General features: G+C 34.8%; 2 protein-coding genes across 2 annotated transcripts; one reads left to right on the forward strand and one right to left on the reverse strand.

Moving 5' to 3' along the window:
• Positions 1-19,443: 19,443 nt before the first annotated feature.
• Positions 19,444-25,082, forward strand: LOC132738209 (uncharacterized). The gene is made up of 6 exons (XM_060725673.1): positions 19,444-20,067; positions 20,645-20,840; positions 21,182-23,190; positions 23,399-23,628; positions 23,954-24,131; positions 24,349-25,082. The coding sequence occupies exons 1-6, from the start codon at positions 19,614-19,616 to the stop codon at positions 24,585-24,587; spliced, it is 3,306 nt and encodes a 1,101-aa protein (XP_060581656.1). The 5' UTR covers positions 19,444-19,613; the 3' UTR covers positions 24,588-25,082.
• A 3,228-nt stretch (positions 25,083-28,310) lies between these two features.
• On the reverse strand, positions 28,311-46,888 carry LOC132738210 (uncharacterized). Its single transcript, XM_060725674.1, has 2 exons — positions 46,841-46,888; positions 28,311-28,702 (listed from the first exon to the last, which is right to left on the reverse strand). The coding sequence occupies exons 1-2, from the start codon at positions 46,878-46,880 to the stop codon at positions 28,311-28,313; spliced, it is 432 nt and encodes a 143-aa protein (XP_060581657.1). The 5' UTR covers positions 46,881-46,888.
• Between the last annotated feature and the right edge of the window lie 9,158 nt (positions 46,889-56,046).

Consider the following 56,046-nt stretch of genomic DNA (forward strand, 5'->3'; position numbering starts at 1 on the left):
ATGAAAAAACAAACATTTATTATTTTTAACTTTACTTTTCATAACCATAATTTAGTTCACCAGAATTCATAAAAAATAAGTTTTGTTTCCCAAAAAAATAAAAGTCAAGTGGACAAACAGATAAATGTAAGTTACATTTTTTCTATATACAAGGCATTTCGAAACAATTAGTATTTACTGTTTGTATATACTGACTATCACCGATTTCATAAATTATACTCTTCATTGTAAAAATATGTAATTGCAATATACATCCTGACAGCACTGCTATTACCTTTTCATCAAATTGCAAAATTATTACCCCCCAATAAATACACAACTTCTTTATCTCTCCTGAATGCTGAACTCTCTTATACTATTGCAGACCACAAGTTTATATTTACAAGCATGCTGACCTCAGGTCATGATAATAAAACCCCGCCTCTTGTACCTAATATGCTTAATGGCCATCGGTACGGATATCTGAGTTCACATTCCCCGGCCTTTAACCCTGTAAAATGAATGCGATCGACTGAGACGAAGCTCCGCCCGCCTAGGTGAATTGGAACGCACTATATCAGAGGGGTAACCTTTATAAACTGCATCATCTTGTTTGTCTCTAGAGTTGCTGGAAATAGGTGGACCCAATAAGTAGTGATGCCACTTGGACCCACTTTTTTATCAAATTTGTGTATAAAATGAAATATATGAATAAGAAACTGTTGGGTCATTACGTTATATATACATGTATAAACATATAAATAGTTGGGTCATAAAGACCCAGATACGAGGTCTGGTGTAAAATGTTACAATGTGCGATATATAGTTTTTGCATTTAGTTATCGTGAATCTAAAGCTATATATATTATAAGGGGAGTAACCTTTAAAAACTACACCGTCTCGTTTGTCTCTAGAGTTACTGGAAATGGGTGGACCCAATAAGTAGTGATGCCACTTGGACCCACTATTTCATCAAGTTTGAGTATATATATATATATATATATATATATATATATATATAATATATATATATATATATATATCTACATATATACAATATAGATACATACATATATATATATTGCATTTATTGGTGTGTGTGTATATATGTAATATATATATATGCATTACATATAGGGCTGTGCATTGCCATTTTTTTCTGTCACGATACATATCACGATATTTGTTTTTCAAAACGATGCGATTCACGATATGTATTGCATACTTTGAAGAAATGCGATGCATATTGCGATTCTTATGTTGCGATGCGATACGTATCACGATACTGACTTTTAGACTTAGTATATAAAAAATTGGCCATTTGTTTACAGCATAATTACGAATATAATATAAAACTTTAATTACAATAACAAAAAAATAAACTCTTTAACTTGTTGTTATAACTTGGTTTCCGATTTTGATCTTTTAACAATTTACTTTTCTGATTACTTGAGGATTAAAGGTATTTTTAATTAAACCATAACAGCAAATTGATATCTACTTGCTATTCTAACACTAAAGTCCACCACTGTAAATATGGCAGTTAAACAATTTCAGTCTTACAATACACCACTAAAATTTTTTCTTGTGAAAAAAATAGTAACAAGTGATCTACATTTAGGTCAACAACTGTGAAAATGACAGTTTATAAGTTTCAGTCTCAGTTTTCTCGAAAAATTTGTGCTCAACCCAGAGTATTTTATTTTGAGTTTGCAAATTTTGCAAACACTCCGCGTCCGGTCTTCCACATCATACAACACTGTCTGATGGTTCCCCAAAAACTACAATTTCCCAAAACTCTTGACTTATATGACCAAGGAGGATTGACTGTAATTTCCCCGTCTACATATTTTGCAGTCTTCATGTTTTCTGTTTGTTTGTTTGCTTTGTTGTTTTTTTTACGGGAAAATGATGTCAACGGAAATGAAAGTATAAATACGTGACGAATATCACATGGGGATGTTGTCATCATCACTATTTTAGTGCTACAAAATAAAATTACAAATTCATGTTTGTCGGTTGTTTTTTCTTGAAATCGCACAGATCTCTAATTATGTTTTTATTATAAACAAGTTCAAAGAACACCAGCCCATTTACATGGAATTGATAAAACTTGGTTAGTAACCATTAAATGATTGCGGACATGGGGAAACGAGATGACAACGATGGTATGATAATAGTCGCGCTTGTTTATTGTTTTTATCCGAGCTATTTTTCTTTCTTCAATCTTTCAAAAAATACGTTTGTCCTTATATTCCTGGAAGATATTGTTAGTGTATTGCGATACCTTCCCGCTGTATCGATACATCGGGAGGTGAAATATGTATTGCATCGCAATATATTGGAATTTGTAATTTCATTACGATGCATACATCGGGGACAAGACAGATTGCGATGCATCGATGCATCGATGAATCGTTACACCTCTAATTACATATATACACACACACACCAATAAATGCAATATTATATATATATATATTATATAATATATATATATATATATATATATATATATATGTGGATGTATGTATATTGTATGTATATATATATATATATATATATATATATATATATATATATATATATATATATATATATATATATATATATATATATATAATATGTATATAAATATTAAATATATATGTATATATATAATATGTATATATCTAAAAAAAAAAAAGTCGAGCCAATGAATGACCCCCGGAGCGGGACCAATTTTGACCCCAGGGCTTTTATTTGAACAAACTTGGTAGACACCCATTAGAACATGTTTCATGCTAAATATCTTAGCTCTAGCTCTTTGAGTTCTTTAAAAAAGATTTTTAAGTTTTTACTTTATGCATATAGGGAAAATCAATGATCCCCTGGGGCGGGGCCAATTCTGAGCCCAGGACTTTGATTGAACAAACTTTGTAGACACTCACTAGAAGATGTTTCATGCTTAATATCTAACCTCCAGCTATTTGGATTTTTTCAAAAAAGATTTTTTAAGTTTTTGCTATACACATATAAGGAAAATCAATGACCCCCTGGGGCGGGGCCAATTTTGACCCCAGGGCTTTTATTTGAACAAACTTGGTAGACACCCATTAGAACATGTTTCATGCTAAATATCTTAGCTCTAGCTCTTTGAGTTCTTTAAAAGAAGATTTTTAAGATTTTACTATATGCATATAGAGAAAATCAATGATCCCCTGGGGCGGGGCCAATTCTGACCCCAGGGTTTTTATTTGAACAAACTTGGTAGACACTCATTAGAAGATGTTTCATGCTAAATATCTTAGCTTTAGCTCTTTGGGTTCTTTAAAAGAAGATTTTTAAGTTTTTACTATATGCATATAGGGAAAATCAAAGACCCTCTGGGGCGTTGCCAATTTTGACCCCAGGTCTTTTATTTGAACAAACTTGGTAGACACTTACTAGAAGATGTTTCATGCTTAATATCTAAACTCTAGCTATTTAGGTTTTTTCAAAGAAGATTTTTAAGTTTTTGCTATACACATATTAGGAAAATCAATGACTCCCGGGGCGGGGCCAATTTTGACCCCAGGGCTTTTATTTGAACAAACTTTGTAGACACTCACTAGAAAATGTTTCATGCTTAATAGCTAAACTCCAGCTATTTGGGTTTTTTTAAAGAAGATTTTTTAAGTTTTTACTATATGCATATAGGGAAAATCAATGACCCCCTGGGGCGGGGCCAATTTTGACCCCAGGGCTTTTATTTGAACAAACTTGGTAGGCACTTATTAGAAGATGTTTCATGCCAAATATCTAAGCTCTAGCTCTTAGGGTTTTTTAGAAGAAGATTTTTTAAGTTTTTCTGACTGGTTGCCATGGCAAACAGAGTTTTTAATGGAATTTAAATTTTTGAACAACTTTGAAAGGGGTCCACCTAAGGATCATTTCTGTAAAGTTTGGTTGCAATTGGCCATGTGGTTTAGGAGGAGATGTTGTTTGAAAAGTTTGACGCCATTTTTTGAAGGACGCACGACGCACGAAGCACGACGGACGCAGAGTGATGACAAAAGCTCACCTTTGAGCACTTCGTGCTCAGGTGAGCTAATAATAAACAAGAGGGCCATGATGGCCCTGGATCGCTCACCTGACACAACCGCATCCAAGCAATGTCTTAAACAAGCATCATGGCCAAGTTTGATGACAACTGAGTCAAACATGTCACCTCTAGTGTGTTATAAAGATTTTTCCATATTTGGGCAATGTGACCTAATTTTTGACCGGACACGACCCATATTCAAACTTGACCTAGAAATCATCAAAACAACCTTCTTGACCAATTTCCAGGAAATTTGGATCAAAACTGCAGCCACTAGAGTGGAGTGTAAACAAGCTTTTTCTATTTTTAGCTCCTGTGACCTAGTTTTTGACCTGAGATGACCCATCTTCGAACTTGACCCAGAAATCATCAAAACAACCTTCCTGACAAATTTCCAGAATATTTGGATGAAAACTGCAGCCACTAGAGTGTTAACAAGCTTTTTCTATTTTTAGCTCCTGTGACCTAGTTTTTGACCGGAGATGACCCATTTTCAATCTTAACTTAGATATCATCTAAACAACCTTCCTGACAAATTTCCAGAATATTTGGATGACAAGAAACATGGCAATGCCATGAAACCAGGTTTTCAATTATCACCATTGTAGATAAATATGTTGTATTTGAAATACAAATACAAGCAACAAACAATGTAGCTATGTGCAATGTAAAACATGAATAATGTAGGAGGAATTGCCACAGAGGAAGTGTTCACTATAATTATATTCTGTATAAGGAAAAAAAAAAGGGCCATAATTAAATAAAAAATTATTCAATCACAAAATCCCGACAATATGCTCCAGGGCACTGGATGACAAAGCTACTGTGAAAGTTTGAACAAAATCCGTTGAGAAATGTAGGAGTTCAGCACAGAATTTTTTTTTCACTATATATTCTGTATAAGGAAAAATAACAAAGGGCCATAATTAGGTCAAATATTATCCAATCACAAAACCCCGATAATGTGCGCCAGGGCACTTGATGACAAAGCCTCTGTGAAAGTTTGGTCAAAATCTGTTGAGAAATGTAGGAGAAGTTGCGCATGGTAAAAATTGTTCACTATATAATCTGTATAAGGAAAAAAAACAAAGGGCCATAATTAGGTCAAATATTATCCAATCACAAAACCCGGATAATGTGCTCCAGGGCATTTGATAACAAAGCTTCTGTGAAAGTTTGGTCAAAATCTGTTGAGAAATGTAGGAGAAGTTGCGCATGGTAAAAATTGTTCACTATATAATCTGTATAAGGAAAAAAAACAAAGGGCCATAATTAGGTCAGATATTATACAATCACAAAACCCTGACAATATGCCCTAAGGCACTTGATGACAAAGCCTCTGTGAAAGTTTGGTCAAATTCCGTTGAGAAATGTAGGAGGAGTTGCGCACAGAAAATTGTTCACTATATATCCTATATTGGGAAAAAAACAAAGGGCCATAATTAGGTCAAATATTATCCAATCACAAAACCCCGACAATATGCGCCAGGGCACTTGATGACAAAGCCTCTGTGAAAGTTTGGTCAAAGTCCATTGAGAAATGTAGGAACAGTTGGGCACAGAAGAAATTATTCACTATATATTCTATATAAGGAAAAAAACAAAAGGCCATAATTAGGTCAAATACTATCCAATCACAAAACCCCGACAATATGCGCCAGGTCACTTGATGACAAAGCTTCTGTGAAAGTTTGGTCAAAATCCGTTGAAAAATGTAGGAGGAGTTGCGCACAGAAGAAATTGTTTACGCCCGCCCGTCCGCCCATCCGCCCGCCCGCCCGCCGACATACCTCAATCTAATAACCAGTTTTTTCCTTCGGAAAACCTGGTTAAAAACTGCAGCCCCTAGAGTGTTAACAAGCTTTTTCTATATTTAGCTCCTGTGACCTAGTTTTTGACTGGACATGACCCATCTTCGAACTTGACCTAGAAATCATCAAAACAACCTTCCTGACAAATTTCCAGAATATTTGGATGAAAACTGCAGCCCCTAGAGTGTTAACAAGCTTTTTCTATTTTTAGCTCCTGTGACCTAGTTTTTGACCGGAGATGACCCATCTTCAAACTTAACTTAGATATCATCTAAACAACCTTCCTGACAAATTTCCAGAATATTTGGATGAAAACTGCAGCCCCTAGAGTGTTAACAAGCTTTTTCTATTTTTAGCTCCTGTGACCTAGTTTTTGACCGAAGATGACCCATCTTCGAACTTGACCTAGAAATCATCAAAACAACCTTCCTGACAAATTTCCAGAATATTTGGATGAAAACTGCAGCCACTAGAGTGTTAACAAGCTTTTTCTATTTTTAGCTCCTGTGACCTAGTTTTTGACCCGAGATAACCCATCTTCGAACTCGATCTGTATTTCATTGAGACAAACATTCTGACAAAGTTTGATGATGATCCAATCAAAACTGTGACTGCTAGACTGTTAACAACCCAATTGTTAGAGTGTTAACAAGCTTTTTCTATTTTTAGCTCCTGTGACCTAGTTTTTGACTGGAGATGACCCATCTTCGAACTTGACCTAGAAATCATCAAAACAACCTTCCTGACAAATTTCCAGAATATTTGGATGAAAACTGCAGCCTCAAGAGTGTTTACAAGCTTTTTCTATTTTTAGCTCCTTTGACCTAGTTTTTGACCCGAGATAACCCATCTTCGAACTCGATCTGTATTTCATTGAGACAAACATTCTGACAAAGTTTGATGATGATCCAATCAAAACTGTGACTACTAGACTGTTAACAACCTAATTGTTGACGACGAACGACGCACAACGCACGACGACGGACGCCGGACATGGCCCCATCACTTTACCTCACCATGACCACTTCGTGGTCAGGTGAGCTAAAAACATAATCTGAAAATATTTTAACTACAAATTTCCTGGACCCATACTGATACAGTAACTATGTTTATTTCAGAAACCATGGGCTAAAAAGTAGACACTTCACCACTTTTTTTTATCCTTGACCAGGCATTTCACGGAAATGAACACGAAATCATGAACACATTAAGAGCATAATTGCACTTAGGATATTTTTATTAGAGCCTAGTTAAATATGTAGTACAAAATATGATGGATTATTTATCGATTTACAAAACTGTTATAAACTAGAACTATCATTAAATGTGATTAATACCCCCACAAGACTGCTTCGGAAATGAGGATGTTACTAGTAACAGAATACCTTGTAATAGAATTGAAACATAGAGTTATGGTTGTGGGCAATTAAAGATAATTGTGGTTCATGTATGTTGCATTTCCTTTCAATGTGGTTGGCCATTGATGAAGTTTAATTGAATTACTCTGAAATAAGTCCAGAAAGACAAAGAAAACGAACAAAGGGCAATAACTCTATAAATACTGAAGATAGAGTTATAGTTCTTGTGCACTGCACTTCCTCTTATTGTGCTTGACCATTGTATGAAGTTGTTTTGAATTCCAACCAGTACATTTTAAGTTATGCTGTGGACAAGGAAAAGTATCAAAGGGCAGTAACTCTGTATTTTGTCAAAATGGAGTTATGGCTCTTGTGCACTGCACTTCCTTTTAATGTCCTTGATAACTGTATGAAGTTGTACTGAATTCCAAAAAGTAGTTTTCAAGTTATGCTCTGGACAAGGAAAAGTAACAAAGGGCAATAACTCTGTAATTAGTCAAGATGGAGTTATGGTTCTTGTGCACTGCACTTCCCCTTATTGTGCTTGACCATTGTATGAAGTTGTTTTGAATTCCAACCAGTAGTTTTCAAGTCATGCTCTGGACAAGTAAAAGTAACAAAGGGCAGTAACTCTGTAATTAGTCAAGATGGAGTTATGGTTCTTATGCACTGCACTTCCTCTCAATGTGCTTGACGATTGTATGAAGTTATAATGAATTCCAACAATAAGTCTTCAAGTTATGGTCCGGACAAAAGAAAGCAATGGAAAAGTAACAAAGGGCAATAACTCTGTAATTAGTCAAGATGGAGTTATGGTTCTTGAGCACTGCACTTCCCCTTATTGTGCTTGGGCATTGTATGAAGTTGTTTTGAATTCCAACCAGTAGTTATAAAGTCATGCTCTGGACAAGGAAAAGAAACAAAGGGCAGTAACTCTGTAATAAGTCAAAATGGAGTTATGGTTCTTGTGCACTGCACTTCCTCTCAATGTGCTGGACCATTGTATGAAGTTATAATGAATTGCAACAATTAGTCTTCAAGTTATGGTCCGGACAAAAGAAAGCAAAGGAAAAGTAACAAAGGGCAATAACTCTGTAATTACTTTAGATAGAGTTATGGTTCTTATGCACTGCACTTCCTCTCAATGTGCTTGACCATTGTATGTAGTTTATATTGAATTCCAACCATTAGTCTTCAAGTTATGGTCCGGACAAAAAAAAGAAGGCAATGGAAAAGCAACAAAGGGCAATAACTCTGTAATTACTTTAGATAGAGTTATGGTTCTTGTGCACTGCACTTCCCCTTATTGTGTTTGACAATTGTATGAAGTTGTTTTGAATTCCAACCAGTAGTTTTCAAGTTATGCCACGGACAAGGAAAAAGTAACAAAGGGCAATAACTCTGTAATTAGTCAAGATAGAGTTATGTTTCTTACGCACTGCACTTCCTCTCAATGTGCTTGACCATTGTATGTAGTTATATTGAATTCCAACCATTAGTCTTCAAGTTATGCTCCGGACAAGGAAAATGCAACGGACAAAAAAAAAAGCAATGGAAAAGCAACAAAGGGCAATAACTCTGTAATTACTTTAGATAGAGTTATGGTTCTTGTGCACTGCACTTCCCCTTATTGTGTTTGACAATTGTATGAAGTTGTTTTGAATTCCAACCAGTAGTTTTCAAGTTATGCACCGGACAAGGAAAAGTAACAAAGGGCAATAACTCTGTAATTAGTCAAGATAGAGTTATGGTTCTTGTGCACTGCACTTCCTCTCAATGTGCTTGACCATTGTATGTAGTTATATTGAATTCCAACCATTAGTTTTCAAGTTATGCTCCGGACAAGGAAAATGCAACGGACGTCTGGACCGACCGACCGACCGACCAACCGACCGACCACCGGGTGACTCCTATATACCCCCCCAAACTTCGTTTTTGGGGGTATAATGATGTACTTGTATTTGTTAAATTGTGCAGCTAAGGATAAATGATTTCCAGTGACAACATGCAGACATGTAATCATTAGCAACTTAACTTTAATTATTTGAAGTCTTGCAAAGATCTGACATGTGCATTTTTATACAAACATTAAACAGTTGTGAAAACTTCTAGTATATTGTTAAGCTAGTAGCCCATATTTTCTTTTTAAAACAGTTAAAAAATCATAAAATTCATATCTTCATATTTGAATACCCAATTGACTTTAAAATCATAGGGTATCGAGTTTTGGAATACCCAATTAAATGGAGCCAATACCCAATTCCAAAGGAAATGATGGAGTAATGCCCAATTCACATTCAAAGCTTATCTGTTGCTCTGTAAGCGGTCTGCATTATATAGTATTATCCCCCATTTACATCACGTCCCGTAAGGGAAGTAACTTTTCCTCGACGCTTATTGTTAAAATGAAAGGGTCTATACATATCTTAAATTTGAGTTGAATATGTACAACTGTTGGGTAGATAATGAACAGAAACTGAAAATTTCTTATTTTATTCAAAGTGAAAGAGGCATAACTAAGCAAAAATCATCGAACAATGGCTAAATTCGAACATGACCTGCACATTCCTATCACTTATCCATATTTCAAATTTGAGTTGAATGTGTTACACCATTGGGGAGATAATGAATAGATTCTGAAAATTTCATCAAGGAGCATAACTTTGACCATGGACCAAAAATTCGAACAATGACCTGTTATTTTCTTATGATACTTATTTTCTTATCTGACCAAAAATTTGAGATATTGAAAATGTTGGGCAAACCTTTACTAAGATTAATAAAAAGAGTTCTTCTGATTGATGACAAAAGGACGGGGAAGATTTACAAGGACGGAAAGGATTGGAAAAACCCGGCGGTAACACTATTGGGGCCCCTATCATTGTTTTTCGTTGAGAGATATGTTAAAAATCGTTGATTATTTTTTTGGCGCATCCCCACCTTAACAAGGCAGTTCTGATTGACACTTTAAATCCCCCTTCCGCAGTTGAACATGAATGTTGATACTTCTTGACCCTTTTACCAACCATTGACCTTGATTACTGTACCATGCATATCAATATAAGCACTAGTCTCACAGTGGTGATTATTTGTGCCAAGTTATTTAAAATCTTCTATAAAGTAAAAAAGATATGGAGAATATAATACCTTGACACTGGGGGTATTTAAAAGTGATGGAGGGACATGAAATGTACTTTTTAACATTTGACCTTAAAGTGTGACCTTGACCTTTTTGGATAGCAACCCAATTATTGCGCTCTGCATGTCTTCTCATTTATGGTGATCACTTGTGCCAAAATATTTCAAAAAATTTTCAGCGGTTAAAAAGTTATTAAGCAGACTCGAAATGAAGACTTTTTATTATGAAATGAAAACTTTAACGTTTGACCTTTAAGTGTGACCTTGACCTTGGGGGTAGCAACCCAATTCTTGCACTCTGCACATTGTCTCATTATGGTGATATAATTTGAACAATCTTGGTAAGGGTCTACCAGATGATGCCTTACGCAAAATATCTAAGCTTTAGGCCTTTTTGGGTTTTTACAAAAAGGTATTTAAGTTTTTACTTATATGTACATAGTGACAAAATTCAATGGACCCCCAAGGGCGGGGCCAATTTTTGACACCAATGGGGACCCTATTAATTTGTACAATTCTTGTTAGAGGTCTACCAGACAAATTGTCCTTACAGACATGGGGTAATCGTTTCAGTAATTTAATTTTAATTTAAATCGATTTACAATTTTTTGAGTAATCACAGTAATCAGTAATCATAATTTTTTTCCCTGTAAATTGTAATCATAATTTTAATCAATTACATGGGCCAATTAATCAAGTAATCACAATGATTTTACATGCTTGATTACAATCCATGTTAGCCTCAAAAAAAATTTGCTGAACAAACATTCAATACATGTATAAAAGGTTAAAAAAGTATTACCAGCGTGTCAATGCCTTACCTAATTGTCTTAAGTTAGGTGTGGAGGTGGAATTAAATGCAGTCACCCAGGTCAAGATTTTGATGACACCTGTGTTTTAATTTAAGGCAGTCCTACGCATAAACCCTTCCAGCCTCAACTGAATCTCAGTAAAAGGGCTTATCAGCCTAGTAAATCACTATTTTAACTGTATATCTCTCAATTAAACAATTCCACTAAAGTTTAAGTCTTTTCATCATAACGGGGTGGGAGCTCTTCTTTTACCACGGTGAGTTCTTTTCTTAGAGAGTTTTTTCTCTTTTTTGTGTTTGTTTTCTTTTATATTTTCTAACTTAATTGTATTTCAATTCTTCATTTATTTTTCTTTTTATTTATGCTTCTTTTTTTTCTGTTGTAGTCTGTTGTCCTTGTTTTCGTTATCTTACTTTTATGTTTGTGTGTTTTTTTTTTTGTCCCTTAACTTTTGTGTTTGTGTTTTTTTTGTGTTGTTTCTATCTTAATGCCTAACGTTGAAGGATCAAAATTTCTGAAGATACGCTCTACTTTTTATCGATGTTTTTGTTCTCTGGGTCTGCAGCCAAGTGAAATGTGAACTAGTAATTATTGAATTATTTGTAAATAATACTTAACACTGTTAATATCACTAATAAATTTTAGCTACTAAATGAATTATATGTTTGATTATACCTAAGTGATCTTCATCTTCTTTAATTAATAAACTTTCATAGTTAAGTGTCACTGGTTACTCATGTAACTCATTTTTCCCCCCCCCCAAAAAAACGCTAAAAAACAAAAGCAAAAAAAAAAACATTGTAATTTTTTTACTGTAAAGTGCAAGACTCTTAACTAAGTGGACCAGGTAAGTGATATATTTTATATTAGCTCGACTACATAAAGTATATGCTAGACCTACCCTACTCACCTCGGTTTTTTAAGTTCGCGCGCCAGCGTACATACTTTAAATTAATGCCTCAACTAGATGTGCAGTAAATATTTTATCCCGCTCATCTGAGGACAATGTCCGAATGCGTCAAAAAATTTATTTAAACAACTTCTACTCCTAAACCACTTAGCCAAATTTGTTAAAACTTTGCAGGAGTGTACCTTGCATAAAGCTCTACCAAAGGTGTTCAAAGAATAAAATCCCATGCAGAACTTTGATTGCCATAGCAACCAAAACAAGAGGGCTATGATGGCCCTGAGGTCGCTCACCTGTATATAGCCTCCCCCCCCCCCCCCCCCCCCCCCCGGCCAATTTTTACCCAAGGGCTTTTATTTGAACAGACTTGGTAGACACCCATAAGAAGATGTTTCATGCTAAACATCTAAGTTCTAGCTCATTGGATTTTTTAAAAGAAGATTTTTTAAGTTTTTACTATACACATATAGTTAAAAACAATGACACCCCTGGGGCAGGGCCAGTTTTGACCCCAGGGCTTTTATTTGAACAAACTTTGTAGATATTTACTTAAAAATGTTTCAAGAATAATATCTTAGCTCTAGCTCTTTGAGTTCTTTAAAAGAAGATTTTTTAAGTTTTTACTATATGCATATAGGGAAAATCAATGACCCCCTGGGGCGGGGCCAATTTTGACCCCAGGGCTTTTATTTGAACAAACTTGGTAGACACTCATTAGAAGATGTTTCATGCTAAATATCTTAGCTCTAGCTCTTTGGGTTCTTTAAAAGAAGATTTTTTAAGTTTTTACTATATGCATATAGGGAAAATCTATGACCCCCTGGGACAGGGCCAATTTTGACTCCAGGGCTTTTATTTGAACAAACTTGGAAGACATTCACTAGAAGATGATTCATGTCAAATATCTAAGCTCTAGCTCTTACGGTTCTTTTAAAGAAGATTTTTTAAGTTTTTACTATATGCATATAGGGAAAATCAATGACCCCCCAGGGCGGGGCCAATTTTGACCCCAGGGCTTTTATTTGAACAAACTTGGTAGACACTCACTAGAAGATATTTCATGTCAAATATCTTAGCTCTAGCTCTTTGGATTCTTTAAAAGAAGATTTTTTAAATTTTTACTATATGCATATAGGGAAAATCTATGACCCCCTGGAGAGGGCCAATTTTGACCTCAGGGCTTTTATTTGAACAAACATGGTAGACACTCATTAGAAGATGTTTCATGCTAAATTTCTTAGCTCTAGCTCTATGGGTTCTTTAAAAGAAGATTTTTTAAGTTTTTACTATATGCATATAGGGAAAATCAATGACCCCCTGGGGCGGGGCCAATTTTGACCCCAGGGCTTTTATTTGAACAAACTTGGTAGACATTCACTAGAAGATGTTTCATGCCAAATATCTAAGCTCTAGCTTTTACAGTTCTTTAAAAGAAGATTTTTTAAGGTTTTTACTATATGCATATAGGGAAAATCAATGACCCCCTGGGGCCGGGCCAATTTTGACCCTAGGGCTTTTATTTGAACAACCTTGGTAGACACTCAGTAGAAGATGTTTCATGCCAAATATCTAAGCTCTAGCTCTTACGGTTCTTTAAAAGAAGATATTTAAAGATTTTTCTTTCGGTTGCCATGGCAACCAGAGTTCTGCATGAAATGGAATTCTTTGTACAATCTTGATAGAGCTTCATACAAAGAGTATTCCTGCCAAGTTTCATTAACATTGGCCTTGCGGTATCATAGGAGATGTCCTTAGAATATTTAAAATGTGGACGGACGACAGACGACGGACGCCATTTGGTTGGCCATCCTAAAAGCTCACCTGCACTTTGTGCAAGGTGAGCTAAAAATATATAAACCTTTCTTTTAAAAAATCCAAAGAGCTAGAGCTTAGATATTTGGCATGAAACATCTTATACTGAGTGTCTATCAATTTTATTCCGATCAAAGCCCTGGGATAAAAATTGGCCCGCCCCAAAGGGTCATTAATTTTTATTATACATCTGTATGTACACATGTATATCTTATCATCATACACATCATGTGATAAGGTGATAAACTAAAAAAAAAGTATTTACAGAACAATTTCCCTTTGAACATATAATTTTCCATAAAATAATGTTATTTTTTACTCTATGCTTCATTTCATCATAAGGGATTGACCTAAAACTTCAAATATGTGTACCTTACCAACAACTACATCATATGTGACAATGTTGTTCACTTAAGCACCAATATTTTTCCAGAATATTTCCCATGAACTCATTTTTTTTCCTCAAAATAATTATGTTACTTTTTACTAACTTCTTTATTTCTTAAGGTATCTACTTCTAACTTAAAAATATATGTTTCCTTATACATGTGTGACAATATTCATAACTCTAGCATGAATATTTCCAGAATTATTTCCCCTTTGAACTTAGATGTTTATTATGCCCCCGAAGGGTGGCATATTAAAATCGAACCGTCCGTCTGTCAGTCCGTCCGGCTTTATACATATAGACAGTGGTGGTCTTGTCCGTTCTGAAACTTCAGTATACATGAAAGGATTTTAATTTTATTCATATATGAAATAACCAAAGATGTATGGTGTGTCGCAAACAAGACTCGGGTTCCTACGACTAAGGTCAAGGTCATTGTTGGGGTTCAAACTTTGTCATTTTTTATGTTATATAAATATAAAAGGTGGTGGTTCTGTCCGCTCTGAAACTTCTGTATTTCTCTATATTATATGCATGAAAGGATTTTATTTTTTCTTTCATATATGAAATAACTATAGATGCATGGTGTGTCGCAAACAAGGCTCGGTTTCTTACGACTAAGGTCAAGGTCACTGTGGGGGTTCAAACTTTCAATTTTAATGTTAATATACAAATAGGCAGAGATGGCCGTGTATGCTCTGAAACTAATGTGCATGAAAGGATAATATGTTTTATTTCACATATGAAATTATCATAAATGTATGATGTGTTGCCCTTAAGACATAATTATAAATGGTGGTTGTTGTGTCCGCTCTGTAACTTCCATATACATGAAAGTTTCATTTTTTTTTAAATATATAAAGTCACCATAGATGGACAATGTGTTGTGAACAAGACCAAGGTTTCTTTCTCTAACTTAAAGGTCACTCAGCTGGGGTTCGAACTTTGTCAATTTTTACCACCACACTTAACATGTTTTAGGTGGTTCATAACTAGAATCCTTTAGGGGCATTTGTCACGTTCTGTGACAGCTCTTCTTTATATATTATTTTTATATATTTATATTTTTCCTCTTACTTCTTTATTTATGAAAGAATACACTTCTAACTTTAAACAATAACATGACAAGCTACATAACTCTAGCGTCAATATTTTCAGAATCATCATCCTTTTTTACTCAGAATTTTCCGCATTAAATTTGGACTTAAAAATATGTTTCTGAACACTTATATCAGGTGCGAATAGATTTATAACTCCTGTATTTTTAGTATTATCTCCATTAAATTTTGAACATGGGATTTAGTGAAAATTCATATATTTCTGAGTATTATCTTTGTCCTGAGTCCTGGCTCCTCTGGCAGCTATTGTGACTTTTGGTGTCCAGTTATGGTTTCCTAACAATAACTTAAAGGTCATCAAATTTTTACTATTATCTGCTCTTTTGCAATTGGTAAAGTTAAAGTGATTTAGTATTTTGTATGGAAGTCAAAATACTACTTTGGTTACATTTTGCTACCTTTCTTACAATTTTTTTTTCACTTCAGAGCTACTTTTCAATCAAATTGAATGATAAGCATCAATAATGCTGTAAACCCATTATTTTTATTATTATTACTAAACATTATTTTGCTCCTTAAGAAAAAATAACAAGAGGGCCATGATGGCCCTGAGGTCGCTCACCTGTATATAGGCCCCCCCCCCAACCCCCACCCCCAACATTGCAGGGCCAATTTAACCCAAGGGCTTTTATTTGCACAAACTTGGTAGACACCATAAGAAGATGTTTCATGCTAAACATCTAAGCTCTAGCTCATTGGGCTTTTTAAAAGAAGATGTTTTTAAAGTTTTTACTATACACATATAGTTAAAAACAATGACACCCCTGGGGCAGGGCCGGTTTTGACCCCAGGGCTTTTATTTGAACAAACTTTGTAGACACTTACTAGAAGATGTTTCATGCTTAATATCTAAACTCTAGCTATTTGGGTTTTTTCAAAGAAGATTTTAAGTCTTTGCTATACACATATAAAGAAAATCAATGACCCCCTAGGGCGGGGCCAATTTTGACCCCTGGTCTTTTATTTGAACAAACTTTGTAGACACTCACTAAAAGATGTTTCATGCTTAATATTTTAACTCTAGCTATTTGGGTTTTTTCAAAGAAGATTTTTTAAGTTTTTGCTATACACATATAAGGAAAATCAATGACCCCCCAGGGCGGTGCCAATTTTGACCCCAGGGCTTTTATTTGAACAAACTTGGTAGACACTCACTAGAAGATGTTTCATGCTAAATATCTTAGGTCTAGCTCTTTGAGTTCTTTAAAAGAAGATTTTGTAAGTTTTTACTATATGCATATAGGGAAAATCAATGACCGCCCGGGGCGGGGCCAATTTTGACCCCAGGGCTTTTATTTGAACAAACTTGGTAGACACCCATTAGAACATGTTTCATGCTAAATATCTTAGCTCTAGCTCTTTGGGTTCTTTAAAAGAAGTTTTTTAAGTTTTTACTATATGCATATAGGGAAAATCAATGACCCCCCGGGGCGGGGCCAATTTTGACCCCAGGGCTTTTATTTGAACAAACTTGGTAGACACTCACTAGAAGATGTTTCATGCCAAATATCTAAGCTCTAGCTCTTATGGTTTTTTACAAGAAGATATTTAAAGTTTTTTTCTTTCGGTTGCCATGGCAACCAGAGTTCTGCATGGAATTAATTTCTTTGAACAATTTTTAAAGGTGACCACCAAAGGAACATTCCTGTGAAGTTTGGATGAAATTGGCTTTGTGGTTTATGAGGAGATGTCATTTAAAGTAAAAGTTTACGGACGGACGGACGGACGACGGACGGACGCCGGACGAAAAGCGATCACAAAAGCTCACCCTGTCACTTTGTGACAGGTGAGCTAAAAATAATATAAATGTCTGAGGCATGATATGCATTTACCATGAAAGTAATTATACATTAGTGCACAGGAACTCGGCACAGTGTTGGAATAGTGTAAAAAGAAATTTTAGAAATAACAAGAAAAATATTACATACATTAGTACCTGTACGATTGCATACTACTTTTTGTGAAGACTTTATGTTTGCTGAATTAAAGGTATAATGTAAAATGAACAAACATGTCATGAGATATTTTATATCTTTAAATAAACATTTTCGTGGAATGTAATTAATGTATCACCATATTAAAGTTGCATGCCTTCAGATGAGAAAAATGATTTCAAGGAAATCAAAATATGAAAATAAAATTCACGGTCAATTGACTGCTTTGAAGCATAATCACAAAATAAAATTACAGGAAATTAAAAACCTTTTTAATACACTTAAGGTAGAATTTCATTGTAAATCATAGTCAAAGATTTGAGATATGATTATTTATTCATATTAACATCATTATTGGTTATATATTGATAAAAAAAAAACCCCGAAAGACACAGTTTGTAAATATTTATTACAATAAAATATGAAAAAGGTATACGCGCCGAGGTTAGCTATAATTAAAATTCCCGCGCTAAGTCGCGGTGGTGCTTGGGATAATCACTTGATACTGTAAATGGCAGCGAATTTTACGATACGAATCATCGGACAGTTTATCCTGCCGAAAAGATATGAAAAAATACTTGCAATTCAAAGTTTGCTGGCTACATAAAGATTATCGATTTACTCTTTGCACACTTTTTCTCTGCCTGAGTATAATAATATTGACGTGTTTTCATTGGCTTAAACCATCACGTTACCAATACACATGTAGGTGTGAACTAATTTCGTGTTCATTAAAATTATTCCGTTAATAGACATATAACAATCTTATTTACAAATGAATTGATAAAACAAAAATCCCAGAAGCATTTAAGATAATAACAATCATTGGAAAAAAATAAATGCATATAAATTGTAAATTTGTGTATGACAACTCAACCCCCTAAACAAAACATATTAGACTCAACCAAAACAAGCGCCTGCTTCTTCACCTAACTATGTAGTTGCATGACCATGATTAGCAATTTAGCAAACCAAATCTAAGAGATAAACCTATTGTAAAAATAATACTATGACCACAGCAGATTTCGTACAGAAAAACCTATTCAATATCTTTGTTTCTAAAATTAATTTTTTACTATATCCCAACACTGTACTGAGTCCCTGTCATTGTGAGTTTTAAGTGATTAAAATTCTTATTAATGTAATCCAGTCTTTTTAGTCTTTAACTTATTTCAAATTGAATGTATCTATGAAAATCTTAGTTTTCCTTATATCTAAAATGTTCTCTATATCCTCCAGCTAAAACTATACATTCTTGAAACATGATAGGATCATAAAACATTCTAGGGTGCTGCTATCACTGATACTGTGACAAGCCATGTAATTATAATTAAATGCTCATAACTGGCCAGAGATATGAAATTTTGGGGGAAAACTGGAAATCTTGGGTTTATGCATAGGACTGAAGGTGACGAAAAGATCACTGACAGATTGACCCAATACATAAATGATTGTCACAATTATACCACTTAAATTTAGCTGTGAAATTATAACAATGGCCTGGATAGGCATATTATTATTATTGAGAAGACTTTACAGGTTCAGTAAAGAGTAAGTTTAAGCTGCAATTACTGACAAAAGTGAGATATGGTTATATTCAGCATTGCTGGAAAAATCTTTACTCTTACAAGGTGCCTCCTGTAACCAAATACATTTGAAAAACTAATGAACATTAAATGTAATATGAGAATATAGCTTAGTAAATAGGAGGCAACACATGTACATATGTAGACTGAATTAATTACTGTAAAACTAAGCTGGATTATTTTTTTGTACATTTGTTGTATTGAAATGTTCAATAAAACGATATTGTTGAACCATTGCATTTCTTAACTTATGTACATGTAATCAGTAATCATAAATGTAATCTGATTACTCCTGTCGGTAATCAGTAATTTAATCAATTACAATGTCAAAATGGAGTAAGCAGTAATTTAATTTAATCAAGTGTTTTGACAAATAATCATAATTTAATCAATTACAATTGTCAAGTAATCGCCCCATGTCTGATGCCTTAGGCCAAAATTAAAAATAGCTTTGTTTGCTGTCTCCCGACCGACCCTAAAAAAACGCTGCGCTCCGAAAAATTTTATTTGCTCTCGCCGACCATTTTTTTTTTTTTTTTTTTTTTTTTTTTTTGCCCCGCATATTTTTTGGTGCCGCATATTTTTACCGATATCCGTTCAGTAACGGCGTGTAGTGTTCTGGTTCCCGCGCATTATTCGGTACCGTGTATGGACAATAGTGGCGCCGGGTAAATCTCGATTGTGTACACTTCCGATACAATTTTGCGATGGCAAAACGAAAGTTAGAAGAAGACGAGTATTTTATCATCTCGTCAACAGTTATAGTTACGTACAATACTGGATCAAGTTTAAGTTTGTTAAAGAACCATCTTCACGAGTACGGTTCAGACTGGACATGGGCTGAGATTTGTAACGACCTGTTGAATGACGCAGAGAATTTTTACCCGAAAAAATCTGACATTCTTACCGTACATTTGAGCAACAGCCTAAATGCTAACGAAGTTTTTAAACCAGATGTCAATGAAACACTAAGGGTAGTCAAAGAATTTGATAAAACATTGAAATTTGTGACATTCAAAATTACTAGGGACGATGATGGGAATAACAACTCCGAGGCTGAGAACAACAATAAATCCATAAAGTCAGCTTTTGACATGATGATGCAGTCGTCAAGCGTTAAAAGACCTGCAATGTTGAGAACGGACACTGGCAAATTTACAGGTATAAAGAAATATATTTGTCAAACTGTATTTACTTTTTACATTTTATTTTAAATGGTTGATTATTGATTTAAGTCACCAAGTGATTAAGGTCACATTATTTCATATCTGATGGTGTCATCACTATTAGTTGTCAGGCTGTTGAATTCTTCATGTGATGAAATAATGCATAGACATTAATTTATTTGTAAAGATGTTACTGAATTGACATTAAATTCATGTAAATAAAGGGAGGTGATTAAAAATTTATAGTTTCAATAAAGTCTAAGCCAATTTTTTCAATATTAAAGAAATAAATGTATATACTATAATGATTACATATAATGCATATAAACATTTGCATATTTAACATATTTTTGGATTTTTGAAATTGATTTAGGAACATTATTAAATACATATATAAAATTTCATGTGAAGTGTTGTTATAACAATTTAATTACAACATACAGGATCTTTAAACTCTATAATAACTTCAGAAAAATGTCAGAACAGTATTCATTTTTTTTCTACAAATGATTTTTGTAAATGTACAATAAAATTTTGAATAGGTCTGATGGAAGTTGTGTGTCTTTTTTCAGCCAAGGATCAACTTTTCAATGATCTGGTGAAGGAAATGAATGAATGTGGAGATCATTTTCCCCAAACATTGTCCGATTCAGCTGTATCAAAACAGGTTATGGTGGTTGTGAATGCTGTATGGTATGTTAGCGGTAACATGAAAACTATAGACGACAGGGCAGATTGCTGTTTAGATGTAAAACACATTCCAGCCAGGTATTTTAATAAAGCAAATTTAGTTACAAAATTTCTTATTTCATGCTGAAAGTCCCAGATAGTCATCATTGCCTCTTTAGTGACCATAGTTTTACCATGATGCTTTGATGCTAGAAGAACCTGGATGTATTTTAAAATAATGTGCATTACAAAAGGGAAAAATTATATTTACTGAGGTAAACCAGGGTCTTTAAAATCAAACACTTTTTTTCTCCTGAACATAAACATTTTTTGAAACATAATTAATGGCACCATTGAACATTAAAATCTAATAGTACATAAATAACACATGGGTTTGTGGGTAAAAGTAAAAATATCAGACCGGCTTTTTTTTACTCTAGGTACTTGCCTTATGATGGTGCTAATGACTACAAGAAGAAAAAACATAAAAAGCCAACTCTTTCTTCAAAGGAGCTTCTGGTGCAGAGTCAGTGCCTCTTTAGCTTAGCTTCACAATCTATGTCACAGAACTGGACAACAAGAGGTGACTTGGAAATGCTAGCTGTGAGTTTTGAGTCTTATGCTAGGTATCTTGAAAAGTCTAATGAAAGACAGAAACACAGACAGTCAAAGTTAACTCCACCAAGGCAGTTGGATGTTAATGTTTCAGTACTACATAATGTTAAAGCTGACATTATACCTGATAAATACAAACAGTTAGACATGGCTATAAATGAGTTAGACTTATTTCAGCCACTCTTTTTTGATGAAAATATACATGTTGCTGGTAGGTTCAAGTTTGTTAATCGTGATCAGCGTTTCAAGTACTTTTCTAACTTAGCTCTTTCTGTTGACACCCATTGTCTCAGATACGACCCTGGGGCAGGTTTAGGATGTTTAAGTGTTCTTTGGAAAATTCCTTTGAATGAATCATCAGAAGTAATTTTCAAGAGAGACACTGAAATTTATGAAAACATGAAGCTCAAGTTCCCAGAGTATCATACAAGAGCTATGAGAAAGGAGTTTTCTGAACAGTATGGAAATATCTCAGGAACAAACATTCCTCCCCATGTATTGCGATCAATTTACTCTACATTAACAAATGATGCATCCTCAGACCAGAATCCTGAAATAGATCAACGTGTACGTTTGGCTATATTGGGATCTGAACCTGATCTTGTTGTTGATCTTAGGCATTTGAACAAAGGGCGTCCATCAGATACGTTTGACATTTTTTTTGAACACTTGGAAAATGAAATTCAGGACTGCATTGCTGCTGATGAGAGAAGACGTAACATTGAGCATGTCTCAAAATACTTATCTGTTAGAGATCTCATTCAACAAGTTTCACAAAAGCTTCCACAAGGTACTCCTATACCCAGTGAGTCAACTGTCTTACTTGCATTTGTGCCAAAAAACTCTCACACAAATGTTTCAAAATTGTACAAAGGAAGAATTCCAGTAAGAATGAAAGTACAGACCAGGCAGTTAAGGGCAAGTCACCAAGATGACCATTTCTGTGCAGCATTGTTCAAGTATGCACGAAACTATGCTGTTAACAATAGAAGTGACTGCACATTTGTTTGTATGGATGATAAGGCCAAAGTTGATTTTGGTGAACCAGGAATGTTTTCTTCATCTGGTGTAAGAGGCAAGAAATCAATAGTGCCAATGAATTCTCAGCTAAGTTGTCTCGACCATGATGTACAGTGCAAGGGTTCTCTTACACCATCTGTAATTCTCGATGTAGATATACCAGAAAGTTTGTCAGATTCATTCTATCAAGGACAGGTATCGCTCACTATGAAGGATAGTGTTTTCCAACCTAGTACACCTTTTAGGCATATAACTGAGCTACAACATGTACTTGAAAACAAAGGAGAAAAAACACCAGTCCTATTTATGTATACAGATGGTGGTCCTGACCACCGGGTGACTTATCATTCTGTGAAACTTTCCTTGATAGTACTCTTCAAAAGATTAGGCTTGGAGTTGCTTGTAGCTTTGAGAACAGCCCCAGGTCACTCTTGGGCTAATCCAGCAGAGAGAATCATGTCCATGCTGAATATTGCATTTCAGAATACAGCTTTAGCTCGAGAAGAATCAGACACTGATACCGAGCATGCATTAAAGGCTTGTGGATCAATGAATGAAATTAGGAAAAAGGCAGAAAGGGTGCAAGGTCTGAAAAATAAGTGGATAACATCAGTACAGCCAGTTGTTAATTTACTAGGGGATCGAGCAAAGCGGATGATTCTTAAACAGAAACCATTCCATGTTCACACCGCAGCAACAGATGATCTTGTTGAGATGGCTGAAGCGGAAGTAAATCTTATTGACCCAGTTATCAATATTGGACAGTACCAACAACAGAAGTTGAAACAGGCTAAAACATATAAAGAATTTCTAGGTACAATTTTCATTTCATGTAACAATTTTGAATATCAAATTAATTTTTGCTGCTTGGTTCATCATATTAAACATGTACATAATTATTTAATCTATTAACTTATGTATACTAAAAACACAGATGAAACCATTTCAAATACACAATGCTTCATATGTACATTAAACAGAATTGATATAAATTTGATATGTCAGAGTTGTGTTCATTTCAGAGAAGCACTGCTTAGAAAGACACTACTGTTTTCAAGTTCGCAGATGCCAAGATGAAGCCTGTTGCAACCCTCCAGCAACTAAACTGTGGCAATGGTTACCTGATCCTGTTCTTGACCAAGATGCTCAACATTACAAACCACTTGAATCTGTGTTGGGTTTTGAAACAAGAGATGATGATCGTCCTTCCAGTAAGAAACAGACCATCTCTGCTGTGGCTGAAGAACAGCAGGTATTAACCTAAATAATGTTTGTCCTTTCGAAATGGTATCTTATTTCTGACAGTTTGACACAAAGTGTTTTTTCTAATAGCTAAAATACGGGTTTGACATTGAAAAAAAATAAAATGGTTAGAAACTTAATTTTAGTATTGAATGCTAAAGTACTTATTCATTTACAAGGACTTATTGAATATTTGAATAACACCAGTATTAATTATCTTATTTTCATTTTCTTCAACCAGCAAATTACAGAACCACCTGTCTTAGTACCGGAACCATTTCAGAACTCATTTCAATATTAAAGGTATAACATTTTTTGTGTGTATGTTATTGCAGGGCTGTAAGAATAGTCTTCTAGTGGCTCAAAATGTAAGGATATGTGTTCCATGCACTGAATGCGATAAACCAAGGTTTATTTACTCCAAGAATAAATTGACAGCCAGGGAAACACGATCTCTAAAACACAACCTTGAGAAATTTGATTACAGCTGCGGTTCAGTCATTACAGTTGATGGTTAGTATTGATATTGCACATTTCTGTACTTATTTTCTTGCAACATTGATGTCAAAATGTTTTGAACTGTTTTCAACTGAAAGTAGAAATTTGATTTTATTGTTTCTTACATATTTTCTATGGTGATATATTATTTAAAATGTTAAAATATTAAATTGCATTTTTGGCAAAATCTGTATTGCATAGGGTCTAAATAGCCTTCTATCTATTTTCATAGGAGATACACTGCAAGGGAGAGTGTTTGTACGACTGCAGATGTCATGCCAATCTCACGTGGAGTTCCCTTACTATGCCTCCAACATTGGAAGACCAGATATTTGTGCCCACTGTGCTGAGCCAGAAGCACAGAGAAATCCAGAACTGTTAAAAAAGTTTAGGATTGTACTTCCAGTTTGTGAGCAATGCATCACTGTTCACAAGAAAGACATTCCTCATAGATGTCCTATAAAAAAATGAATACTCAGTGTGAACCTAAAATGTTGGTGTATTTACACAATTAGGACTGTTTACTTATCTTAAGTTTCATAGCAGTGTTCGAAGTTTTAGTTTCTGGTTGTGTTACATACTCAGCATTAAGTGAAGATAAAGCTGAAGCAGACTTTAAACTGTTGATGTTGATGCCTTTTGTTGATTATTCGTTAATTTTGCATAGTATATGTTCTGGTGTTCTAGTCATCCTCGTATATTTGAATGTTCTAGTCATCCTCTCACATGTTGAGTAAATGTTTAAATTTGCTTTTGTTACATGTATTTTTGTTAAAAGAACTATACTTCTTGTATTGACTAAATGGAAGATATATATGAAACTGAAATAAAAAGTAAAATGTATCTATTTTAAAACATTTATTTGCATTTTATCAAATAGTCTTCTCACAGACAAAATTTAACCAAAAACATTTTAATATGTATTTAAAAAAAAAAAAAAAAAAATCCCTACCTACCTACCCAACTCAAAAAAGTAGGGTCGGGAGACAGCAAACAAAGACTTTTTTAAATGTGGCCTTATGCAAAATATCTAAGCTCGAGGCCTTTTGGGTCTTTAAAAGAAGATTTTTTTAAATTTATTCTTATAATTCCGTTTGGTTGCCATGGCAACCAGATTTCTGCATGGAATGAAATCCTTTGAACAACTTTGGAAGCCCTTCACCCAAGGAACAATCCTGCCAAGTTTGGTTGAAATTGGACTTGTGGTTTTTCATAAGAAGATTTTTTAAGTTCACTATATAATCTATAATAACACACACACAAACACCACACACACATAAACACACAGATGAATCGCTATAATGCCATACCGCATCGCAGATGCTGCGGTGGCATAAAAAATACAATTTTTAACAAAAATTCAATAAAAAAATGAGCATACAAACTCATCTTTGTTAAAAAAGGTACTGGGAGAAACAAATTAATGTTTCTTTAGGCCTAATTTTTTTTCCTGGTTAATGACCTACAACTGACCTTATGCAATATGATGTCCGAATTCTAGAGCTATGAGATATTTTACACATCATAAACAGGTCATGACATTAAGACTTTCTCCAAGCATTGAACTCTTTTGGAAAAATTGAATAACATATGTACACATTCCAACATGAGTTGTTTCCCTTTCATTATGAAAAAGATCTTTGAGTCATAGAATTTATTGAAATTTATGAAATTCTTACTGAAAATGTCTAATTTGGAAACTATGTATGGGAAGCTGCATATCCTATTATAGGCCAAGTAAAGTTGGTCTTTTCTATATATAAAAAAACAGTTTTTTTAATGACTTTATCATTATATTGATACTGTGTGAAGAGTTTTAAAACATAACATATCTACTTTGCATGAAGTCAAAACACGATTATTTTATAATCCATTGTCAATATCTTCTAATATAGAATATCTTTAAACTATAATTTTGAAGAAATGCCATGACTTGGGCATTTAAGCTTTAGCTTAAACAGGGTCAATCAAATCAATATGAGCAAACTTGATAAAAGACTACCTAAGAATGCTACAGACAAAGTTTGGTGATCATCCATCAAATATTTCAGTAGGAGATGATGTTCAAATGTTTTCTATATTTAGCTTTAGTGTCCCCTTTAAGGGGCCAATCTATTTAATATGGACAAACATGATAAAAGACTACCTGAGAATGCTACAGACAAAATTTGGTGATCATCCATCGATTAGTTTTGTAGAAGGAGATGTTTAAAGGTATTTCTATTTTCAGCTTTAGCGGACCCTAAAAGGGGCCAATCAAATTAATATGAGCAAACTTGATAAAAGACTACCTTAGAATGTTACAGACAAAGTTTGGTGATCATCCATCAGTTAGTGCTGTAGGAGAAGACATTTAAAGGTATTTCTATTTTTAGCTATAGCGGCCCCTAAAAGGGGCCAATCAAAGTACTGCACTTCTACCCAATGAGACCTATCTATCTACAAAGTTTCATGTTGATATCTCTTATAATATTACTACCCAAGAATGCTACAGACAAAGTTTACTGATCTTCCATTAATTAGTTTTGTAGAAAAAGACATTTTAAAGGTATTTCTATTTTTAACCCTAGAGACCCCTAAAAGGGGCCAATCAAAATTACTTTAGCAAACTTGATAAAAGACTTCATAAGAATGCTACAGACAAAGTTTGGTGATCATCCATCAATTAGTTCTCTAGAAATAGACATTTAAAATTTTTCTATTTATAGCTTTTGCGGCGCCTAAAAGGGGCCAATCACATAAATATGAGCAAACTTGATAAAAGACTACCTAAGAATGCTACAGACAAAGTTTGGTGATCATCCATCTATTAGTTCTGTAGAAGAAGATGTAAGGTTTTTCTATTTTTAGCCCTAGAGGCCCCTAAAAGGGGTCAATCAAAATAATATTAGCAAACTTGATAAAAGACTACCTAAGAATGCTACAGACAAAGTTTGGTGATCATCCATCAATTAGTTCTCTAGAAATAGATGTTTAAAGGTTTTTCTATTTTTAGCTTTAGCGGCCCCTAAAAGGGGCCAATCAAATTCATATGAGCAAACTTGATAAAGCACTACCCAAGAATGCTACAGACAAAGTTTTGTGATCATCCATCCATTAGTTCTGTAGAAGAAGATGTTTAAAGGTTTTTCTATTTTTAGCCCTAGAGACCCCTAAAAGGGGCCAATCCAATTAATATGAGCAAACTTGATAAAAGACTACCGAAGAATGCTACAGACAAAGTTTGGTGATCATCCATCCATTAGTTCTGTAGAAGAAGATGTTTAAAGGTTTTTCTATTTTAAGCTCTGCTGACCCCTTAAAGGGGCCAATTGGAATGACATGAGCAAATTCAAGTGTGACTGTCACAAGGATGCTACAGACCAAATTTGAAGTAAATCTGCTTAGTAGTTTCAGAGAAGAAAACAATTGTTGACGCATGACGACGGACGCCGGAGCATCCCCCTTTGATACTAAAAAGAATTCAGTGGTTTAAAAGTTATGGAGCGGACACGAAAGTGTTATTGACGGACAGACAGACGTTCTCACGGGGACAGTAATAATGTGGCTACTCTTTTGTTTTCTCTATTGTTCTTTTTAGCCACACAAAAGAAGATAGCCACAAAAAAGCATTACAAAATGAATGACATCAAAGAGAAAGAACAGTTACCTATTGTCCCTCTAGCCATATTATTACTCTCCTGTGAGAGCAGACAAACTGACATACGGACAGACAGACGGGAGCCATTCTTATAATCCCCTTTTCGCTATGCGGAAGTAGATTAAAAAGGTTACCAGAAGTGGGATTTGTGGGTTTGAAGACGGTGGCAGCCCCCCTCATTGCCAAGAAAATTTTAGACATGTGACAGGCTAAAAATTGCCTCAAATCAATCGTAAGGTAACGTGTAATCAAAGCTGAAAAGCCTTTTACTCTATCTTAATCCATTGAGAAATTGCAGTACTTTGAAATCAGTTTTGATGGGAAAAAAATGATTTTTGGTAATTTCGAGACATGGGAAATTAAAGATTAAGCATACTGTTACAGAAGCTATGGTCCAGTCAACATTTTTGCCAAGTTTCATCAGTATTGAAGCACTTTTTATAATTTCATAGCAGTTTGAACTTGCAACAGGAGGCTTTTCAATGAAAACGGCCATTTTTCACAATATGCTCATGCAGTAAAATGTTAATAATATGGTGATCTTTTAGCATGAACTAAATAAGTGTATACTTACTAGAACAATCAGAAGGGACAGGTGATTGCACAGCTGTTGGTGCTGCTCCAACTGGTGGAGTAAAAGTGACAGCCCATGTTTTTCCCAATTCATCTTTTAGTAAGTCACTCACTATTAGCTGGTAAGTATTTTCAGGTAAAGACAAATCAGTAGTAACACATTTTTGTGTTATTCTTGAAGCGTTGGGGAATCCGGCAGGCACATTATTAAACAGAGTACATCCAGTAGTTTCAACAATCAGATTTGACCCTGAATATGTCCAAGTGACTAATTGGGGTGTTCCAGTTCCATTATAAACAGCGTCAATGGTCAAAGTGTCATCAACCTTATAGCAGGTTTTTTCAAATCCCAATACAGCATTTTGACAATAACCTAAATATAGAAAAAGAGTTATACAAAAAATGAAATAAATTTCTGACAATACACAGAACATTCAGAGAGCATAAAATTCATTAAGAATAAATATCATTTTGGTTCACAAGATAAGGTTGTCCAATCATATTAATTTATTTCTGGCTTTGACTGTCCTTAACTTAAACAAGAGGGCCATCATCATGATGGCCCTGAGGTTGCTCACCTGTATATAGGCCCCCGTAGCGGGCCAGTTTAAACCCCAGGGCTTTTATTTGAGCAAACTTGGAAGACACCCATAAGAAGATGTTTCATGATGTTAAGTTTTTACTACACACATATAATGAAAAACAATGACCTCCGCCCCCCCCCCCCTTTGGCAGGGCCAATTTAAACCCAAGGGCTTTTATTTGGACAAACTTGGTAGACACCAACAAAAAGATGTTTCCTGCTTAAAATCTAACCTCTAGCTCATTGGGTTCTTTAAAAGAAGATTTTTAAAGTTTTTTCTATATGCATATTGGGAAAATCAATGACCCCCTGGGGCCCGGCCAATTTTGACCCCAGGGCCTTTATTTGAACAAACTTGGTAGACACTCACCAGAAGATGTTTCATGCCAAAAATCTAAGCCTTAGCTCTTTCGGTTTTTTAGAAGAAGATATTTTAAGTTTTTTCTTTTGGTTGCCATGGCAACCAGAGTTCTGCATGGAATTAAATTCTTTGAACAATTTTTAAAGGTGACCACCAAAGGAACATTCCTGTTAAGTTTGGATGAAATTGGCTTCGTGGTTTATAAGGAGATGTCATTTAAAGTAAAAGTTTACGGACGGACGCTGGACGGACGGATGACGGATGGACGCCGGACGAAAAGCGATCACAAAAGCTCACCCTGTCACTTTGTGACAGATGAGCTAAAAAGTGACAGGGTGAGCTAAAAAGAACTGGCTGAACCGGGTGATGCTCCCCGAGAAGGTTCTGGACACAGGAAAGTATAAAAAAATGAACAAAAAGCAAAACTCCAAAATTAGGCAAGGTGGAGTCATGTATTTTTGCACTGCACTTCTATTCAATGAGATCTATCTATCTATAAAGTTTCCTGATGATATCTCTTATAGTTTCAGAGTTATGTCCCGGGTAAAATTCAAAGTGTAAACAAGAGGGCCATGATGGCCCTGGATCGCTCACCTGACACAACCGCATCCAAGCAATGTCTTAAACAAGCATCATGGCCAAGTTTGATGACAACTGAGTCAAACATGTGACCACTAGTTTGTTATAAAGATTTTTCCATATTTGGGCAATGTGTCCTAATTTTTGACCGGACACAACCCATATTCAAACTTGACCTAGAAATCATCAAAACAACCTTCCTGACCAATTTCCAGGAAATTTGAATCAAAACTGCAGCCACTAGCGTGTTAAAAAGATTTTTCTATTTTTAGATCCTGTGACCTAGTTTTTGACCGGACATGACCAATCTTTGCACTTGACCCAGAAATCATCAAAACAACCTTCCTGACAAATTTCCAGAGTATTTTAATCAAAACTTCAGCCACTAGAGTATAAACAAGCTTGTTCTATTTTTAGCTACTTTGACCTACTTTTTGACCTAAGATGACCCATCTTCGAACTTGACCCAGAAATCATCAAAACAACCTTCCTGACAAATTTCCAGAATATTTGACTCAATACTGCAGCCACTAGAGTGTTTACAAGCTTTCTCTATTTTTAACTCCTGTGACCTAGTTTTTGACCGGAGATAACCCATCTTCGAACTTGACCTGTAAATCATCAAAACAACCTTCCTGACAAATTTCCAGAATGTTTGGATCAAAACTGCAGCCACTAGAGTGTACACAAGCTTTTTCTATTTTTAGCTTCTGTGACCTAGTTTTTGACCGGAGATGACCCATCTTCGAACTTGACCTATATATCATCAAAACAATCTTCCTGACAAATCTACAGAATATTTCGATGAAAACTGCAGCCACTAGAGTGTTAACAAGCTTTTTCTATTTTTAGCTCCTGTGACCTTATTTTTGACCGGAGATGACCCATCTTCCAACTTGACCTAGATATCATCAAAACAATCTTCCTGACAAATTTCCAGAATATTTGGATGAAAACTGCAGCCACTAGAGTGTTAAGAAGCTTTTTCTATTTTTAGCTCCTGTGACCTAGTTTTTGACTGGAGATCACCCATATCCGAACTTGACCTAGATATCATCACAACAACCTTCCTGACAAATTTCCAGAATATTTGGATGAAAACTGCAGCCACTAGAGTGTTAACAAGCTTTTTCTATTTTTAGCTCCTGTGACCTAGTTTTTGACCGGAGATGACCCATCTTGGAACTTGACCTACATATCATCAAAACAACCTTCCTGACAAATTTCCAGAAATATTTGGATGAAAACTGCAGCCACTAGAGTGTTAACAAGCTTTTTCTATTTTTAGCTCCTGTGACCTAGTTTTTGACCCGAGATAACCCATCTTCGAACTTGACCTAGATATCATCAAAACAACCTTCCTGACAAATTTCCAGAATATTTGGATGAAAACTGCAGCCACTAGAGTGTTAACAAGCTTTTTCTATTTTTAGCTCCTGTGACCTAGTTTTTGACCCGAGATAACCCATCTTCAAACTTGGCCTAGATATCATTATAACAACCTTCCTGACAAATTTCCAGAATATTTGGATGAAAACTGCAGCCTCTAGAGTGTCAACAAGCTTTTTCTATTTTTAGCTCCTGTGACCTAGTTTTTGACCCGAGATAACCCATCTTCGAACTTGACCTAGACATCATTAAAACAACATTCCTGACAAATTTTCAGAATATTTGGATGAAAACTGCAGCCTCTAGAGTGTTAACAAGCTTTTTTTATTTTTAGCTCCTGTGACCTAGTTTTTGACCTGAGATGACCCATCTTCGAACTTGACCTAGATATCATCAAAACAACCTTCCTGACAAATTTCCAGAATATTTGGATGAAAACTGCAGCCTCTAGAGTGTTAACAAGCTTTTTCTATTTTTAGCTCCTGTGACCTAGTTTTTGACCCGAGATAACCCATCTTCGAACTCGATCTGTATTTCATTGAGACAAACATTCTGACAAAGTTTGATGATGATTCAATCAAAACTGTGACTGCTAGACTGTTAACAACCCAATTGTTAGAGTGTTAACAAGCTTTTTCTATTTTTAGCTCCTGTGACCTAGTTTTTGACTGGAGATGACCCATCTTCGAACTTGACCTAGATATCATCAAAACAACCTTTCTGACAAATTTCCAGAATATTTGGATGAAAACTTCAGCCTCTAGAGTGTTAACAAGCTTTTTCTATTTTTAGCTCCTGTGACCTAGTTTTTGACCCGAGATAACCCATCTTCGAACTCGATCTGTATTTCATTGAGACAAACATTCTGACAAAGTTTGATGATGATCCAATCAAAACTGTGACTGCTAGACTGTTAACAACCCAATTGTTGACGACGAACGACGCACAACGCACGACAACGGACATAGCCCCATCACTATACCTCACCAGGACCACTTTGTGGTCAGGTGAGCTAAAAATGAACAAAGGGCAATAACTCCAAAATTAGACCAGGCTTTGTTTAGGTTCTTTAAGCATAGCAGTTCTATCCAATGAATATAGCTACCTACAAAGTTTCATGTTGATATCTCTAATAGTTTTAAAGTTATGTCCCGGACAAAAGTCAGAAAGTAAAAATAAACAAAGGGCAATAACTTCAAAATAAGGCAAGGCAGAGTACTGCACTTCTACCCAATGAGACCTATCTATCTACAAAGTTTCATGTTGATATCTCTTATAATTTTACTACCCAAGAATGCTACAGACAAAGTTTACTGATCTTCCATTAATTAGTTTTGTAGAAAAAGACATTTTAAAGGTATTTCTATTTTTAACCCTAGAGACCCCTAAAAGGGGTCAATCAAAATTACTTTAGCAAACTTGATAAAAGACTTCATAAGAATGCTACAGACAAAGTTTGGTGATCATCCATCAATTAGTTCTCTAGAAATAGACATTTAAAATTTTTCTATTTATAGCTTTTGCGGCGCCTAAAAGGGGCCAATCAAATAAATATGAGCAAACTTGATAAAACACTTTCCGAGAATGCTACAAAGTTTGGTGATCATCCATCAGTTAGTTCTGTAAGAGATGATGTTTAAAGGTTTTTCTATTTTTAGCCCTAGAGACCCCTAAAAGGGGCCAATCAAAATAATATTGGCAAACTTGATAAAAGACTACCTAAGAATGCTACAGACAAAGTTTGGTGATCATCCATCAATAAGTTCTGTAGAAATAGACGTTTAAAGGTTTTTCTATTTTAGCTTTAGCAACCCCTAAAAGGGGCCAATCAAATTCATACGAGCAAACTTGATAAAAGTCTACCCAAGAATGCTACAGACAAAGTTTGGTGATCAACCATCCATTGGTTCTGTAGAAGATGTTTAAAAGTTTTTCTATTTTTAGCCCTAAAGCCCCTAAAAGGGGAAATCAAATTAATATGAACAAACTTGATAAAAGACTACCCAAGAATGCTACAGACAAAGTTTGGTGATCATCCATCCATTAGTTCTGTAGAAGAAGATGTTCAAAGGTTTTTCTATTTTTAGCTCTGCTGACCCCTAAAAGGGGCCAATTGGAATGATATGAGCAAATTCAAGTGTGACTGTCACAAGGATGCTACAGACCAAATTTGAAGTAAATCGGCTTAGTAGTTTCAGAGAAGAAGACACATGTTGACGCATGACGACGGACGCCGTAGCATCCCCCTTTGATACTAAAAGCTCACCCTGAGCCTTTGGGTCTGCTGAGCTAAAAAATAGGCAAGGCAGAGTTACGGTTCTTATGCTCTGCACACCTACTCAATGAGATCTATCTACCTACAAAGTTTCATGTTGATACCGCTTATAGTTTTAGAGTTATATCCTGGACAAAGTTCAAAGTGTAAAATAAACAAAGGGGGATATTTCAAAAATTAGGCAAGGCAGAGTTATGGTTCTTATTCATTGCAAACCTACTCAATGAGATCTATCTACCTACAAAGTTTTATGTTGATACCTCTTGTTGTTTCAAAGTTGTGTCCTGGACAAGAAAAGCGGACGGACTGACATACTTACAAAATGGTACTTATGTGACTTTTCCTTTGATCTTTTTGGCCATTTTTAGTCACAAAAGGCTTAAAAAAAACCACACAAGTAAAAACGGAATGAATAGGATCAAAGAGAATTTACTGTTACCAGAGTTCCAGATAACGTGCGTATCGGCGTATTTTACGCTTCAAAAGCAGCTAAATACGCACCATATTTCAAATTTGTTGCGTTCATTTACGCACGCTATCAATTAAATACGCAAAGAATGAAAAATCGAAGCGTATTTGGTGTGTACTTTCATTTTCGAAACAGCTGATTCCATTTCCGTTTAACAGTTGACTGTGTATCTTTTTCCGTTTAATACCCGCCAAAATACTTCCAACTACTTTTCATTCTGTAAACCAGTCAAATTATGTCTTTATCGCATAGACGCTTGGTAAAACGTGTGGCTTGATTTCCATTTATAATTGCAAGCGTTTGTTAATAAAGACGTAAATCATGGCTGCTTCCAAACCAAAGCACATGAAAATTGACAATTTTTTAACGCAACTCAGTTACACACTAAAACAATTGTGAATCCTATTGATGAAGACATTTTAGATCGTGTATTTAAAACGAAAAGGACGCACATAATTGTGAATTGCAACACAACACTTGAAAATTGGCAAAAATGTTATCCGTGGCTTCAAATTTCAGAAACTGGTACTGAAGTACGAATGAAATATCTGACTTGTCATAAATTTAAAGCTGGCAATGTATGGGCTAATGATGGTGCAATAAACATGCAGAAATCGGCAATTGATTGATGGTTATTTGTAACGTAACTGTTTATGTATTGTCACCAATTTTTGTTGTAAACAATATAAAATAAAATAAGAATATGGTAAAGGCCTTTCAATTGACGTGAATTCACGCTGAATATCTGCTAAATTAATGCAAAATAAATATTTTTAATGTATTTTCATTAAAAAATATTCTATTTTCAAAGGACCATATTATTTTTGTACAAAAAAGTAAGTCATTTCATTGCACCCTTTAGATTTACGATATATCTAAATTTACCCCCACATTCTGAAAAGTGGGGGTAATTACCCCCAGTGTAAAAAAATTATCTGGAACTCTGTGTTACCCATTGTTCTCCAAGTCTGACACAAGTACATCTGGGTTAGTACGGATGGATAAGGCGGCGACTATATGCTCCCCTGAAATTTTTCAGGGAGCATAAAAAATTCTAGAAATGCACCCATAGGACACGGATGCCCCCACACTCCACTGTTTCTTGCTTCTACTGTCTTTGTTCAGATATATTTTGGGCTACAAGCAACAAAAGTTGAAAATTGCAAATTTTAACTTAGTAAATATCTTTAAAGACCTTTAACCTTTAACCAAGATTTTCCAGTTTCAAAGGGGCAAATAATTCTGCAAATATTGTAGGCAGAGTTATGCAATTTTGCGAATTGATGTACATTATTACTATAAACTAGAAATGTGTCCATAGGACACGAATGCCCCCACACGCCACTGTTCTGTCAATCTTATGACTCTAGGTCAAAAATTTTTTGGACTACATGTGCCACAAGTTGAAAACTAAATAAACAAAGGGCCATAATTCTCTTAAATTTGGTCGCAGCAAAAATTCCTTCCTTTACTACCATCTAAACATTAAGGTTGTTAATCCCTGGAAGTTTAAGCAAAATCTGCCATCTGGTTTAAGAGGAGTTGCGTTCACAAAATTTCTACATAGTATATAATGAAAAAATCAACAAAGGGCCATAATTCTGTTAAATTTGGTTGCAGCAAAAATTCCTTACTTAACTGCCATCTACACATTAAGGTTGTTCATCCCTGAAAGTTTAAGCAAAATCTGCCATCTGGTTTAAGAGGAGTTGCATTCACAAAATTTCTACATAGTATATAGTGAACTAGAAATGTGTCATCATGCCACGGATGCCCCCGCATGCAGCCAAAATTTCAGATGGTGCATTAATTATTTTTTTCATTTTAAGTTTAAAGCCCTTAAAACTTTTCAATGTTAACACAAACCATTTTCATAAAATGTTCAAGGCATTGAAACTATTCAGTCTAAACCTTTTAAAAATAGCATATTGCATATTTGTAGCCAAAATAATGGCTAAAAGTAAGAGTGCTGAAACTGAAAGTTCAAAATTTTTCCAACATTCAGGAAAGATAAGTTTGTCTTAAATCATTGAACTACAACCAAATTCAAACTTAAACTGCTTATTCCTAAGATGTATCTATATTATTTTCAAAGTGAAAGGGACATAACTCTGCCAAAAAATCATCAAACCATGACCATATTCCAACTTGACCTGCCCATTCCTTTGACATATCCATATGTCAAATTTAAGTTGAATATGTAACACTGTTGGGTAGATAATGAACAGAAACTGTAAATTTCATATTATTTTCAAAGTGAAAGGGGCATTACTCTGCCAAAAATCATTGAACCATGACCAAACTCAAACTTGGCCTGGGCATTCCAAAAACATATCCATATGTCAAATTTGAGTTGAATGTGTTGTACCATTGGGGAGATAATGAACGGAAACTGAAAATTTCATATTATTTTCAAAGTGAAAGGGGCATAACTCTGCCAAAAATCATTGAACCATGACTAAATTCGAACTTAACCTGCGCATTCCTTTGACGTATCCATATGTCAAGTTTGAGTTGAATGTGTTGTACCTTTGGGGAGATAATGAACGGAAACTGAAAATTTCATATTATTTTCAAAGTAAAAGGGGCATAACTCTGCCAAAAATCATCGAACCATGACCAAATTCGAACTTGACCTGTATTTTCTCATGACATATCCATATGTCAAGTTTGAGTTGAATGTGTTGTACGGTTGGGGAGATAATGAACGGAAACTGAAAATTTTATATTATTTTCAAAGTAAAAGGGGCATAACTCTGCCAAAAATCATCGAACCATGACCAAATTCGAACTTGACCTGTATTTTCTCATGACATATCCATATGTCAAGTTTGAGTTGAATGTGTTGTACCGTTGGGGAGATAATGAACGGAAACTGAAATTTCATATTATTTTCAAAGTAAAAGGGGCATAACTCTGCCAAAAATCATCGAACCATGACCAAATTCGAATTTGACCTGTATTTTCTCATGACATATCCATATGTCAAGTTTGAGTTGAATGTGTGCAACCGTTCTTAAGATAATGAACGGAAACTGATGATGACGGAATGACAGAATGACGGAAGGACGGAAGGACGGAATGACGGAACAGGGTAACACTATATGCCCCGGCCATTACATGGCGGGGGCATAAAAAATCAACAAAGGGCCATAATTCTGTAAAATTTGGTCGCAGCAAAAATTCCTTCCTTAACTGCCATCTACACCTTAAGGTTGTTCATCCCTGTAAGTTTAAGCAAAATCTGCCATCCGGTTTAAGAGGAGTTGCGTTCACAAAATTTCTACATAGTATATAGTGAAAAAATCAACAAAGGGCCATAATTCTGTTAAATTTGATTGCAGCAAAAATTCCTTCCTTTACTACCATCTACACATTAAGTTTGTTCATCCCTGTAAGTTTAGGCAAAATCTGCCATCCGGTTTAAGAGGAGTTGCGTTCACAAGATTTCGGGACGTACGGACGGATGGACGGACGGACATACCAAAATTTGATGTTTTTGAGGCAAATGAGCTCATAAACACCACCTGGACCAACCTCCATAAGCAAAATAAGCTCATAAAAACAAAAAAATAGCTCTTAATTTGAATTTTATGAGTTTATGTTCTTTATTTAACTACGGAATGAAGCTCATAATAATCAAATGTTGGCTCGGACTGACTGACAGACAAGTGCAACGCTATATGCTCCCACATTGTGGAGGCATAAAAAGTATTGTAAATTTCAATTGAATATCTCAAGCAATAATTGAGATATTTGACTTTACAAAAAACTTTAACCAACGCAGACGCTGACGCGGACGCCAGGGCGACTACAATAGTTCTCATATTCTTCGAATAGTCAAGCTAAAAAGATTACCCAAGAATGCTACAGACAAAACTATTTAAGTAAGAGATAATGTTCAAAGGTTATTCTATTTTTAGCTTTAGTAGCCCCTAAAAGGGGCCAATCAAATTAATATGAGCAAACTTGATAAGTGACTAACAGAATGCTACAAAGTTTGGTGATAATCCATCAATTATTTTAGAAGGAAATGATATTCAAAGGTATTTCTATTTTTAGCTTTAGCTGCCCCTAAAATGGGCTAATCAAATTAATATTAGCAAACTTGACAAAAGACTACCTAATAATGCTACAAACAAAATTTGGTGATCATCCATCAATTAGTTCTGTAGAAGAAGATGCCTAAAGGTTTGGATGAAAACAGTAGCCACTAGACCATTAACAAGATTTTTCTATTTTTAGCTCTTAATTGAGACCTTGTTTTTCATCTGAGATGACCCATGTTCGAACTTGTTCGAGCAATTGCCTAGTCAAGCATCCTGACCAAGTTTAATGACAATTGAGTCAAAAAAGTGACAACTAGAGTGTTGACAAGGTTTTTTCATGTTTGGGCGGTGTAACCTAGTTTTAGACCCCAGGTGACCCATATTCTAACTTGATCTAGAAATCATCAAAACAAACTTTCAGACCAATTTCCAGGATATTTGGATCAAAACAGTAGTCACTAGAGTGTTAACAAGATTTTTCTATTTTTAGCTCCTGTGACCTAGTTTTTCATCTGAGATGACCAATGTTAAAAGTCATCCAAGCAATAACCTAGACAAGCATCCATAACAAGTTTCATGACAATTGAGTCAAAAATGTGACCACCAGTGTGTTAACAAGGTTTATTCATATTTGGGCGGTGTGACCTACTTTTTGACCCCAGGTGACCCATATTCAAAGTTAACTAAGAAATCATCAAACAAGAGGGCCATGATGGCCCTGGATCACTCCCCTGACCCATCAACCGCATCCAAGCAATGTCTTAGACAAGCATTCTGCCTAAGTTTTATGACAATTGAGTCAAAAATGTGACCTCTAGGTTTTCCATATTTGGGCAATGCGACCTAATTTTTCACTGGAGACGACCCATATTCGAACTTGACCTAGAAATCATCAAAACAACCTTTCTGACAAAATTCCTGAATATTTTGGATCAAAACTGGAGCCACCACAGTGTTATAAAGATTTTTTAATTTTTAGCCTTTGTGACCTAGTTTTTGACCGGAGAGGACCCATCTTCGAACTTGACCTAGAAATCATCAAAACAACCTTCCTGACAAATTTCCAGAATATTTGGATCAAAACTGCAGCCAGTAGTGTTAACAAGCTTTTTCTATTTCTAGCTCCTGTGACCTAGTTTTTTACCGGAGATGACCCATCTTCCAACTTGACCTAGAAATCATCAAAACAACCTTCCTGACAAATTTCCAGAGTATATGGATCAAAACTGCAGCCAGTAGAGTGTTAACAAGCTTTTTCTATTTTTAGCTCCTGTGACCTAGTTTTTGACCGGAGATGACCGTTCTTTGAACTTGATCTAGAAATCATCAAAACAATCTTTCTGACAAATTTTCAGAATATTTGGATTGAAACTGCAGCCACTAGAGTGTTAACAAGCCTTTTCTATTTTTAGGTTCTGTGACCTAGTTTTTTGACCGGAGATGACCCATCTTCGAACTTGACCTAGAAATCATTAAAGTAACCTTCCTGAAAAATTTCTAGAATATTTGCATCAGAACTGTAGCCACTGGAGTGTTAACAAGCTTTTTCTATTTTTAGCTCCTGGACCGGAGATGACCCATCTTCGAACGTGACCTAGAAATCATCAAAACAACCTTCCTGACAAATTTCCAGAATATTTGGATCAAAACTGCAGCCACTAGAGTGTTAACAAGCTTTTTCTATTTTTAGCTCCTGTGACCTTGTTTTCTACCGGAGATGACCCATCTTCAAAATCGATCTGTATTTCATTGAGACAAACATTCTGACAATGATCCAATCAAAACTGTGACTCCTAGACTCTTAACAACCCAATTGTTGACGAAGAACGACTCACAACGACGCACATCACCATACCCCATCACTATACCTGGACGCCCCACCAGAGTGTTATAACAAGGATTTTCCATATTTGAGCACTACTCTGACCTAGTTTTTGACTGGAGATGACCCATCTTTGAACTTGATCTAGAAATCATCAAAACAACCTTTTAGACAAATTTCCAGAACATATGGATCAAAACTGCAGCTTCAAGCTTTTTCTATTTTTTAGCTTCTGTGACCTAGTTTTTGACCAGAGATAACCCATCTTCGAACTTGACCTAGAAACTATAAAAAACAAACTTTAAGACAAATTTCCAGGATATTTGGATCAAAACTACAGCCAGTAGAGTGCTAACAAGCTTTTTCTATTTTTAGCTCCTGTGACCTTGTTTTTGACCGGAGATGACCCATCTTCGAACTTGACCTAGAAATCATTAAAACAACCTTCCTGACAAATTTCCAGAATATTTGGATTAAAACTGCAGCCAGTAGAGTGTTAACAAGCTTTGTCTATATTTAGCTCCTGTGACCAAGTTTTCGACAGCAGATGACCCATCTTCAAACTTGACCTAGAAATCATTAAAACAACCTTCCTGACAAATTTCCAGAATATTTAACTCAAAACTGCAGCCAGTAGAGTATTAACAAGATTTTTCTTTTTTAGCTCCTGTGACCTAGTTTATGACCGGAGATAACCCATCTTCGAACTTGACCTAGAAATCATTAAAACAACCTTCCTGACAAATTTCTAAAATATTTGGATCAAAACTGCAGCCACTGGAGTGTTAAGAAGCTTTTTCTATTTTTAGCTGCTGTGACCTAGTTTTTGACCAGAGATGACCCCTCTTCGAACTTGCCTAGAAATCATTAAAACAATCTTCCTGACAAATTTCCAGAATATTTGGATCAAAACTGCAGCCAGTAGTGTTAACAAGCTTTGTCTATTTTTAGCTCCTGTGACCAAGTTTTTGACAGCAGATGACCCATCTTCAAACTTGACCTAGAAATCATTAAAACAACCTTCCTGACAAATTTCCAGAATATTTGAATCAAAACTGCAGCCAGTAGAGTATTAACAAGATTTTTCTTTTTTAGCTCCTGTGACCTAGTTTATGACCGCAGATAACCCATCTTCGAACTTGACCTAGAAATCATTAAAACAACCTTCCTGACAAATTTCTAAAATATTTGGATCAAAACTGCAGCCAGTAGAGTGTTAACAAGCTTTTCTATTTCTATCTCCTGTGACCTAGTTTTCTACCGGAGATGACCCATCTTCAAACTCGATCTGTATTTCATTGAGACAAACATTCCGACAAAGTTTGACAATGATCCAATCAAAACTGTGACTCCTAGACTCTTAACGACCCAATTGTTGATGACGAACGAAGACGCACGCCGGACATAGCCCCATCACTATACCTCGCCTTGACCACTTCGTGTTCAGGTTAGCTAAAAAAACTTTCAGACTAATATCCAGGTTTGTCGATCAAAACAGTAGCCACTTGAGTGTTAACAAGATTTTTCTATTTTTAGCTTCTGTGAACTAGTTTGTCATCTGAGATGACCCATGTTTGAACTCTTCCGAGCAATTACTTAGACAAGCATCCTCACAAAGCTTGATGATGATTGAGGCAAAATGTGACCGCTGGAATATTAACAAACAAATGTGGACGGACAAAAGAGACAGACTATGGACGAAGGACATTCAACAATCCTAAAAGCTCACCCTGAACTAGCTCAGGTGAGCTAAAAAGAGAAGGAAAACAAATATTGACCTGGCTGGGGATTGAACTTTTGACCTCGGGCCAATTTTGACCCTAGGGGTTTTATTTCAACAAACATAGAGCATGTTTCATGCCAAATATCTAAGATCTACCTCTTTTTGATTTTTTTGAAGTTTAACTTTATATATAAAAGAGGGCCAAGATGGCCCTAGATTGCTCACCTGGCCCATTGAACTCATCGGAGCAATTACCTAGACAAGCATCCTGACAAAGTTTGATGACAGGTGAGTCAAAAATGTGCACCAGAGTGTTTGTTTGTTTGTTTTGGGTTTTACGTCACATCGACACAGTATAGGTCATATCGTGACGTTCCAGCTTTACTGGTGGAGGAAGACCTCAGGTGCCCTTCTGTGCATTATTTCAGGCACAAACAGGCACCTGAGTAGAACCACCGACGTTCCGTAAGCTAGCTGGATAGCTTCCTCACATGAAAGAATCCAAAGTCCCTGTAGGGATTCGAACCCACAGCGGTGAGGGGCAAGTGGTTTGAAGTCAACGACCTTAACCACTCGGCCATGGACGCCCCACCAGAGTGTTAACAAGGATATTCCATATTTGAGCACTGTGACCTAGTTTTTGACCCCAGGTGACCCATATTCAAATTTGACCTAGAAATCATCAAATCAAACTTTCAGACCAGTTTCCAGAATATTTGGATCAAAACAGTAGCCATTAAAGTGTTAACAATACTTTTCTATTTTTAGCTCCTGTGACCTAGTTTTTCATCTGAGATGACCCATGTTCAAACTCATCCGAGCAATTACCTAGAGAAGCATCCTGACCAAGTTTGATGATAATTGAGACAAAAATGTGACCAATAGTGTTAACAAAAAACTTTTGATCTTTTTACCGAAGATCTTTAAGGATTTTTTGGTTGCCATGGCAACTAAAATTCTTTATGGAATCTAATTTTTGAACAACTTTGGTAGAGCTTCATGCATGAAAATGGGGAGGGGCCAATTTTGACCAAAGGGCATTTATTTGAACAAACTTGGTAGACATCCACTAGAAGGTGTTTCATGCCAAATATCTAATCCATAGTAATTTTGGATTGTCACAAGAAGATTTTATAGTTTTTACTATATACAAATAAGGAAAATCAATGACTTTTCCTTTGATCTTTTTGCCGTTTTTTTAGTCACACAAGGCTTGAAAAAAGACACACAAGTAAAAACGGAATGAATAGGATCAAAGAGAATTTACTGTAACCAATTGTTCTCCAAGTAACACAAGTACCTCTGGGTTTGTACAGACTGACTGACAGATGGAGGCCATTCCTATAATCCCCTTTCCACTATGCAAAATGTCAAGTTTCATTGAAATTGCATTAGTGGTATAAGGAAAGTAGTTCAGACAAACTTTAGGAATAACAAGCAATTCTCATAGTATTGCAAGCAATCCATAAGTCCCCTACCGGTTAGAACCCCAGCAACATTCTGAAGGGTCATTGGCCATTCACTTATGTTTCTATTTTAAGTAAATTTGTTGAAAAAGTTCTTTAAAAGTGATCACAGGAAACAGTTTTTATGTACAGACAGACAGATGGACTGAAGGACACTCTACAGTTATTTTTTAAACATCCCCGTTATCAAAATATCACATTTTTAAAAGCAAAATTTTTAAAAAGGAGATAACTCTTGAAATAAAGATGCAAGATGTCATGCATGATGTGAGTGTAACAAAGAACAATTAGTAATGAAGGTATGAATAATGAATGTTTATTTTGAATTTGAAGTAAATGAAAGTTAAAAGAATAAATAAGAAAAATTAAAAGTTTAAGGAGGAGATAATTCTGGAAATATGGATGCTAGATTTATAAACCTTGTCATATTATTATGATGTGGGAGTTTGAAGAAAATCCTATCATGATTGGAGAAGTTGGAGTAAGAATTAAGTTCAAAAGGGGCATAATTCTGGAAATAGTCTTGCTAGTGTATTGAACTTTCTCACAAATGTTGAGTGATAATAAGAAACATATATATGAAGTTTGAAGTAGATACATTCTTAACTATTTGTAACAATGTTATTTCTGTTGTTTATCATACGTTTTGTTGTAAATGTTCATACTATGTACATTGTATATTTGATAGAGGCTCATAGGGAAGACTGGGCATGCCTAACTATGTTGCCTCTTTAAATAAAGTCTTTATTATTATTATTATTATTATACATTCAGAAAAAAAGAAGTTATTAAAAAAAAAAAGAAGTTATTAAAAAAAAACAATATTTTTTTCATGAAAATTTTAAGTTCAAGGGAGGTAATTCTGATAAATTTTGTGCTAGAGTTGTAAACTTTGTCACATATGATGTTGTTGATGACTAGCAACTTATATTTAAAGTTTGAAGAAAATACCTTAAGAAATAAAGAACTTATAGTGAAAAAACTTAAAAACTAGAATCAGAAATCTTGATATTCAGTCTATTTGTTGCCATAGCAACCAGAATTTTCAACATAGGAAGATAAAAAAAGAATGTGCATAATTTCCAGACTGCCATCTACCCATATGTAAAGTTTCATAAAAATATTTTCAGTACTTTTTGCGTTATCACTGGATCCAGGTTATGTGTAAAATTTGCCATATTTTCAGTCTATTTGTTGCCATAGAAACCAGAATTTTCAGCATATGAAAAAAAGAAAAAGACGTGCATAATCTCCATACAGCAATCTATCCATATATCAAGTTTCATATAAATATTTTCAGTACTTTTTACATTATCGCGGGATCCAGATTATGTGTAAAATTTGCCATATTTTCAGTCTTTTTGTTGCCATAGCAACCAGAATTTTCAACATAGGAAAAAAAGAAAAAGACGTGCATAATCTCCATACTGCCATCTATCCATATATCAAGTTTCATAAAAATATTTTCAGTCCTTTTTACGTTATCGCGGGAACCAGGTTATGTGTAAAATTTCCCATATTTTCAGTCTATTTGTTGCCATAGCAACCAGAATTTTCAACATAGGAAGAAAAGAAAAAGACGTGCATAATCTCCATACTGCCATCTATCCATATATCAAGTTTCATAAAAATATTTTCAGTACTTTTTGCGTTATCGCGGGATCCAGTTTATGGACGGACGGACTGACGGACGGACAGACGGACATTCTAACAGGAGAGTAATTATGTGGCTACTCTATTGTTCTCTCTATTGTTCTTTTTAGCCACACAAAAGAAAATAGCCACATAAAAGCATTACGGAATGAATGACATCAAAGAGAAAGAACAGTTACCTATTGTCCCTCTAGCCACATAATTACTGTCCTGTGAGTGCGGACGGACTGACGGACGGACGGACAGACGGACGGAGGGTAAACCTAAAGTCCCCTCCGGTAAACCGGTAGGGGACTAAAAATTATAAAAGGGCCATAAATGGGCCAAAAATGCTGACAATATGCACAACTAGACTTGGACTTAACAGTATCGTCCATGAACAGGCTCAATCAAACCGAGCCTGCAACATTTTCAATTATGCTGTGTCGGGCTTTCTTTATGGATTCTTATTTTCTCTATTTTTTGGCACTGATAATTCCTGTAAAGTTTGGATGAAATTGCACCACCAATTTATGAGGAGTAGTACGGACAAGTTTTGTGATGTACAGACAGACAGACGTAAGTGCTCAAAGTTTGATACTAAGGTGGCTATTCTTTTGTTCCCTTTATTGTTCTTTTAGCCAAGTAAGAGAAAAAGTAGCAATATATAGAGGATATTTGTTAAGTTTAGTGTAAGATCGAAATATATTTCACCGAGTGAGCACCAAAAGGTATATTTCACGAGTGGCGCAGCCACGAGTGAAATATGAACTTTGGTGTTCACAAGGTGAAATATATTTCGATCTTACACTAAACTAAACAAATTTTCTTTTTATTATATGCAAAGAAACGTTTTAAAAAGACATTAAACCTAATACTGAATGAAAAGCGGGCCAAATAATAATACAACGTGACGTCATTTACGACGTCACGTCATTAAGTTGGTACCCAGTACTGTGCACGCTGGTATTTCACTGAAACAACGTAAGGGGCTTAAATTCAAAACAGTGAAATTATCAAAGTGGTAATTTCACTGTTTCAAACAGTGAAATTACCAGTTTTAAATCACTGATATATTTCTATAAACCACCGAAAAGCATGTAATAAAAGAGCTTACTGAATGAATAGAATCAAAGGAAATTTGCCGTTACATATTGTTCCTATAGCTAAGTATATGTTTGTATGGATGGACCGACGACGGACAAGTGATCCCTGTATGTAGCCAATACTCTATAGAGGTGACACAAAATTATGATAATTTAACCAAAATACAAATAATTTGACATTGACTGTCAAGGTCATTCAAAGCTCAAGGTCAAGGTCAGTTCAACCTTTCAGAAGGAGTTGTCCAAAAAAATGTTTTGTCAAAGTATGAAGATAATCCATTCCTTAAATACCAAGTTACAGTCAATTATATCAAAACTCGGTGAAAATTAAATAATTAAACCTTCAAGGTCAAGGTCATAAAAGAGCCAAGATAAATTTGAGTTTGATATTCATGAAGGTCTTATCCTAAAGAATGTTCTGCCAAAATATGAAGTCAATCCATTCAATAACAAAATTATACCAAGTAACACTAAAAAATGAAATTTTCAATAATTTGACCTTCAAGGTCATTAATGAGTGAAGGTCAAAATCTGTTTGATTAACTTGAAGCTCTTGTCCCAAGGGTTGTTGTTGCCAAGTATGAAGTCAATACACTAAGAACTTAAAAAGTTATTATCAAGGTACAAGTTGGCTGACAGCAATGGCAATGCTGACATGACTGCAACAATACTTATATTGCAATTTTTTTTATTTTACTAAGTTAAGGGCAATAGCTCTACAAATACTTATTAAAATCTCATGAAAACCCATACGTCCATAACTACACATCTTGACCAACATTTCTGTAAATTTTCATGACCCTAAAGTAAAATGCTTTTTGAGCTATATGCAATAAAATTGAAAATTGCCAATTTTTACTAAGTCAAGGGAAATAACTCAAACAAAACTTAATTAATCCATATGCATTTTCAAAATATCATATGATACAACATGAGAATGCACAAACAAACAGACAACAAGGACAAATCTTAATGCTACCTTAGAGTGGGGGCATAAAAAGCTCTTGCTTTTTCTTCATGAGAGGTGAGGTAAAACAGGACAACAAAATATACTTACTTAGTGGTATTAGTGTAGCTAAAACACCAAAAAGAATCATGATGACTTTTTACTGAAAACAAAAAGAAAAAAACAATTATAAATTTTCTTAAAGATATATCACATTGACTTGAAGTCGAGAAATATTAAGAATGAAAAATTATAAAGGGCAATAATTGAATACAAGAGCGATCGGTGATCACATGTGTTGCCTCATGATAGCCATAACGGGGCAAACAAAAGCCCCCGCAAGGCAGGGGCAATGCTAGACTTTTTACTTTTTCTAAAACCACACAAAGAGACGTTTAAACAAATCTTAACGTTTCCATTTTATAATTTTAATGGGTCTGTCTTGTCACATTAGATTTGTCAAAGTATGAATCCTTTTCATATTCATCCACATGTGTATTACAGAAGAAAGAAAAAAAATATATTTATACGCATTTATATATATATACTCATATCTTATCTTATCTCTTATCTCATCTCATCTCCATGAGTCAAGGTCAATTTGAATTTGATAAAATTCAATAATTGAACTTTCAAGGTCAAGGTCATTAGAGAGTCCAAGTCAATTTGAGTTTGAATAAACATGAAGGTCTTGTCCTTCAGAATGTTCTGTTATATGAAGTCAATTCATTCAATAAAAGCAAAGTCACTGCCAGTTACAGCCAAAAAAATGAAAATTTCAATAATTTAACCTTCAAAGTCAAGGTCATTTATGAGTGAAGGTCAAGGTCTATCTGGTTATTTTTAAGGGTTATCCTTGAAGATTATTATGTTCAAGTTTGAAGACAATCCATTCAAAAATAACAAAGTTACAGCCAATAATAGCAAAAAAAATGAAAATTTCAATAATTTGACCTTCAAAGTCAAGGTAATTTATGAGTGAAGGTTAAGGTCTGTCTAGATATTTTTAAAGGGCTATCCTTGAAGATTATTATGTTCAAGTTTGAAGACAATCCATTCAAAATAACAAAAAGTTAAAGCCAATGATCATTAGAGAGCCCAAGTCAATTTGAGTTTGAATAAACATGAAGGTCTTGTCCTTCAGAATGTTCTGTTATATGAAGTCAATTCATTCAATAAAAGCAAAGTCACTGCCAGTTACAGCCAAAAACTAGAAATGTGTCCATAGGACACGGGTGCCCCCACCGCGCCACTGTTCTGTCAATCTTTTTACTAAGTCAAGGGAAATAACTCTACAAATACTGGATAAATCCACAAGCGAAACCCAAGGTGCAAATCTAAATATGCTGAGCAACCTGCCCATAAGGTTTAATGACTATGTCAAATCCTTTTTGAGTAATTGCGACACAAGTTGAAAATTGCAAAAAAATTCTAAGTGAAGGGCAATAACTCTAAAAATACTAAATAAATCCAGACGAAAATATCTGATGCACAACTGCACATGCTGATCAACATTCCTGTAAAGTTTCATGACTCTAGGTCAAATACTTTTTGAGTTACATGCGACACAAGTTGAAAATTGCAAAATTTTACTAAGTCAAGGGCAATAACTCTGAAAATACTAAAAATATCCAGACGAAAATACCCAGGTGCACAACAACACATGCTGATCAACATTCCTGTAAAGTTTCATGACTCTAGGTCAAATACTTTTTGAGTTACATGCGACACAAGTTGAAAATTGCAAAATTTTACTAAGTCAAGGGCAATAGCTCTACAAATACTGAAAATATCCAGACGAAAATACCCAGGTGCACAACTACACATGCTGATCAACATTTCTGTAAAGTTTCATGACTCCAGGTGAAATACTTTTTGAGTTACATGCGACACAAGTTGAAAATTGCAAAATTTTACTAAGTCAAGGGCAATAACTCTAAAAATACTAAAAATATCCAGACGAAAATACCCAGGTGCACAACAACACATGCTGATCAACATTCCTGTAAAAGTTTCATGAATCTATGTCAAATCCTTTTTGAGTTACATGCGACACAAGTTGAAAATTGCAAAATTTTACTAAGTCAAGGGCAATAACTCTAAAAATACTTACAAATATCCAGACGAAAATACCCAGGTACACAACTGCATATGCTGATCAAAATTCCTGTAAAGTTTCATGACTCTAGGTCAAATACTTTTTGAGTTACTTGCCACACAAAAGTGAACGGACGGACGGACGGAAGGACGGACGGACAGACAAGGGTAAATCTAAATGCCCGCCACTTAAGTGGGGGCACAAAAAGTTATGATCAAGGTACAAGTTTGCGGACGGCAACAGCAACGTCAAAAAAAGTCGAGCTAAAAATAGACTAAACTTTGTCAAAATACAATACAAAGTTATCCCCCCCCTAACTTTTTTTAGCTTTGAAACTTGACCTGCATATCTTACTAGCGACACTTCCTATATTTGAAGTTTCAAATGATAATCTGTTCTAGTTTTAGAAATATTAAAGTACATGTTAAAATTTCAGAACATTTTCTAAGTCAATTTCTGCCCTTCAAGTGTGACCTTGACCTTAAGCTGGCACAAGGGTAACATACGTTCAGCACATTGACCAGTTTGGGTGAACATTTGAGTCAAGTTTGAAGAAAATTCTTTCCATAAGTATAGAATTTATAGAGCGGACACGACATAGTGTCTAGTATTGATCGTATGTAAATTTGAAGACTTAAAAAGGGGCATTACTTTGTCAAAATGCTATACAGAGTTATGAAACTTGACATGCATTTCTTACTTGTGACACATCATATATGTTTTTAGTTTCAAGCAAATACCTGTGCTAGTTTCAGAAATATTCAAGTTCATGTTAAAATTTAAGAACATTTTCTAAGTCAATTTTTGACCTTCAAGTGTGACCTTGACCTTAAGCCTGCACTAATGTAACATGGGTTCTGCACATAACCTTCCTGAGGTGAACATTTGAGTGAAGTTTGAAGAAAATTCTTCCATTAGTATAGGATTTATAGAGCGGACACGACATATTGTCTAATATTTGATTGAATGTAAATTTGAATACTTAAAAAGGAGCGTAACTTTGTAAAAATGCAATACAGAGTTATGAAACTTGACCTGCATATCTTAATTGTGACACTTCATATATATTTTAAGTTTCAAGCAAATACCTTTTTTAGTTTCAGAAATATTCAAATACATATTAAAATTTAAGAATATTTTCTAAGTCAATTTTTGACCTTCAAGTGTGACCTTGACCTTAAGCCGGCAAAAGGGTAACATCGGTTCTGCACATAACCTTGTTGAGGTGAACTTTTGAGCCAAGATTAAAGAAAATCTTTCAATTAGTGTAGAACTTACAGAGCGGACATGACATACTGTCTAATATTTGATTGTTTGATACTTGACCTTCGATTGTGACCTTGACCTTGAGCTGACACATGGGCAACGTGGGTTCTGCACATCCCCTTGTTCAGGTCAACATTTGATCCAAGTTTGAAGAAAATCCTTCTATTGGTATAGGATTTATAGAGCGGACACTATAATGGAGACGGACCGACCGACTGACGCAACAATCCATTATAGCCCCCCCCCCCCCCCCACACACACATTTTGTGGTGGGGGTATAATGAAGCAAGATTGAGTTAGATATCTGTTTAGACAAAAAAGTAATAATAAATCAAAATAACCTATCAAGAAAGTTTGACGTCATCATTATTTTGAGCGCATTGCTTCGAGTAATTAAAAATATAATGACTCATATGTATTTTCTAAATTGTTTATCGTGTAATGCAAAGGAGTTGATGATACATTTCAGGGTTTTACGGGACGCAGAATTCTGCGTCCCTATACGCATAAATTTTGACATGTATGCATATAAGTTATCCACTTGCGTCCAAGTGTACGCACAAAAATAATTCTAGCCAATAGATATTATTGTTTCTGACCCGACATGATTTTATCTCTTTCTTCTCGAAGCTCATAAAATTCCATTTAAACCTAATGCTTGCATTGTTTATTCGGAAGTTAACAAAATTGAAATCTACTGCGCATGCTATTTGCAAGTGCCCGCTGCAGAAATTGATGACGTTTATCGTGCAAGCTACAGTAACTGATGACGTTTACCGTAAAATCTATTTTTGGTAGCTGTTTTTGGTTTTTCTATTGCTATATTTAGACGGACTATTTATAACAAGCAATTACTATTGGTTAGCGTATCCAATGTCGATCTACCAGTTCGGCGATTGTATTTTGTACATGAACCGCGATAATAAAAAATGCAGTGCTTTTTGCAAAGTGTTATATGAAAAAGTGTTAGAAATTAAGTCACTGGGTATGTTATTATCGTTGGTGTTATAAATATATATAATGGTTTCGGCGAACTTAACTTTTGACTGGGACATCAAGTATGTCCCAGCTTATGAGGAGGTGCAAAAGCGGTTTTGTCAGCCTTTTGTTTTATGATATTTTTAAAAACGCAACATATTTAGCTGACTGGTCTGTAAAGATATCTATTGTGTGTTTACTTGTTCAGCTAAAATATTTACAAATAGATCAGTACAAATTTTCAGTCTGTTGGTGTAATCACCTTGTCAATAACAAAATATGCTACTAAAACTTGACATTCCAGCCACTCAAAGACTATAGCCTTGGAAATAGCACATGATATTATTGTAAAGGGCTACTAAAATGCTATAAAAAACCTAGTGATAAAAGATATTGAAATCATATACTTCTTATGAAAACAGTACAATATACATGCATATTTCTTACAGGGTAAATAAACGATTTTAAGCAAAATAGAGTGGTCTTCATAGTCTTTTATAGTGAATATAATTTTGGACCCCTAAAATTCAGGCCTGGACCCCTACTTTTCTAGGCTGTGCATCCACTGGACCCCTAAAATTTCAAAGAGATGTAAAACCCTGACATTTTATGTAAATTTCTATTGTTCAATTACCATTGCAGACATAAATAAGTAGTCAATGTGAAGTATATTACAACAGACGAAAGGGAAGACAATAGCTTTTATTTATATAATATACGTTCCCTATTTAAGAAGTGTGTTCAGTTACTGCTGTTTTATAGAAAACAACATTACTTTTACAAGTTCATAGTTAAATTTGCGGCACTGAACCTTCTTCAGTTTAAAAGGGCTAACCACTCAAATCTATTAGAAGTTTGTACAAAGAGGCACATATTCGTAATATTACCGCTATGAAAATATTGTTTTATTCAGTGGTCTTATGTAATTACCTATTTAGTAAAGTTCAGAACTTATATGTATGCACATGTTTGATTATCATCATCATCATCATCATCATAATTATTATAAGATTATGCCTCGGTTACTCAACCTACCGGAATCGGAGGAATTACCAGAATCAGCAGGGACTTTACTCCAGGAATCAACCTGTAATCTGTTATTATTGAACTTTTAAAGAATATTCTTGTATTTTTATAAGATATAGACATTATCAATGTCAAAAGATTTTTGTAAATAAAATCACTTTTGATTAAACAATAGATTCGAGGGCCTGTGATTTGGTTATTTATGCATTTTTATAATATTTGTTTTGCCTGTTTTCATAAAACATAAACGCACTTAAGGTACTTAAACAGTGAAAAAATATTTAAAATCGGCAAAAACGGGTAAATTGCCGGAATCGGCGAATGATTACTGGAATCAGCCTGTAGTTTGCTTATTTATGAACTCTTAACCAATTTTCTTGCATCTTTAATTAAATATAAAACGATATCAATGATATCACCGTAGGGAACGTGTTACAGTATCGCGTTTTCCGGTTACAGTATAGAATTTTAAAGATGGAGGATTATTTTTTGGGAGGACAGGTAGGTGATTTTTATTCCGGTCCATACTACAAGTAGTTTAGTTTCTAAAAGGTGTTTTTGTGCTTTGCTTGTAAGGAACAGAATCCGGTATCTAGTCATATATTTCTTCAGACTCTGCAACGCAGATTTATTTCTATATTGTCTCATAAATATGCAGATTTGACAGTTTGACAATTCGAATCGAGAGACCAACGCATTTTTCTCCAATTTCGACATTATCTATGCATGCCTAGAAAAAGTAAATCTGCAAAACGTTAGTTCTTTATGTTAGGAAACGTTTATAAAAGTAAATGACCAGTTGAACCTATTTTCCTGTTCGTTAAATGCGTTTGAAAAAAATAAACAATGTTACAGTATAGAGCGAGGTGATTTGTGCAGGGTTACAGCATAGACCTAGCGACTTTGATCCGATTTTGTTACAGTTTATACCCAGATTTGGGTTACAGTTTAGACTTCGATATTTTCTATATATACTAGGTAAAATGTATGAATGTTACATAGACTTTTAAATCTGTGAGCTTATTTGCCCGATGGCTATTCGTCCGTCTGTCCTACACATGTGTGTGCAGTCTCATCCGCTCAGTAACTACTTGACTAAATGTGATGAAATTTACATGACTTTCTACCAATTAAGTTGTTCAAATGGTTTCGGTTGCAATCGGGGAAACGAAAACCCAAAACATAGATTTTGAAAAAAGGCAATGTTTAAAGACCCTTCTCATCTCGAACCAAAAGCATTCAAATCATGATCATGGCGTCATTTCGAATGCTTCTTTGTTGAAGTTACGATTATTTTGTCATTATTAAATTAAAAGTCGTTTTTTTTATTTCAGACATCCTGTATAGCAGTTTTCATGTTTCTGAAAAAGAAAATAATATTGAAAGTTAAAAAGTATAAATTAAGGTCAGACAATTACAATATCTTCTCTAGTGAGCCTGATGGAGGTAGATAATAGTATAGTGGCAGAGTTGGGATAAGGCCGTCGACTTCGAATCATCTTTCATTTACTGCTAGTTGAAATCCAATCATGACTTTGAATTTTTTGTATGTGATGAATCTATCAAGCTAATTTACGGAAGTCAGGTGCCCGCTCGTGTTTGAAATGTTTCACAAAGGGTATCTAGGGTCTTTCTTTACACTAAAGCAGGAATGTTTTCACATGACCTCAGTGTCGTTGAAACTTAAAATCCAAGAAAGCCAAACGTAACAAACCCTTTTAAATACTTACAAAATGCATTATGGTAGATGGAAATTCCAACATAAAATAAAATTTAAGATTGCAGTATTGCTCACTTAAATACTGTTTAATAATTCTTAAAGCATTGCCTCTTGTTAATTGTGTCTTTTGACAGCTTATCTATGGTATTCAGGCTTCATAACCTCCGATCCCCACTCAAAATTTCATTTTATTTAGTTTCGCAAATTTTAACCTGGGGGTAATATGCCGCTTTTCATAGAATGGCAATAACGTGTCACATTGAAGGTTCCATGATAACCGCCATATGAACACATCCATGTTAAAAAATCTAAAGTGTACCAGTTCATGTTTAATGTGAATTCTGCTGAAGCCGGTGCTAGGAGGCGTGGACGGTAGCTTGCAGTTACCACTATCATCCATGAACAGGTTTAATCAAACTGAGCTTGTAACGTTTTCATGTTTTCCGTGTTGGACTTCTGATAAGGATTCTCTTTTCTCTATTTTATTACGAATAGGCATTATTATAATGTGTAATGAAATCAAGCAATAATCTTTCTTCTCTCAATACAATTCGATAAAAGTTACTGTTGTTGTCGTGAAAAAAGTCCTTACTTAGAACATTACTTATTCTGCAAGAAGTCTCCATCTGAAACTTAAAGTAAGAAAAATAGCAAACTATAACTTTTCTGCTGAAGAAAAATAGTAATACAACATTTCAAGAATGTATTAAATAGAAAGGTATGAGTTATTTCATAAAAATAATGGATACACGAACTTTGTTTGAAATTTGGCAAGTATCTAAACTGTAACCGAAATCTGGGTATAAACTGTAACACAATTGGATCAAAGGCGCTAGGTCTATGCTGTTACCCTTCAAAATTAACCTCGCTCTATACTGTAACATTGTTTATTTTTTCAAACGCATTTTACCAACAGGAAAATAGGTTCAACTGGTCATTTACTTTTATAAACGTTTCTAAACACAAAGGGCTAACGTTTTGTAGATTTACTTTATCTAGGCATGCTTAAATAATGTCGGAATGGGAGAAAAATGCGTTGGTCTCTCGATTCAAATTTTTAAACCGTCAAATCTGCACATTTATGAGACAATATAGAGATAAATCTGCGGTGCAGGGTCTGAAGAAATATATGACTAGATACCGGATTCTGTTCCTTACAAGCAAAACACAAAAACAACTTTTAGAAACTAAAACTACTAGTAGTATGGACCTGAATAAAAATCACCTACCTCTCTTCCCATAAATAATCCTCCATCTTGAAAATTCTATACTGTAACCGACAAACGCGATACTGTAACACGTTCCCTACAGTGGATATGTAAAAAGATTTTTGTAAATAAAATCACTATCAATTAATAAAACAAGATATTTAATATTGGCAAATTACTGCCATACTGTCAGAATCAGCCAGCCAAGGATTACCAGAATCGGCCTATAATTTGGTCTTAAATTTTGTTGACTTTTTAACGTTTCTTTGGCATTATTTTTTTATTAAATGTAAACACTATCTATCATATTCAATATAAAATTTGCAATTCGCTTTTGATTTATAAAACAATCGATTTACTGTCATACAACAGAAATAGTCAAATGATTAGCCTCCCTTGAATTCATTCCGAAATGTCATGTCATTAAAAAGGGAGACCATTTTACTTGTAAAACCACGTACGTGTTAGATTTGATATGGATTTATTCGGTATAAAGATTTTGCCATGTCTTTAAAGCTACATTAAATAAGTTTCATAAAAAAAGAATTAGCTACATCTCGTTAATTAAATATGTTTCAAATCGACTCCCGTTCTTATTTTGGTGTTCAGACAACAAAAATGAGTTTTATAAGCCATGAGTCTACAACCTGATTGTGGCGAAATCGGAAGCACAATATCTATATGCATGAAAACTCTGCCTTTGGGTCATCCGTACATCAATAGAAAATCAACAGACATTTTTGAATAGCAGTCCGAATTTACCGGTATATTTCCGCATTATATAACGGATGTTTTTATACAAATTCAAACTTTTTGTGATATGTATGATTATTCTTTTATAAACAACAGGGCTAATGCACCATAAAACTTAAATGGTAAAAGTTTGTTTGCACAAGAATATCTCCTGTTTTCTGTGTTCCACATGGTTACAAATTGATTTTACCACTGTGACGTAGCCCATACACAAGCTAATTATACAAGTCTTCATTTGCATGTTAAAATTTGTATACGAACTTTAGTA

The sequence above is a fragment of the Ruditapes philippinarum genome, unplaced genomic scaffold, assembly GCF_026571515.1.
Source record: "Ruditapes philippinarum isolate M1 unplaced genomic scaffold, ASM2657151v2 ctg5936_1_1_1_1, whole genome shotgun sequence".
Lineage (NCBI taxonomy): Eukaryota > Metazoa > Mollusca > Bivalvia > Venerida > Veneridae > Ruditapes > Ruditapes philippinarum.

What these genes read in the sequence shown, in the direction of transcription:
- LOC132738210 (XM_060725674.1), bottom strand. Translation starts at nt 46,880, where the DNA reads ATGATTCTTTTTGGTGTTTTAGCTACACTAATACCACTAA. An exon ending in AGCTACACTAATACCACTAA is followed by an intron (nt 28,703 to 46,840) that starts GTAAGTATATTT and finishes TTCTATATTTAG; the next exon opens with GTTATTGTCAAAATGCTGTA.
- LOC132738209 (XM_060725673.1), top strand. Translation starts at nt 19,614, where the DNA reads ATGGCAAAACGAAAGTTAGAAGAAGACGAGTATTTTATCATCTCGTCA. An exon ending in GTAAAACACATTCCAGCCAG is followed by an intron (nt 20,841 to 21,181) that starts GTATTTTAATAA and finishes TTTTTACTCTAG; the next exon opens with GTACTTGCCTTATGATGGTG. An exon ending in TTCAGTCATTACAGTTGATG is followed by an intron (nt 24,132 to 24,348) that starts GTTAGTATTGAT and finishes CTATTTTCATAG; the next exon opens with GAGATACACTGCAAGGGAGA.